We start from the raw sequence: 68,951 nt of genomic DNA on the forward strand, positions 1-68,951 counted from the left end.
ATCTACTTAGCAATCTACATATCTATCTATCTACTAAAGTTCTAGCGTCTTATGAAAGAGTATATTTTTCGGCGGGAAATTCGAAAGTTCGATCTCATATCCGTATATCTACGTATGACGTAACGGAATAGAACAAAAATTAAAAAAAAGGAGAAGGAAATTAGAAAATTTGTCATTCCTATCGGTATCTATTTATAAAAGATTCATCAACGTGTCGCAATCGAGGAAAAGCGTAGGAAAGGTCGCGTTGCGATGATAACTCCAGGAAAGAAAAAGAGAGATAGATAGATAGAGAGATAGAGAGATAGATAGATAAAAAGAGAGAAGGAGGAAGGAAGAAAGAGAGAGAAAAAGAGAGAGAGAGATACGACTATACCTAACTACTCGAGAACCGACATAAAGATAAGTTCCTTCCACGAAAAAAAGCACCGTCGGACAAAGATTGTAAGAAGGTGTGAAACGAGGCACGTGCTCTGGCCGTCATATATCACCGACACCCTTCTACTCTTTCTCTTACTCTCTCTCTTTCTCTCTCTCTCTATCTTTCAGTCTCTCTCTCTTTTCCACAGAAACACAAACGCGCGCGCGCACACACATATACACGTGATGAGGGATGCGAGGGCGGCATGTAGTCTATGAATATTCGTCGCTTGGCAATGAAATGATGAACGATCTTCTCAACCCCTCCTTTTTCGATTCACACATACACAAACTTTCTCTCTCTCTCTCTCTTTTACTTGCACACACACACGTACGTACATACATACATATACACGAAACTACATATAAATTCACTGAGAACGTGTAAAGGAGGCCGACCTTTTCGCGAAAAGAAGAAGAGGCTCATGCCTCGCTTCCTTTCTACGTGGCATGCGAACCGTGCCACGCGGTTTCCTTAAACTCTCATCCCTTTAACAGCGATGGTAGTAGTAGTAATATCCACCGATGGTTGGGCCCCATGTAAAAGGGTGCCCATGTTCCTATTCCCCTCTCCCTTCTCCTGCCCTATCCCTCGTCGCCCCCGACAACGACGACGACGACGACGACGACGACGACGACACGACGTCGTTTATCAAAATCATGCTGATTTTCACATCGATATAATTGCTTTAACCGAAATGCAGACGAGAGGATCGTTCGGGGCTTCTCTTATCGACGTTATTTTTTGATAACGATTATTTTTCTTTTTTCTTTTCTCTCTCTCTCTCTCTCTCTCCCTCTTTCGCTGTCTGCCATTGTCATTGTCTCTCATTCGGGATACCATATATATAAATATATTATGATATATCTGATCAACTTCGAAATAAAATTCGAAAGATTCGATTGTTTTCAAAAAATGTTTATAATCGTGCTCTTAAATTCATATCGATTTTTCTTTCGCTAAAATGAAGTATAAAAATTAAATTGAAATTGAGAGGTATTAAAAAAAAATGATTAAAATGTTCTTCCAAATGCATATCGATTTTTTTTCCTCTAATAATGAAGTATAAAATGAATTATTAAAAAATGAAGTTTGCGATTAAATTATTGTATTACGATGTTCCTTTTTTTAATACCAAATGTCTCTTCGGAATATAATGGCAATGAAAAAGAGAGTTCCGATTTGAAATTAACTTTATAATAAAATTCGGATGATTCTATTATGTTTAGTGGATGATTAAGATTGTCTTTGTCCTTCTAAATTCATTGATTTTTTTTTTTTCCTTTAAAGTATATCTACAAAAAAAAATCTTTTAATGTCGTCTACACGTAATAAAATATTACGATGTCTTCCCTTTTTTTTTCTTTTTATAGTGTTTCGGTATCTATACTGGCTAATCTAGATTTCAAAGTGACATTGAAAAGAGAGTTTCTAATGTAATTAACTTTGAAATAAAATTCGTAAAAGGATTTAATCGTGTTTAGAAAATGATTAAGATCGTCGTTCATTTTTTTAAACTTATCGATCTTTTTTCTCTAGAAAATCAAGTACGTATCTATAAAAAACAATACATACATACATATATATATATATATATATATATATATATATATTTTTTTTTAACGTCATATACACGTAATAAAATATTACGATGTCTTTTTTCTTCGTCGTTTTTTTTTTCTTTTAGTGTTTCGATATCTATTCTAGCAAATCTCGATTTCAAAGCGACATTGAAAAGAGTTACCGAATGGTAAACTTTCGGCTAGATCTTTTTCACTTTGAAACGATGAATTTGCGTCAGCTCGTCAAGAACGATAGCGTTTTCAGCGGGCTCTCGGCCGCGGCTCGTCTCGAGGATGACTGACAGGTCATAAAACGTTATCGTGTGTTGTTCAGACACAAGCAAACGGCCTCTCCCGACGCGCTATCGCTCCTTTCGGGTTCACGCAAATACGAGAAACGATTAAAGTGCAAGCGATCTTCGTCGTCTGCAAACATTTTTTTTCTCTTTCTCTCTCTCTCTCTCTCTCTTCCTCTTTCTACGTAAATTCTTCCATCGAGAGGAATCCGTTATCACGCTAACGATTTTTTATTTGTGCCCGAATAATAAAATAAAAAAGAAAAAAAGAGAAAAGAAATAAAAAAGATAAAACAAGAAATTGTTTTTAAGAAAAAGAAAAAAAATAATAGTAATAATAATAATAATAATAATAATAATAATAATAATAATAATAATAATAATAATAATAATAATAATAATAATAATAATATTAACAATAATGATACGTTCGCCCGTGCATAGACACAAATAATTCAAATATCGTATATAGAACGATTTGAAAAAAAATATTTACACAGATTCTAGAAAATTTGTCTCATCGATCGGTAGTTAAATATTATATTGTAGTACATACTCGTAAAACATGTCGAGAGAGAACCGACTTCCCTCTTCACATGTTTGATCACCGGTCGTACCCGTTCACAGCTATGAACTTTTTCATATGGTACCTACTCTTGATAAACAGAAGAGAACGAGTGACGATGTAAATGATAAGATTAAATTTCCCGATGAAGAGAGGCGGTACACGGTTACGATATATGTAGGTAGGTAGGTACGCCACTTCACAGATAGATCGAAGATTACAGAAACGCCTTTCTTTAGATCTGATACGATCTTATTGTTTAGAATTAGAAATAGAATTTAAATCGAACGATTTCATGAAAAATTTTTCTTTTCTTTTTACGTTCTAACAAATGTTTCTTTTCTTTCTTTTTCTCTTTTTCTTTTTTTTTTTTTTTTATTTTTTTCATGCGCATGTGCGTGCGTAGTTCTTTCCTGTCCTTGCGAATTTTCTAAACGATATAATTATAAAAGAAATATATATGTATCAACGCGTGAGAACCAATGACAAAATAAATAATAAAAAAACGAGACAATTTTCCTATTCCTTTTTTTCTAAGAGAAAATTTTTATTTCGCCTTCTCCTTTCCTCCCTTTTTTCACTCATGCTCTCCTTTCTATTTTCCCCTTCCCTTCACGACGACTTGTTTCGCTAAGCACGAAATCGTCTGATAAGAAAAGGACGTCAACCCTTGGATGTAACATGGCTCGAGAAGACACGGACGTCACTCACTTTGTAATTGTTACGTAAATACATATGTATATAATATGTTGGTATACACGTAGGACATATCCCCTATCCTTGGATATGATACAAACAAATAGAAATATATTCATGTACATACGTATATATGTAAATAGTATAGAAAAACCAGGTTTTACATTTGTCAGTGATATAATAAAAATAAGACGATATTTTTGTTCGAAAATTCTTTTCAAATTGTATTTAAATCTGACAATGAAATTAATTAGTATCTCATCATCTATTCTTATTGAGATAAATTTATTATTGAGATATTTAATAAGTGTACCTAATATTTAAAAAGCTTTGATAATCCTTATGGTCAATATCATGTATAATACATTACGTAATTAATATTTATTATTTAATGTATTATCTTAATATATATTAAATAATATAAATTGTAATAAAATAATATATATATATATATACATATCTACTTAAGATAATAAAATTAATATCTACATATATACCTACGTATTATATTTGTTACATTTTACTTTTCCTCAGAAAAATGTCGGAAAAATTCTCCCTTTTTCCCCTCACCCTCTCTCACCCTCTTTCTCTCTCTCCCTCTCCGACTAGATCTTAAATTATATCCATGAAAAAGTATAATACTTCTTTAACGACTTTTATTATACACGCCGCGTGCGTGAATATTCATGAATTCGGAATGAAGTAAGATACCTTACCAAGGGAAAAAAAGTATTCGCAAAAATATTGCGAAAACAAATACGAAAAATAGAAACGAGGAGACGCGGAGTTTGGAACGTACGTGTGTATGCCCGTCTTCTGGATCGGTACTGACTTGATCTTGAGTTTGCGAAAAGGAAAATGCTTTTCAACGAGAACTGGAGAGACGCGTGCCTTCGTTCCCACGTGTACACGAACGAGAATAAAAGCCAGCAGAAAGTGGTCCACGTACGACGTTGTTGCGAAAACTTAAGGGGAAGGGGAAGAGGAAGGAGAAGGGAGTGAGAGAGGGGATGAAAGAAAGAGTAGAGTACACGTTCGAGGGGTTGCTCGTATCTAAAGGTTGAGAGGGGGCGCATGGAACGTTGTGGGTCGGTTGGGAGAATAAGAGGGTGGTGATGGTGGTGGTAGTAGTAGTGATGTTGAATAGGGTTGGTTGTAACCACGTATATCGTCCTACTGTCACGTATCTCGATCTGTCGCGAATCCGTAGCCGATATTTGCGCTCCTTCTTGTCTAACGTAAGTGGACGATCTACGATTTCTTAGCCAAACAATAAAATCACTCTCGCACTTCAGTCCACTTCTCCTTAAGGCAAGGAAATCAAAGACGATTGTTTAAACTTGAACATACCCGTGCTGAACGATCCATTCAGAAAATATTGCTATCTGCTTATATATGTATGTATGTATGTGTGTGTATGTATATATATATATATATATATATATATATAAATACGATGAAATATCTTCGTCGATCGAATCGATATTTATCTAAGATTTTTGTCGTTATTCTATTCTAAAGTAATTCCATCGTAATTCTGTTATGTAAGGATGGCGTATAATTATTGATTACGATATTAAAGGGATCGATCGAAATTTTTCTGGAAAAAAAGTTAATTGAATTGAAGCAAAATAAAAAAAGATCAAGAGAGAAAAAAAAATAAGAAGAAGTAGAAGAAGGATAACGAATTAGGTAACAAGTAATCGAGATAACTAGCATGAACGATCCAAACTATAGGATTATCTACGATACACACCAGAATACTAATCCATTTGTTATAGAGTTATACGTAAGTATACTAAGGGTTGCCAGGTCGATGTTATTTTAGGTGATATCTGAAGTAGCTAGAGAGACCGAGAGAAAGAGAGAGAGAGAGAGAGAGAAAGAGAGAAAGAGATAAGGACAGAGAAAGACAGAGAGAGAGAGAGAGAGAGAGGAACCGTGTCGTTGAGACAGGCAGGTTCGCCCTGCTAGCGAAAGGGACATGGAGGACCCTCGAAGGTAATCTTGGCTCGTTCGCGGAGGGCTGCATTTTGATCCTCGAGGCTTCTGCCATGGCACGCTCGCTCCGTTCCTACGCATTCACTATAATTAGAATTCCCTAATTAACGTGACCCAACATTTCTCTCTCTCTCTCTCTCTCTCTTCTTATCTTTCTCTCTCTCTCTTTCTCGCAAGCTGTAGTATAATCTTCCGGCTTGACCTCAGCTTTCCAACCTTTTTTGTCGCTTCTTCATCTTCTTCTTCTTCTTCTTCTTTTTCCTATTTTTTTTTTGTTTGCTTCTTTTTCTTCTACTTCCACTTCTTCTTTCGAGCTTCCCACCACTAGACAGTTAAAAAAAGAAAAAAAGAAAGGAAAAGAAAAATATCTTTTTCTTTTTTCTTTCTTTCTTTCTTTCTTTCTTTCTCTCTTTCGCTCTCTCTCTCTCTCTCTCTCTCTCTCTCTCTCTCTCTCTCTCTCGTCATCAAAAAGGTCGATCGAAAAATAATCTCGGCACGCTCGTAAAGAAAATACTTGTTCGTACGTTCGTACATTCGTTCGTTCGTTCGTTCGTTCATTCGTTCATTCGTTCGTTCGTTCGTTCGTTCGTTGTTTCCCATGAGACGACTAGCCCGAGTTGTCACCCTCTCGGCGACGAGTTGTTTTGAAATAACTTTAAAATGTCGAACAAACACTCAGGTTTTACGTTGGAGGACGCGCTATTGAAGAAGAAATGAAAAAATAAGCTTTCGCTAACCGTCACCCTGATAGATCTGTCAAATTGAAGGGGTGGTAGGATCTCTCCCGACACGATCCTTTCGCTATTTGATTAAGCACGTACAACGTTTTACTCGTTCTTCCTTCGATGTTACTTCCTTCGACGAGTCCTTCTATAATACCCATACAACACCCTACCTATCTACCTACCTACCTACCATCTAACCTACCACCTTACGATTTATCTCAATTAACGTTTACAACCTTATTGCTTTATTTATTTCCTTTCGATGAAGAAGAAAAACTCATACCTTGCTTTACCTTTGTTATCAAAAGAAAGAGAGAAAAAGAGAAAGAACATTTCTTCGTCTTAACCATCAAAATATATATATATATATATATATATATATATATATATAACAAATTCTAAATCACTTCTAACTCGTGACCGCATTTCCAAATGTCTGCTCTAACACAATTTTCAAATCGACCGACACGATCGACCGAAGGCCCGAAAGAGAGATCCACCTCTGTTTCGGCTCTATGTCACCGAACGCCAATGTGTGTACTCTGCTGATAAATACAACGTAACAAGTTAAGTGGAATAACGAGTTCATCCCGGGTGGATCAGCACGACTGTGAGCGAGCTATCCAGCTCACATCTATAGTAGCACATTTTGAACGGACTTGTCCCGATTCTAGCAAAGATTTTAAACAAACTATATTATGATACACACACATACAAATATATATATATATATTATATTAAAATTTTGTAAGAAAAATAAAAAGGATACGCAGTGAATCAACATCGAACAAGCTAATAATGTTGATGTCTGTTAATAAATAAAAGAAAAATCTTAATTAAACTCAATGTTTTTCGAACGAATCGATCGTTCTCGTTGAAGGGACGAGAGAAAAAGGGAAACGAAAAGAAATGATAGGAGAAATCTTCTATTTCGTTAACCGTAGTAAAAGAAAGAGAGAGACAAAGAGAGAGAGAGAGAGAGAGAGAGAGAGAGGGAGGGAGAGAGTAACCGTAAAAAGTAAATTAAATAAGAATTAAATAGAAATAAAACCGCTCAGCCAAGTAATTGCTTGGCCCGTCGGTTCGTCCCACAATCGCCGGAGATCCTTCGCTCTCTTCTAGTCCTACAGAGCCCAAACCCAAGAGAAAGGAAAGGGGATTCTCGTCGATGGACACACGACATCGAGTAATCCAACAAAGAATTACTCTGCCTTTGCCGTATGTGAAGCTCTTTATTTTATTTATCGAAGTAATTAGTACCGATGAATGCTCGATTTTTAGTATAAAAAGAAAAGCAAACGAAAAAAAAGGAGAGAGAGAGAGAGAAGTACCCTTGAGATCTATCCGACGAGTGTCATTCCAAACGTAATTTCGAAATATACAAAAATCTCGTAGTAGACTTAGACGCGAGAAAAATTCAAATATCGACGAAATTTCGTCGTAAAACGTCGAAGGAAAGGATCGTTAAGGAAAAATAAAAAAAAAACGAAAGAAGAAGGAAAAAGAAAAAATAAATAAAAAAAAGAAATAAAGAAGAAGATGAACAGAAGGAGGGAGAGATAGAGAGATAGATAGAGAGAGAGAGAGAGAGAGAGGAGAAAAAAAGAAGTTTGAAAATTCAAGGAAAAACATTCGAGAGAACGGTAAGGTGTCGGTGATAAAAATAAGGTGTGGGAGGCAAAAGGGCGCCGTTGGCGAAGAAGGGTGCTGTAGAGTCAAGGCGAAATTCGAGGCGGTCCGCGCGACGGCAATCATGGGAGGATTAGGTGCACGTATAAGGATCGGACGCCTACTGTAAGCGAGGGAAGAGATAGATAGATAGAGAGAGAGAGAGAGAGAGAGAGGGAGAGGGAGAGAGAGACTGAGTTTACCGAAGGGGAAGAGGTCAAACGGGGGCAAGATAGACGTCTGAGCGCGGGGCTTGAAACGTAAATGATATTCCATGAGGAGCATATGCGTGCCGAGATGGCTCCTCCTCCTTCGTGCCTTTGCGTGCCGCACACAAGGGTAGCCTCACAGGGTGGTATAGGCAGGCACCCTGTGGCAGTGGGGCGCTGCTTTATTACAAACAAGGATTACCCGCGTAATGGGACATTCTGTCCCTTCGCTCGCTCCAAACCAAGCAGTGAGAACGTCCTTTGCACTGACTCACGCCTCTCTCTCTCTCTCTCTCTCTCTCTCTCTCTCTCTCTCTCTCTCTCTCTCTCTCTCTCTCTCTCTCCATATATATATATATACACACCTATATGTGTATTTAGGTATATATGTGTGTGTATATATATACGTATGCTCGATGTTTACCCAAGCATGCTTGTCTCTTTGAAAGGTACGATCTTCTAACAACTGGTAAGATCCTCCTCTTCGGACTTTCGAATTGACCTTCAAAATTAATCCCATCCTCTCTTCGATCGATTAATTATTATCGACTTAATAATATTAAATCTTTCGATCAATATCAATCAATCTCATCGCGTCTCATAGCATCGGGTTGATTCCATGAGACGATACTGCCAATAACAACGAAAAGAGAATTTCGTTTCGTTCAGTTTCGTTTAATTTCATTTTATAATATACGATGATATTTATTTTATATCTATACGTTTGGCTAATTCCAGTAGAGCAAAGACACCTAGATAATCTAGATTATCGATCGCGTTTTAAAGCATCGATTTGTGGACCTTCAAACATTTCATTCTGTGTACTCGGGTTCAGTGGAAAGAAGCAAATCCGATTGGTTATTCTTGAAAATACGAAGTGGTCAGAGGGCTTAACACGATTTGTCGATATATATATATATATATATATATATATATATATATATATATAAGTATATGTATGTGTGTGTAGATATACATAGGCCCAAATATCTCGAAAATCCATCTTTAAATATTGTAAAAAGTTCCGTCAATTTTACGACTGTAGCCGGGATTCGATTGATCCGTGTGAGGACCCTCGATAGCTAATTTCACGCTGCTAGGATGTATCCTATCCGGAGCAACCGGGCCGCGATAACATTTTAATTCTTCACCCAAAATCCTTTCCTTCGTCGAAGATTCGAATATGTTATCAGTTTTGATTACCTTTCTCGTCTGTTCGACCGGTAATTTTGGCTTCGTAGGTATGACCTATAACATAAATACAACTATGATCTCATTGTTGACACTTCCAATGATAATTCCAAAACACCTATTAACCTTTATCTCATTCTTGAGAACTCGCCAAGTCTCTTGTCCTAGAGTTTCTGGTTGCATGATTGTATACATCTTTGGAACTAACGTATCCTTGCTATGAACGTAAACACTGTTCAATGCCAAGTCCAATGAATCTTTCGGTACCTGCAAATCGGTCACGATATATTCACCTATATATGTACATACATATTTATGTATATATAATCTTAATTAAAATATTAAATTATGAAAGCGTAGTGATGTTTTCGATTTAAATTAATCTACCTGCGGTCTGATCAATCGACAATCTTTCCTTATGCTATTCAAGGTATGATGAGCGAAGAGACGTTCGAAAGGAGTCAATCTTAGATCCCAATCTTTGTAGTTAGGTAAGACTTTATTACCTAGTACTGGTCCACCGATCGTCCAACAACCCTCTCGAGAGACATCCGGTACGGGATAAGGATTCCGCATGTAATACGTTTCAGCCACCATATTTGTAAAGCTACGGTCGATAGATCCTTGATTACGATCTCCCATAACCCCCCATAACCCCCAAAAAGAAGAAAAAAAACGATAAGATGATTATCATGGCCTATACCATGTACTTTTATCGTGAATTTAGCGATTACTGATATCGAGAACTACGGAACAAGATTACTATCTACATAACGATCCTGTTTTGTCGAAAGAATTTAATCGATAATTTTGATCATTAATGGATCAGTAACGGGGATGTCGTTTATATTAGTCAATCTTTCATTCAATCTGATTTATTTACCGATATCATCAAATAGACATAATATATATATATATTGGTATATATACACATTACATCATGATTTTTCACGATTATGTCATATTGTAATTGACGTTTGTGTTTAAGAAATAAATAACTAAATAAATAAAAAAATATATATATACATGTACGTATTTAACAAGGATAAATAAATGAGAGAAATATTTTGTATCGAAATTAAATCGAAAGGAAATCTCGAGGAATTGGGAACTACCGAGAGTTCGTGTGAATGGCATCGTTCGTGGTAAATCTCGAATTTCACAATAAGCTCTTTCAGTGGAATCCTAAAAGGCGAGAGAGTCGCTTGTAACTGACTTTAGGTAGTCTTAGGAGCCCTACGAAAGTACTTCGCGCTTCTTGAGCCAAGAAGAATAAGAAGAGAAGAAGAGGAAGAGAAAGCAAAAGCAGAAAAAGAGGAAAAGGAAGATGAAGAAGAAGAAGAAGAAGGAAAAGGAACAAACGATCTCGATAAGTGGACACCCTACGGAGAATGATGGGACACAGGCCTTCTGCATGAATTAACTTGGTTCCCTCATGAATGAATTAGGATTGGAATTGGGGTGAACTTTCTTTTGAACAACGTCGGCTTGAACCACACCGGAAGTTACATCTTAACTCTCAATCGGTTTTTAAGCTTTACGGTATCCGCAATACACTCGTGAAAAGAGATAATAATGATCGCTCTGTTCGATGGATCCATGTGGTTCCTTTTCTTTTTCTTTTTTTTTATGCGTATATATATAGTCTAATTCACTTAGCGAGAAATATTTTGAACGTATTGAAATTCTTTATCGTTCTATAATTATTACTAATCTTTACTCATTTATTTTGTTCCTGTTCTTTTTTATATAAAAATCAATTAAAAATAATAAATTAATTGGAGAATGCGTTTATGGGATAATTCTTAAATATTTACAAAATTCGAATATCGACGAACTTTTCCATAGAGAGAAGATTCAATCGTGTTGACTCGTATTAATCCTAGATATGGTATACAAATAAATACATACATACATATATATATAGAGAATATGAAAAAAGAGATCATATCTCAAATTTATCAATAAAATTTATTTCTTTAATCAGAATAAATAAATAATAAAAATAAGTGCATATCTATAAAAAAAAAAAGAAAGAAAGAAATATGATTGATCCAGTAAAGTAAACGAAGAAATTGATTCACCTGTTTCGTGATAGATACAGATTTCATATCGGAAAAAAGGATGAAAGAAAGGACGAAAGAAAGAAAGAAAGTAAGAGCGGAAGGAAGGGCATGTTACACACACGGTGTCGGTTGGTTCCCCGCATTTAACGTATTTTGCTCTATTTCTCTCTCTCTCTCTCTCTCTCTCTCTCTCAGGAGGTGGTCGGCCATGGGCAACGCCGACGTCCAATATTAAACCCGCAGTAATTTATGTTAGCACAAGCGTGCATAATGCTGTTTGTATAAAGCGAGACGATGGCACGTGTCGGCTCGTGCGGTAACATGCATCAATCCCCCTTCAGCACCCATGGTAATTCTTGCCACGTTCCTACTTCGGTGACCTCGCGAAACGACACGTCAAATCCCGCTTAGATCTCTAATATATTTTTTGTATAGATGCGTCTAACTAGCATGATATATATATATATATATACACACATGCCTAGAAAAAAATATCTACGGATCACATAAACGAGATCTTAAATGTCCATTTATAATAAAATCTTTATTCGATTTCATTCCAACCGAAGGAAGTGCCAGATCAAAAATAAATCAAATATTATTCAGAGAAAAACATGACTTAAGTTTTCTCTCGTCTGACAGCAATTACCTCTTATCGCGAACATCGATCCTTGAGAGAAAGAACGAGAATCTGATGAAATGAAAAATCAAAAAAAAAAGGGAAATCAAGAAAGAAGGGAAAGTAAAGTAGTCAGCGACGGCTGATACGTTGATTTCCAAGAAGAGAGAAAAAAGAAAATAAAAAGAAATTGAAAGAAATTAAACAAAAAATAAAGAAAAAGGGGGATGAGAAAATCGGTGGGACGGAAAAGAAGGTGGTGAATGGGAGGAAGATGAGGAAGAGAACGGTGACTTCTCGATCAAGAAATTTTCTACGTCATTGCCCCATGTAACAGATCACCCGTGAACCTCTTCCTTTACCTTCGTTGCCCTTAGAATCTCGCGGGGCGACGCCACGAACGATAGCTCGACGACACGCGTAATCGCGTAATCGCGGCGCGTGCTGAAGTTCGGGTTGCGGGAGCTTTGCGTACGCCTACACGAGCTAACGGCCACGTGCACGGTCGTGCACGCCCCTGAATCAACAACGTCGATCGAGTGTAGCTAGATATATCTACCATAGGATTCAAGCAAGATTCAAATTCGAGTATGTACTATGGGCCTCCATTTTCTTTCTCTTTCCTTTTTATTTTCTTCTCTTTCTTTCTTCTTTTTCTTTTTTCTTTTTTATTTTTCTCCGATTTCCTTTTTTCTTCTTATTCGATTGTCTCGCGAATAAAGTAACGATTAATACGTACATCTATCTGATACAATTTGAAAATAATCTACTTACGAATACGTACTAAAAAGATCGAAGGTCTTTCTTTAGATGGAACACGTACAATTAGATGAATATTTATTTTTATCGTCAATCGTGCACCACCCTGAATCAACAATAACGATTCGAATTTTGCTATCGACACGAATATGTCTATCGTAGGATTCGAGCAAGATTAGATTTCGAGCATGTACCACCACCATGCACGTCCATTTTCATTCATTTTATTTTTTGTTTGCTTCGCGAATAAAGTGATCGTTAGTGATTGTTATTAATCGTCGACGTATAGTACAATTTAAAAATGATCTATTTACAAATTCGAATTAGTAGGATCAAGGAGATTCTTCGTAACGTTTAAATGGATATTCATTTTTATCGTCGAACATCGAGATCGAATTTAAAATTTACAATTTTTCTAGTATCTTTTGAAAAACCATGATCAGGAAGGTCTACCCGAAAGATTTAAACGTTTCGATTTGTCTCTCGCAAAAGAAAAATCCACCATTTCCGTAACGGAACATACTCCAACCTCGTCCATCGTTATCTCCTTATATTATTCCAGATCCCGAAAAGAATGTCGAAAATATGAGCGTAACTTCCAGGACGATTTTCGCCGGGAATTCTACGTTTAAACCGTAATCCTATAATATCTTCGAGCCGATATCCCGTCCCGGGGCAATGGAATCGTGCATTCAAATGTACATCGTTTCCCAGCATGCTCTTCGAGGAGCCAGCTAGCCGAGGACAATGCCGAAGGGATGATATTGCCAATATTTGGTTTGATTCTGGTGCGAATGTGCGGGGTGGAGACACTAACATGGAGGGTGCGAGCAAACGAGAGAGACAGAGAGAAAGAGAGAGAGAGAGAGAGAGAGAACATCCCTTCGAAAGGGAAGAGGAAGGGTCCAGTGCACGTATGTACGTTAGACGCGAGCCCGATTACCATTTGAATGTCCCTGCCTTTGGTCAGCCTTTGTCGAGACACCTCTCTCATTCTCTCACACACGCACATAAACCCATACATAGACACACTTATACACACTAACCGCATGTATGTACGTAGCTATCTATAATATAAAGGACACTACCCTCCTTCCTTTTGTCTACCAGCCCGTATGTTCGATTCTTCGGGTTCGAGAAATAAGGAACGAGCTTTGACAGTTCTCAACACGCCTACCTTTTACTCGCTATCATTCGTTTCCTCCTCTCTAGCTCTTCTCCACTTCTGTTTTTTTTTTTCTTTCTTTTTTCTATCCTACTACACCTAAGGGTACAAGTTGACCGACCTAGGGCAAGATCGATGATACCGGCCCTTGATGTGCCACCGATTGCACTATCGTTTCTCTCTTTCTTTCTTCTCTTTTTTTATCTCGTTCATAATACTTTGGAACTTTCCACATACCACCCGACATTGTTTCGCAATGATTCATTTACGTACTTATCTGATTTCGATCCTCATTTAAAAAAAAAATTTTTTTTGATTACTCACAATACAATACAATTATTAGTCACGGTATATACTCGTGGTCAACATTAACAATTCGTTTTATATTCGGTCGATTCATCCCTAGTCGAAGAATCAAAGAGACGAACATTGATATTTGGCCTGAAAAAAAATATAGAATTTCAGTCGAATTCGTCGAATCTCCTAAAGAAAGAAATATTTTTCATCGAGGTTTTCCACGGTGAAAATAATGCCTTACACTCTGCGTGACCGATAGAACGAAAGCAATGGGGTGGTCTTGCACCAGTGCTGGTGCGACAGGTGGCCCGTGAAATCAGTGCACAAGTGCGCCGTTTTATACGAGACGCATCACCCTCCCCGACGCGCTTCATTAAGGAATTAAGTGCTCGATCGTTAGAATTCCGAGACGAGGGGTAGAGAGGAAGGGATGGACTGGGAACACGCCGTTCACCGTTATATCCTAGATTTATAAACGGTGCTCGTTCATTTTCGTTCAAGAGAAGAAAATGCACGCATAATTACCCACATATTTCGTCCTTTTTTCTTTTCTTTTTCTTTTCTTTCTTTCTTTTTTTTTATCCGAAAAACAAAAGAAAAAGGGAGAAAAAAGATTAAAAAAAAAAAAAAGAAAACGAACATTTTCATCGAAGTTATTTAAAATTCTAATTTTCTTCATTTTTTAATTTGCACGATTAAAATCTTGTCTTTCTCTTTTTCCCTCTTGTAAAAATCTTTCGGAATTCATTGATATTTGAACATCCTGTAGGTCGAGTGATGTTAAAAAGAATGAAAGATAAATGTTACAACTGTTTCTTTTCGCCTCCTCCCGAGATCTCTTTCTCTCTTTCTTTTTCACACCCACGCAACGGCAAACACAGACAGAGTTTTATACGGAAACCTTTCGACCTTCTTTCTCCCGCAAGAACGAATCCTTCGAAATCATGAATTCTGACGATTTGCATAGCGATGATCAAGAGACGATTGCTTGCTAGTCTCGAGGGTGGAACAAGTCGATAGGTGTTAAGGAAAAAGGAGAGGGTCCTGGTTAGCGATGAGCTATGATGGGTGGTGGTGGAGTGGTAGTAGGAGAAGGAAAAGGAGGAGGAGGAGGAGGTGGAGGAGGAATAAGAGTAGGAGGAAGAGGAGAAAGAGGAGGAGATGAAGGAGGTAGAGGAAATGGTGGAGGAGGACAACGTTGGTGGTGTATTTTAGCATTTCACGTTTGTTTCCATTTAAATGGTAATCGAGTTCATAATGTAATTGTATTCGGTCGCGTAAGCCGGAGGCTCACCGCAGCATACCCGGTCCACGGCCATTGTTTGCATTGTTCTGCTCGCGCGCGAACAATCCGAACGCGCGTTGGCCTTTCAGCCAAAATCTAAACCCCATGCCTCCTGCTCTACCCCCTGATATGACTCTCTCGTTCCCGCATACCCACGCTCTCGAATGATATTTTCCAGGACCAGTCTATAGAGAAGGAGGAGGAAGAGGAGGAGGAGGACTGTTTAACGAACACGTTCAAGATATATATGTATGTGTGTGTGTGTGTGTGTGTATGTTGTTTCTCACTTTTTTATCAAAATAATCGAGTGTACAGGTTGATAAAAAGAACACGATCGAAAAAAGAAAAAAATTAATAATTAAAAAGAAAAAGAATGCAAACACCGAAAGAATCTGATCGGGATATACCTATACATATATTACGTCTCTACTTGATATAATTTGTCGACGTCCATAAAGAAGATTCATGAGATAGTTCCTCAATGATTTACAAGTAATCTTTGTAATTTAGTTTCGTGATTTTATTTCTTTCTTTTTTTTTTTTTTTTTTTTTATATGTATATGTCCAAGGATCAATTCGTCGACGTTAAAATTTCGAGCATCGATAAATATCTTTTTGTATAAGACAACAAATAGCGTGTACATTGATCCAACTGATTATTAAATAATTAATTACAAATAAATGTTTCATTTATTTTATATCTATTTGTCACGATTTTCGTCAGTTGCCTGATACATTTTAGTTCGTTCTATCAAATTTTGTCGCCATTCTTTTCTATACTTTTTCTCTATTTCCCTCTCTCTCTCTCTCTCTCTCTCTCTCTCTCTCTCTCTCTCTCTCTCTCTCTCTCTCTCTCTTCTTCCGCTAATCTTCCACGAGCGCGACTTTTTCGAGGGATGGCGGGTGCGCTTTTATCGCTCGGACGTATATCACGGTGGAATAGTAAGCGACGTCATCTCGCTACGGAGAAGCAACGCATTGTTAAACACCTCACGAAGGACTCTCGCTGTGAATGCCGTCGAGCTAAAATAGGGAAAGAGAGAAAGAGAAAGAGAAAGAGAAAGAGAGAGAGAGAGAGATAGAAAGAGCTAGAAAGAGAACGATGTACAAATATATGTATATATATTATATATATTATATATATATATTTATATATGTGCATATATATATCTATATAAAGAGAAAGAAATACAGAAACACAACGAGAGAGAGTGAGAAAGAAACACATAACGTGGATACAGAAACAGTGAAAGACAGAGAGACAAAAATAGAAAAAGATAGAGAGAAATAGAGAAAGACAGAGAGACAGAAAGAGTTAGACAGAGATAGTTAGAGAAAGAGAGAGAGTGAGAGAGAGAACGGACAGGGATCGAAACGAGGTATACCGTAGGGGGATTGAACGTTATTGTAACGCACGAAGGGATGCTCGACCTCGACTCTTCGTCCCTCTCTCTTTCTCTCTCTTTCTCGCTCTCTCTCTCTCTCTCTCTCATTCTCTATTTCTCTCTCTCTCTCTCTCGTCCTCTCGTTCTCTCTGGGTTCTCGTAACTATCCTATGCGGGCGTACGTATCAGAGTTGCCTTTCCCTCATACATATTCATCAAACGCTAATTAATCATCGCCGGGAACACCCACAGCGCGCGAAACCTCCCCCTCTTTCGACCGTTCCCCCCTTTTCCCCCTTACCCCTTCGGTAGCCCGACGGGTGAGCCTGAAACGAATGAAAAAAAAAAAAGTGAAAGAAAAAAAGAATAGGTATAACCAACAAAAAATATACAAAAAGAAAAAAAAGAAAAAATGACAAAAAAATATATATATAAATATAAAAAATAAAAAACAAACAATGAAAATAAATAAATACGGAAAAGAAATACGAAACCAACGAAACGGTCTGTGCATTACGAGTAACCTGTCCGAATGTCAGAATAATCGATACATCGACGAGGATTTGAGAAAATAAATATATAGGTATATGTATGTATGTATGTATGTATCTATGAATGTGTATATGCATCCCTGTATATATATATAAATATATATATATATATATATATATATATATATATATATATATAATATATTCGCATCGCGACCGCAGTCAAAAGTTTCGCTGATAAATAAACTAAAGTTTCTTTCGCATGTAGATATTTATACAAAAGTAAATATCGGATATCGATATAAAACAAAGTTTTACGATACCATTGCTATTATCCCGATGATTATAAAACTATCCAGAGTCTTATCTACAAAATATACATACATATAATAACTTTACATCTATTATATATAATATTAATTTTACATCATTATAAAATAAATCGATATAACGATAAACTAAACTGAATAAGTGACTTGACAATCGAATATTTTTCAAGGCTATCGACGGTTTAAAAAAAAAGAAAAGAAAAAAGTATCAGATATTCATAAAAAAAAAATATATAATTTCTTAATACAAATATACTTACTTAAATACCTAAATCCCTAACTTATTTCGAATTAAATAGTTAAGTACATTTCGAATTTATCCGAGATATGGTTTGACTCCGATTAACCCCTCAAAATTTTTCCGCTACTACGAATCGATCGGATGTAATTAGATATCGTTTATTTTACAACGAACCATCACAGTGCCTACTTACTTGGGGTAATACTGCGATATATAAAATACGTATATGCTATATGTATCCATTGTGTGTCTGTATGTGTATATATATATATATATATGTTCACATCTCGAACTCATATATACGAAGAAGGGAGGAGGTGGATAGGGGATGAAAACAGAAGCGCTCGCGCGTATGAAATTCGTGAGGAAGGACGGTGGCAGTCGCTCATAGAACGCTTGACTGCTAATGTGACGCGATCATCGGCACCCAGTCATCGTCCATTGATATTATACGCAACCCCCAGGGGGTTTGTATATATCTTTCTCCCCCACTCTACAGTTCCCGCGCGCTATTTCGCGCTTCCACGCATCCCCTTTTTCCTTCTACCGTGCGTCACCACCCTACGAAATACGATAAGCATATTTTCTTCTTCTTCTTCTTCTTCTTCTTCTTCTTCTTCTTCTTCTTCTTCTTCTTCTTCTTCTTTTTCTTCTTCTTCTTCTACTTCCAAAAAAAAAAAGCTTGAATAAATTGAATCGTCTACATGTTTGCACCTGATTAGATAAAGAAAAATAAACAAAAGAAAAATTACTATTAATTATCCATCGTCCAATGTGATCGTCGAGTTTTTATTATTTCCTTAAGTAAAGATTAAAATTAAAAAATAAAAAAAAAAAGATAGGGAAGAACGTGAAATAAAATAAAAAAATGGAATCTAATGTCGGATTAATATTTTCTCGTAAGAAAATAGAAAAAAGGAAAGTCTCGTAGAGATAAAGAAAAAAAAACGAAGAAGAAAGGATAAGAGGCCCCACATATTGTCCTACAACTTACCCCTCTGTGATCTCTTTAAATGCACCCGAAGGACACCGAACTGGGAACCCTTCGGCTTTTTCAACAACCCCCTAATACGTACAAGATCGTTTCATTTTTCTGCATCGACTGTCTTCCTTCCAATACTAAATAAAGTCCATATCGTTTCTCATATTCCTATGACGTTGGAATATATATCCTTTCTTTTCGGGCAATAAAATGAAAAATATAATATAACGATAAAGAAGAAAATATGAGAAGCAAAACGTGTTTTTTAACGAACGATAATTAACGAGATATTTCGATTTAGTTTTTTTTTTTTTTCTTTTTTCTTTCCTTCTTTTTTTCTTATAAAAAAAAAAAGAGTTGTCGCAAAAACAGATTATATCATAACGAAGGAAAGAAATAAAGACAAATTAAAATTATTCGCGGACACATTTGTACATCTCATTATAACAAGTTTTGTGCCTACGCAGATTAATTCGTCAACGATTAGCGAACGTGTCTACGAATAGAGAATAACTCGTTGATCGGCGAATGATCGGCAATTCGTTAATACGATTTAATTTGTCGAAACGTGGGTAACAGGTATTTTTCAAAAAAGAAAAAAAAAGAAAAGAAAAGAAGATGAATGTGAAGGGGGTTGGAAAGTAGAGGGTGTACTTCGAAACTTTGACTCCCTTTGCCCATCATAACGGGCTCGTAATTTTGCAAAAATATTGTCCATGTGTTTTGACTGCCAACATCAAATCGCAAACGATGGCAGATTGCGTGCTGACAAATGAGCGCGTTACCAGGGACGGGTGGTTGCGATGTATCGGGGAGACATATGGCTCTATAAAAAAAAAAGAACCAAAAAGAAAAAAGAAAAAAAGAAAGAGAGAAAGAGAGAGAGAGAGAGAGAAAGAGAGATGATACCGAGAGATGATACAGAAGAGGTGGACTGCAGTATAACAATCCAGTCGATCCGATATTAATGGAGACCAAACACCAAAAGCACATTCTGCGTCCCCGGAGTAGAATATGTACACATTGGTACACCATTATGTCCCCGTTATAATGTGCGACTCGCGCACACCCCTCTCCTTCTCCCTTTTCTCTAACCGACGAAATGATCTACGACCTTGCCAAAGACCGTACCCTACGTGATACGTACATATGTACATACATACGTAGTACGTAGGGTATATACATGTATGTACGAAGTAGGTATACCATTACAGAATCTGTTTTATCTGAAAACTTTTCTTCCATTCGTTTTCGCACGCACGCACGCACGCACGCACGCATTTACTCGATATTTTACTCGCTCACTCCTCCTCCTTCTCCATCTAATTTATAGGTTATATCGTAAACGAACGAAAAACTAACGTAGTGTTTACGTTGTATATAAATAATTAGTTCGGACCTTGAAACATAACCTAACTTTTAACGACATCTATATACGTCATTATTTACTTACAAATGCGTATCAACGAAAAATGAAAATACGAGAATTGATAAACGATCGAACGTTCTTTCGAATATAATAATATTCAATAATTTGTATTATTAAAGATGATCGCATATCATTATTGAAGATCGAGATTATACTTACGTTTGTATGCGTACAGTAATTAAAGCCTCTCTCCTCCCTCGGTAAGATAATAATCGTATAGCCGATTAGAAAAGTGTACGTAATGGCGACCTCCTCTCGATCAAGAAAGACAGAAAGAGAGGGACGGAGAGAGTAATTCGAACGATCCTAAGCGGGCAAACAATAAAATTGGATTTAGCTATCCCTCCGATAACGTCGTTTTCCGGCGTGTGACCAGAAGGGTGGCTGAGTTTTCGGAAGGTGCCGGACAACCGTCACGATTAACGAACGAAGAGGAGGTGGAGAAGGAGTAAGAATAGGAGTGTATAGTAAAGGACGCTGAGATCAAAGACGGCGGCTCTGGGGGCGATCCCGTACTTTCCTTGTGACATATTAACTCGAAATTGACGTCGACAGGCAACGAGCAAACGCTCGTAACTTTGATCATTTCACCTGCAGGGGAGTTTCTCCTACTTACTTGCTAGCAACGTTTTACAAGGAATACCCGTAAATGCAAAAGTATTTTTCGTTCTATCTTTCTTACTTGTAAAACCTTTACTTTTTTGTTTCTTTGTTTCTTTCTTTTTTTCGTTCTCGAACAAATGATAATTTTTATCATTTCGCTTCGATAATTTGTATTATTTTTGTTAACGAAATAATTTAATATGTGTACTGACCTTATGATTCTTTCGAATGATATATTACTTGTACTACACTTGGCAGCGATAGGATTCGTACAAGTGGATTAATGTCAATTCGTCGAACACTCGTCGAAGACAAAATCTAACTAACCTTCGAGATCCTTGACTTCTGTTCTCCTTGGAAACACTAACAGTAAGAAATCACACGCGCTATTAGCATTGAGTTACATCGATATTATACTAGATATATAACTCTGTAGTAACGGTTATTCCAATGATGTATACTGCTGCCCCCTTCAAGAAGTATTATGAACTACAATCTTCATCTTAGTTACCGACATATTATAAACGTATTGTTATGTCGGCAAAATATCGGAATGACCATTTGAGTAAATTTACATAGATCTATCGAGTAATAAATGCAACAAATCTAATGGTAAATAAAAAGAAATCGTATGTATTAATTATACCTTATAAAAGCTGACGTATATAAAATTAATTATATTTTAAGTAATAATTTATAAATATCGTAAAAAGAGAAAAAAAATAAAAGAAATGTTTCCGCCCGGGATCGAACCGGGGACCTTCCGCGTGTTAGGCGGATGTGATAACCACTACACCACGGAAACAACTTGCTAGCTGTTTCGTTGTTTAAGTACGATTGTTGCAATTATTTTTTTCTTGATTAAATAAAAGAAATTTTTAATGAAATTTATTTTCACGTTGCAAAAATCTTTTGAATGAAAATGTTAATATTTTAACTATTTAGAAAACTGTTTCTCGTTGAATAGATAAATAAAAAAAAAATTAAAAAAATTGTTTCCGCCCGGGATCGAACCGGGGACCTTCCGCGTGTTAGGCGGATGTGATAACCACTACACCACGGAAACGCTTGGAAAACTGTTGACATAGTATTCATTTCAACCCAATAAATAATTAAATTTATTTAAAAATAAATAAAATAATGTATTGTTATCTAATCTCTTTAAAAATTAATTTTATTAAAGTCTATACCTTTAAAGATATAAGCTGTAGTAATACTATACTATTTGTAATTAATTTTGGTTCTTATCATAAAATTGATTTCGTTTAGATGTGACGATCTTTAAGATGCACATCTCTTCTGACCAGTTTTCCTTATCGTTTTTAAATGGAAAGCTACGTTTTTTATTTGCTTTTTTTTTATCCTTAACTATATGTATAAATTTAATCAGAAACAAGAAATATAAAGTTTACACACTTAACAAATACTTTTCACTTTTTTAATCTATCTTCCAAGAAGTATAATTTAACATATGATTTTTCTTCGCTTCTATTGGATGTACTACTATTTTTATTACACATAAAAATTTCTATTACATACTAATCTAACGATTGTTAGATTATGTTCGAGGGGATATAATCTACACAACTTATACAACGATAAAATAGGCGCATGGTGGTGACAGTGTTCCTCTATTGCGCTTGTAGTTCATATTTTCTCCATACCTATCGCTGAAGTCATACACGCTTGAAGCGAAAGATAGTGAACAACCCTAACAATACCATTTACTGATTTAAAAGACAGAAGTAGTTTTTATTGAGCTAATAGTATGTTCGTGATTGCGCACGTTAACATATAATTCTTTTGTTTTTATACTGATTCATTCAATAAGATAATTTCAGAGTAAAAAAAGATTTTAAATTTTAATTATTATTATTAAAAATTGAATAAGTCAATATATAATTTTAATTATTTGACAGTAGAACAAAATTAATCTCAATCAATCTCGTGATATTGAAAAGAATTCATTTATCGCTAATATCTTTAGATAATCGAAATATCATACAGTTACTTTTACGTGCTTCAATTGTTCTATATTTCAAAAATGCGCGTTTTTATAAATTTATTAGGTAGAGAAATGTATTTATTTCACAAAGGAATGAACAATTTTGGTAAGAAAATAAATATTGTTAATTTGTGTTTTTTAAAAATAGCATCTGACTAATTGATTGACACACCTTTTTTTGACGTCATCCATTTCAGGAATGAAATTGAGAAAATTTCATGAAAGTTGCTTAGTATATTCCTTGAGACAAGATATAATTTCAAACAATGGTATTTCAAATGTTTTGACTAAAGAACAAGCCAATATATTAGCAGGAAAATTATCTCCAGAAGAGCGAAATATTCTGATGACTGCTTTGAGCAAATATAAATCTATGGATGATAAAGCTTTATATGAAGGTAATTATTAAATATAAGATAAAATCCAACTTACATTATTTTTTAGCTCAATTAGCAGGTATTCGTTGGAGAAGTAAACTTGGAAGGCCTACAAAATTGCCTACTCTTGGTGATGTCGATCCTACTGGTAGTTACTGTCCTTTACCCGAAGACTGGCTTCTTCATAAGTCTGGTAGGAACATTGAAACATTCATTTGAAAACAATTTACAAACATATTTTTATTACTTTAAATAATTTTATTGACAAATATCTTCAGTCAATTCTAGTCAGTATTTAATTTATTAATTCTATACAAAAATAGAGTTAAGAAAATTTAATATTGGAAATTTTATTTAGTTCATGATTTTCATCAATAAGACATCATTATAAATAATATATGCAAATAAAATCATTTATTTTGCTTCTTTTTTTAAATATATATTTTAGCGTGAGAACTGATTATTTATTCTTTTTAATACTTAAAAAGCAATTGTATTTTTGCATTCTTTATGGATATTAATATGTAAGTTTATTTATTTCCATATATGTATAAGCTTTCAATTAAATTATTTAGAATGACTTATTTTCCTGTATTGTTCAATTTCAATATTTAAAATAATTTAGTATATTTGAACAAAAAATCTTCCACACATATAAATCATATTAGCAACATGATCTTGCACATATCATACATCATATTCCTCTTTCATAAAACTGCATGATAGCAAGATATAAGCCTTGTAACACTATACATAAGTATTTTTATGTTAATTTTACAGATTTTAGTGTATTAATGCTTAACTAATAATTTGTTATAATATATATTTAATTGTCTATAGAAACCAATAAATAGGTTTTTATTTTCAATTAACTAACTTTCTCACAATATTAAGATGTTATTTTTATATACATTCTATAAAATAAAATTTTTATTTTTATAATAGTAATACTTTTGTAATGCAAAGTATGCTATTTAAAAATAATATATGATTTCATTGTATTTTTTTATACACAGAAATTCATCAAATGTATGTTAATTTTAATAAATCATCACTTTTTAAAATTATGTGTACTTAATTGATAATATTAAGCAAGTCAATCGTTTTTTTCTTTTTACATTTCTTAACAATTACTAAGTTGTAATTAGTAATGCTTTATCCCTTATTATTATTATCATTATTATTATTATTGTTATTGTTAATATTATAAATTTTACAATCTACTTTTCCTATCATTACTATTAATAAATACAACACATAACAAATCTTTCCTTATATACTATATGAAGTTTTTTATAGTACAAATTGTGCTTTATAAAATTTACATTGTTCTTTTTCAAATTACAGTTGAAAATGATGCAAGACCGAGTAATAGAATTCTTCTAAAAGGTATGTAACATAATAAATGTACTGTAATTATTTTTATATTACAAATATATGTAATATCTTAATTACTATAAAATGATATAATGTAGTAATGAATATCTATTTATACAAACTATGCACACTCTGATATATTTTAGATATAAAATAATAATATAAACAAATTTTCCAGTTGCATTTATAAATAGTATTCCATTCATTGCCTTTGGTTTTCTCGACAACGCCATCATGATAGTTGCTGTATGTATTATACTAACATTATATATTTTTCCAATCTGTAACTTAGAACTTTCAGGGTGACTACATTGAAATTTTTCTGAGCAACAAATTTCCTATTTCAACTATGGCAGCTGCAGCTTTAGGAAATACTGTATCTGATATCATAGGAATTGGATCTACAAATTGGGTAGAAAGTTTAGTAGAAAAGGTAGGAATTAAGAGACCATATTTAAGCAATGCACAATCAAAATTACGAAGGACAAGGATGGCTGTAAATTTAGTAAGTCTTGAATTTAAATTATGTTAGAATAGTGTTATATTCTACATTATTAGTATATTTAACTCTTATAATGATTCAGGGTAGAGTGGTTGGAATTACAATAGGATGTCTAGTTGGAATGATAACAATACCAGCGGTAAACTTTTTCTGCAATAGATAAACAAATTTATTCTACAATGTACTCTCTACTGCATTTTCGACCACATGGAAAAATATTTATAAAACTATTAGCACATTTTAACGATGGAAAACAATTTTACGAATCTTAATGGACATATGTTTAAACTGTATCTATAAATATCACAAATGTCAATTCCGTATCTTAACGTCCTACCTGATACTAAAATGGATTATACATTAAATATTTGCAATAATTATAATTACACTGTATAAATTGGATTCTTAATTTTTATAATAATTTTTTTCACTTTGAAGTTACTTAATTTTTAAAAGGCATGAGATAAATCAAAATTGTTGAAATTATGATTTCAAGATTATTATTAAAGTATATTTATTATAGAGATTTTTTATTATAATCAGATTTATACATTGTATGTAAATTGATATAAAATATATATATATATACACATATATATATATATTTTTTTTATGTAACTTTTATAAAATTTCTAAGTAAATTACCTAAAGTTTACCTGCAGTTTAAGTAGAAAAAAATTTTTTTCCATAAATGTTTACAGAAAATATATGCGACTGCTTGTTAGGAAAATATTTCTAAACCAAAAATTCCTAATAAAAGTCTTTTTCATTGTAGAATTAATTCCGTAGAAGAATTAGTATCGAGTATAAATTTACTTATAGTAGAAAATGTAATATAATCTGTAAAGTGTAATTGGTTCATTGGTTGAGATTTCAAATATGTATCTTCAGGAAGCCAAGTAGCCATAGAATGTATCCAACATTTCCAAGATATGCTTACTACTTCATTTTTTTCACATATTTTATCAGACTTTGTAGCATGTATAAAATCCATCGTTGTAAATATATCAGGTATCTCAATATCTTGATTTATCCTTTCTTTCTTTATCTCTGTATCTATGCTTATGTTTGTTATATTTTCAGTATTTCTTAATACCGTTGAACTAAGATGTGTACCAGGCAAATGACTTGTAACTATAGCAGATCCCAAAATAGTGACTACTCCAATAGTATATGCTACTAAACATACAGATGATATATTTATAAATTCATAAACAAGAGCTAGTAGTTGAACGGAATCCATAAGACAACTTAATTCTGTGTAAGAAAACCATCCTCGTTTTTGAGCTTCTTTATAAGCAATATCCTTTTCTAGTTTTTGTAGCCTTTTCCAAAAATCTTGATTTTGGACATATACAGACCAATCCTATTGAAGATAAATAAATGCATAAAAATTCTATTCTATTTTAAATATATATATCGTAAAACAATATTAAGTCTACTTACAATAGCATTTAAAAACTCCTTTTCCAATTGATTTATCTGCAATATGGTTAAATTGCTTGACAATGCCCATTCTGTATTAAAAACTTGATCTTCTTCTCCATCATCGTTCAAGAATTTAGTAGCTACCATCTATATAAAAATAAATTAATCTTTGTATAATGTAAGAAATTTATATATAAAATCTACTTTGTAATATAAAAAAAATAAAACATACTAAAGAAACAAGAAATAGTTTAGAAGGTGCCACTTGTTGAAGATATTCCGGATTACAATCTTTTAATTTTTCTAAGTACAATAATGCTAAGATTAAGGAACAAGGAGAAACACAGGCGTTTCTAGAAATTTTACTTGCTTCTTCCACATCTAATCGTTCTAATGTATGATTCACCCCAGTAAAAAGTTCCGCCGCCATTTCTACGAACACAAATTTGTTTTATTTAAAAGTATGTAAATTTTTGTTCGTAAAATATTATGATTCGTTTCTTTTACCAAAAAAAAAAATGTTAATGGCATACAAAATAAACATAATAAAATTAAAATCAAATAAATTTTTATATTTGAGAAGATATATTACTAACCAGTAACTGGCAAACTGAGACAATCGGTCATCGGAAATTCGAAATAATACAATGACTTTGTAATTCGATTCAAAAATTCATTGTGATCGTTTGGACCCTAGGAAAACAAAACTTCGATGTATAAACAACAGTAAAATTCAATGAGAGAAAATAAAAATTTGTTTACCTTTAATTTCGATGGAATTGATGTTTCTTTCGAATAATTTTTCGTCATATTGAATTATGATTGTTACTTTCAAATATTGTTATTTTATAAGAGCTAATTAAAAATCTTTCAAAGTATGTGAATGACCTAATATACGAAACAAAGCAAATAATAAATTTATTATTCCGTTATGTTATGACAACTATGACTTTAACCATAGAATGCACTATCGACGAGACTACGTACCTACTCTAACCTGTTAAGCCATTATGTATGTGTTTATATAGATATATATATATATGTATATTTTATTACTATATATACTATAAGAAATTTATTAAAAAATTCAAAACATACACACATTCATGTTCGAAGATGAGTAAAATATTTGAGATCATACGTATAAAAAGCTTATCTATCCATATGATCGTTACAATGTACTACTGGTTTGCTCTGTCGATAAAGTAGAACGTTTCATGATAACTCGACAATATATAACTGAAGCCAAAAATTTTCATTCGTATTATATCTAATTAATGCATGTTATATGTATAGTTATAGCTTAAAGCTTCAAGCAAACTATACTAATAACAGATTTGCTTGTGTTAATATATATCGTATTTATATTAATATGTCAATAGAATTGTATTTATACTTTAAATAATAAATAACATTAAAAGATGCATATATGTATTGAAACTACGAACAATTTTATCATTAGGAAAATTTTTTTCTTTTTCAATGACCGTAATTAAATATTACAAATAGCCTTCAGAATACTAAAGAAAAAATCTTAGAAAAAAGAAATTATTAGCTTTTAAATTGTATAGTCCTTATATATAATAAAATCAAAATGTTATATACATATATATTTTATACATAAACTTTTTCAAATATACGTATATCGTAATTATTGCATCACAAATTGATTTCTCTCACAAAATTAATTAATTTGATCGAGACCTGGTAAAAAAAAAAAAAAAAAAAATGAAAATAACAGACTAATATGCTGCGCATCATGCTAACATACAATGCAATGCAATGCAATCGAAAACGATCAAAAGTGATCCGTCACTAACAAGAAAATGTCTGACCTTAGACAACGTCATATCATGGCTTCTTCTCTGCTAACTTCTCATTGGCTGATTCTTTTCGTTGATATCTCTATGCTTATGTATTTTTATTTAAAATTCTACGAAATGACACCTGATATAACAATGATGATTCTATGATAACATCGATAGCAAACCTGATAACGACAAAATATCAACACAAAAAAAGAAAGAGGAAACAATACTTTAAGACTGTTCATCACCCCTGGTTTTATAATGATTTATGCCAATGATGAGAACAGGCCTAATTCTTGACCGATTTGAACGAATAAAGGAGATTTTAAAGACGAAGGTTTAATTTAGGACTTCGCTTTTTCGAATTGTAGAAAAAACTTTATCTTCTTTGAAAAATATCGCATTAAAAAATGATGTTTTTTCGAGAATAATTTATTTGAATATATAAAGCTTTCTTAAAAATTCGAAAAAGCGAGGTCCTAGATTAAATCTTCGTTTTTAAAATAAGACCTTGTTCATCAAAATTGATCGAAAATTACGCCTATTGTAATTGTTGGCGTAAATGCCATTTTCGATATTTTTTACAAAGAAAAACTTTTGCACAGTGGCGCCCCTCGAAAACTACGGTAAAAGAGAAGAAGTTTATACCCCTACTACTGATTTTCATACATACACTTGAATGGTGTATGTTTGTTCCGTGAAGTAGACGATTACCTACTTGTTTGATACGTAAACTGATGATGCTTAGATTTTCTGAATTTCAACGCATAAAAATACGTTTCACGATGCTCAAATGAAAAAGTTAAGATAACTTTTACTCGGCCATTTTAACGAGTATTGAACAGATTCTATGACAAATATAAGAAAATACATGTCTACTCGTTCATGTCAATAGACATAAGTTTCTAAAATATTGTTTAATTTTTGAAAAATTTGTAGTTCTTTTTATCTTTTATGGACTAAAAATAAAAAGATTTTACAAGTCGACAAGTATCTAAATCCATAATTCAGGAATCGTTGGTTCAAGAGTGAATAATTTCGTTGTTTTTTTTTGTGCTGTATCGTAATGTAAACGAAAATAATCAATTAATTTATTCTTCTTTTTTCCTTATTTGACAATTTAGTAAGACAATAAAAATAAGTGTACTATTCAATCTCATATTTATTGCATTCACTGATGATTGACGTGAGTTTTACGGTTATCTGTTCTGAATAGAACACAGCAGTTATACAATATTGATATCAAATATATAAAAAATTATAAACGTATATCGATTATTTTTTCAAAAATAATAATTAGTGAACATACACATATTATATACTATTTTTATAAAAATCAAGACACGAGTTCGTTTCCATATTATCAACGAGGTTTTTGTTCCAGCGTTATTTTTTTATGGTTTCCTCTGTAGGAGTAATCCATTTTATATTATTATTATTATTACGACTATTACTATAATAATAACATATAAGATAGCACTATAAAAAGTATATAAATATATAATGTATTAAATATGCACTAATTATTTTTTATAAAACATTCGACAAAATATTTTTTTTTTTTTGGCAATTCTTATTTTTTTCGCAAATTTATATATTAATTATTATATACGTCAATTATATTTATTATTCTTTATACATCTGTCATGAAACAAATGCATATCGACATCGTATCTAGCACGAATCACTGCAAGACGCACGCTACTATCAAAAAAGATATACATATGAGAGACTGAAAGTGTGAGTCACAATATACTAGCACTACTTACTTTAACTTACACGAAGCCGATTGTTATATACGAATGAAGGGGTATAACCAAACAACTTATATATCGATACGATAGATGCATGGCGGGAACAGAGTTCCCCGCTTACGCTCGTAGTTCATATTTTGTCCATACCTGTCGCTGAAGTCACACACGCCTCGAGCGAAAAGTGATAAACAGCCTTAAAGTTTCATACAATTTATTTGGAAACGTATTTTAAAACATTTTGTTTGTTCAACGTAGAAGCTTGCACATATATATGTGTGTATAAGCTATGGCCTGAGAACAAAGAAGTAGCAATCGGATTAAATAAAGAAAGGAAGAAATATAACGCATTTCGAACAAGTAAATATCTTTTTTTCAAGATTTTCGAAAGCGCAACGATGTTGCTTTGTGGCTTTGTAGAATTAGGTATTGACAGAATAAATAAACGTTAACGTTATAGACATTTTCTACATGAAATTTTTCCTTTTCACTTTTCGTATAAAATTTAATGCGATAAACAACGATACTGATTTGAAAACGTTAAGAAAAAGCAAACTAATGGAAACGAACGTGGAGTAACATGACTGCCACGACGATTTGTGATCTCATATTACAATCATTATGTGCTGAATATATGTAAAGTAAGCTAAGAGTATGATTGTGCAAATGTAATGTGTGTGTAGGTAAGTATATATGTATGGATAAATGGCTTGTGAAAGATGTACGCACGAGCGCATGCATAAATGACGTAGTAGCTTTGAGAAGAAATAATAAACGATTTTAGAGAAAATCTAAATATTGAATTGTTTTAATGGGTAAACAAGGAAGAGTATTCTCTAATAGTCCTATCTCTCTGATCGAAAAATAGGTAGAGCAAAACTGCCACCAATTGAGCTCATATGATTTTGCAAACTCGTGCACTGCGTGCATGCGCAAGTACATGCATACATACATGCATACATACATATATATATACGTATATGTATATATATATACATATACATACACACAACTATATAGTAGAAGTAGGTGTGTTAATATACGTATATCGTAAAGCATCCCCTCTACTAGTATTTTCTCCCCCTCTCTAGCATCCCTCTTAAGCGTCCAGCATTCGCACTTCGGAAACGAAACAGAAGGGACCTCGGTGTTTGTTCGTTCATTTCGAAAAGTCTCTCCTTCCCGTTGTCACGCGCTAAAAATATCTTTCTACGACCGTTGGAGGGTATACCATGCCGAAAGAAAAGAGGAATTAGGTCGAGAAGAGTGATTCAACATTGTCCTGGAATTGTCATGGAACGGCTATCGAAAATCGCGTGTTATTTTCGTTGGTTGAGGAGTCCGCCTTCGCCACCACCACCACTACCACCATCATCATCGCTAGTAGCAACCGAAGCAGCACCAGCAGCATCGTCATTGTCGCCTTCCTGCGATGTAACAAAGATGAGCCTCGAGGCCGATACGACGAGGAATTCGTCCGTCGTCGACGAAGATTATGACGACGAGTGTCGCAATAATGTTTGCGACATCGAGGCTTTGAGGAAATTCTGCGGAGTTTTGGAAAATATCCTTCTATGGGAAAACTCTGTTAATAGTATAACAGTTGTGTTTGTGTTCAATATACTCTTCTGGTGAGTGGCTGATACTACTACTCCCGTGCTATATTTTATAATATTGTATATTCATTAATGTGTTCATATGCGCGCGCGCGCGTCTCCCTGTGTGTCCCTTCTTTCACATACACACACACGCGTGCGCGCGCTCGCGCCACATACACATGCCATGCGCGTACGGGCGCGCGCACATACGCACGCACGCACGCACGCGTGCATGCACATCGATCGTTTTGAATTGCGATCGCTGCTTGTACATTGCTTGCTGACGTACATACGTATGTACACGCGCATTTCTCGAGATGCAATGTTTGACTATTACCTCTATGCACCTGACAATGAGAACAAGAGGTATAGCCTCGCATATGTATGCTCCAAAATATACGCTTCGTCGCAAACTCCATTGTATCTTGTTTCTTCATTCATTTTTTATTATTCCTTTATTTTTCGACTTTACTTGTTTTTTCTTTTTTTTTCTTTATTTCTTTATTTCTTTATTTTTTTTATTATTCTTTTTCTTTTTTTTTTGTTTTTCTTCAATAGGCTGCATTTGAATTTTTAAAATGCATGTGATATACGTTTGGACGTGAATATTGCGCCTAAGGTAAAACATTCTAATGCTATCAATTTGGGTGTGTAATCATATTTAATTATTTCCTGAAATATATCAATAATCGAGACCTCTCTGTTTCCCATCATTTTTTAAATGTTAACTCTTCTATTAGACCAGATATATTTATAACTAATCCACTTGACGTTACAATGAAGTTAAATGAGGCAAGTGTTTACTACTAATTTTTCAGGGGGATAGTTATTCTAGAGATCCGAGGCTTTGCAGTAGCCAGCAGTGCTGCGCTTGTCGTGGTTCTCTGTTATAGGAACCTGGAAGCACAGGCACACGAAGAAAACAAGAAAAAATTAGTGTATGTCATTCAGCTTTAAAAATATATATGGGTTGCGCATGTGGGAACTCATTAATTCTTTTTTATTTTTATATTGTTGTAATGAATTATGGATGCTAAAATTATGATCATATATACTATATGAACTTTATTAATATGTACAATCAACTGATTGTATTTTGGGATTCTTATTAACACAGATATTAAGAAACATTTAAATTGAAAAAATCTTTAAATTACAAGATAATAGAAAGTTGAATTATACAAGTTTGATTATAAATATGCAATTGCATACATGGGTTAAAAATCTACAGAATTATTCTATATGTAAATTAATATTGGAACGGAAAAATTAAGTATAGTCGTAACGAATAAAATTTTTTTTGATATTGTTCTCTGATAAGATTTTTTACAAAAATCTTCAAGCTTTCCTATTTACATAATATATAATAACTTACATGGGCGTAAAATGAAATATTTCAAAATCAAATGATTAATCTATTAAATAGTAAAAGATTTACAATTTAATTGATATTATAATTTTTTATGCTCTTGCATATTTAAATATTATAAATAGTCAATTAAATGAATCACACATGCATAATATATTGTCCATTTTCAGAATCAACATAAACAAGCTTCGCAATATGTTTATAGATCACACACCAAGGCTGAACAGATTGAAAAGATAGGACGAAAAATAAAATCCGTTTTGCAGAACATAAAACAACTACGAAAAGATCAGCCAGGGACGGTATGTTATCTCTGTTGATATGTATTACTATAATCTATGCTCTTTGACCTACATAATATTTATACTTATTGCATACAAATACGAAATTGTATATACTTATATTGATTATGAGATGATTTATTAGATATATAAATGCGAAAAAAGCTTATGCTTGTAAATTGTAATAAAATTATAGTTTTGTACTGCTGTTTGTACTATATCCTTGGGCCTATGGATAATTGGGCGTACTATAAATGGAGTATTACTTGCTTATATGATATGTATGAGCATTCTACTAGTACCTGCATTACTACTAAAGTTACCTGGAAAAGTAATATCACATAAAGGTAAATGCTATAACAATATAATATATACTTCACAATAGTACAATAGTTCTTTTTATAAAAATAATTTATCAATTATCAAATTTTTATAGAATGGGATAGTGAAGTTGAAGAATTTTTACCAGTAGTGACTGAAGATAATCTTCAGTTATTAAAAAGGGCAGGAGAATCAGGTGACCATTCTCCAACACCATCAAGCTTACAATCAGATATTCAAAATGGTAGTATGACTTTATACTCATATACATTAGCAAATAAAAGTAAAAAATAGAAACCTATATCTTTTCTTTTCTTTACAGATTTTTTTAATGACGACAAACTTGTAGATTTAAGAATGCCATCTCATGAAGATGAAAGTATTGATGAAGTTGAACTTTCAGAGTTGGAACTTAGTGCCGAAGAGGCAGATATAGGTGGCATTAAGTTTCAAAGCAGACATTTTGAGAAAGGTTCATCCTCGGAAGAAGAAATAGATTTTAGACAAGAAATGTTGAAAAATATATTCAATCCAAATGATGAGAGTGATAATGAATTTGAAATAATTGATAGACAGGAAGTTGCAAATATAAATAATGCATGAAGATATTTAGAATGTGGATATACTTTTAAAACTGTGACATACATACGAAAGAAATGGAAGAATATAATTATATCTTATATAAATATTGGCTTGCTTTTTTTTTTATAGAAATCGGAAACATATTTTTGTTATTATTAACACGCTCACGATTTGCATGTATTTTAAAAAAATCATTACATATGAAAAAATTATAGAAAATTCTAGTAAAATATTACTAAAAATCGTTATTTTTATGCTATGTACAGATACAACAAAGTATAAAATTTAGAAACTGTACAATAAGGTGTAGATGGAGACCCTTCTGTGATCTAGACTTAACAATCAAACGTTGAATTGATACATACTCAGATACATTTTTTAGATGTTATAAACAAATATTCAAAGATAAAATCGTATGATATAAAGAATAAAAACAGACGGAAGATATATAATATCTTACATTATTTTAATTTAAAATTAATCAATATGTTTCGTAATTTGGAAAATAAATCTAGCACATTTTATTTCATACAAAAAATGACTATAACTATAATTGTCCGACGAACAACATTTATGAACTACGTAAATTCGTTACAATATACAATCTCTGATATGTATTAATAACAATACAAGAAAGAAAACATCTCTGTAAGAATAGTAATCAAACCAATTCATGTATTTATGTATAATTAATATATTTGTCACGGGTGAGCTCCATGAAGCACGTATCATTATTTTGTAAATTACATATATTGTTTTCTCGTATCTATAAAAAATAATAGTGCTGAATATTTATCGAAGAAAAAAAAGTGATTAATCAGTTAACAAGTTTTCACAATGTATTTTAATTTTCTTTATATATTCGTAATGTATATTAATTTTCAAAATATATTCGAGAATATATTAAGTTACAAAATATGATATATCATAAAAAAAAACAAAACTTGTAGTATATATTAACATTTAATCAATTGCAAACAACTGATAAAATAACATGTATTATCTTAAAATATTTTTCAATTATGCATTCAAAATATTTCTTGATTATTTTGTAAGTTTTACGATTATTGAACCGTTTGTTAACTGCTCAATTATAATCTGAGATTTGTTATACACCTACCATTACGATTTTGTTATTAATATTTTTTATATAGCAGGAAATCTCGTATATATAAACGAAATATGTCTAATCATTGTATTGTGTAAATACGATGTTTATCATAAGCTAGATGAAATTAATCTTCTAATTTTAGAATTCAAATGAAATATTCGAAATGAATGACAATTTGTTCAGATAAAATCTAAGACTGAATATAATGGGTTACATATCCATAATTGAGTAAAATGAAATTTTTAATTGAATTCCAAATTTTAAGTTCAGATTAGAATAATTTTTCTTTGTAATGATTTCTTGTTATTATTTTTTTATTTGCGGTAAACAGACGGTAAAAACAATTCGTAATATAGTTTTATATTTGCTAATCATTGATACATAGTTATTTTATGAGAAATACTTTTGGCTTTATATGTTTCATTGAGATCAGTTTCTTTTTAAAAAAATTATATGATTTTAATTCTTCTTGTTATATGAATTGTTTTGCAAAAATTAATCTAGACAATGTATTTTTATTTAGCTTATTATAAGTAAATCATTTGGTAAATTACAAAATTACCTTAATCTATACATTTTATTCCTTAGTATAGAAATCAAGTATAATATTAAAATCGTATTGTAAATCAGAAATGATAATCACAACTGCAAAGGATTGAATAAAATTGGTAAATGATCTGACAGAATCTATTTTTATATATGAAGTGTTTATAGCCTATTTAAAATTGTTTCTGTGATATAATAACAGGTCGTGATAATTATGTTTTCAGAAGATGTGTAAAGTATATTGCGTCATTCATAATATTATCTATTGATAACCGCAATTATTATGACACAGCAATAGTAGAATTTGGACATAAATTATGTATATATTCTTTCTTTCAAACAAATATACCATAAAATTATAGGTAATTGTTAGTAAGAGGTAATGTAATCAAACTTTTACACTGATTATCTAAAAATCCATAATTAAAAACTAAAATTTTAAATAACGTAATCTGTATAATTTCCACTTAAATTTTAAGTATATAAAATTGCATTGTGCCTTCTTAATTTAAAAAAAAGTCTGCTTTTTATATCGTATATCGTTTTTCTAACAAAAATATTAATCATATGCTATAATTAAATTAGTTATTTTAATTAATAATTAACTGAATGAACGATTAATAATTGAGGTCTTCGTCATCGTAAAATTAATGTTTTTTTTATTTTTCAATAAATTTTTACTATTCTGTTCAAAAATTAATCAAAACGAGAAGCTTAATGAACATATAATTTTACAGATTAGTTCGTCAATAATCCGTGGTGTCTACAAATAAAACGATTCAATGTTTTGCAACTTATCTATGGAGTAGCTCATCAATGAATTACAATTTTGTGTGTGTGTATATATATATATCTCACATATATAATACATATATAATTATTACATACAAAATAGAGTGTTACAAGCTTTTATAACTTTATTCATGTTTGAATACATTTTCTATATTACACATATCTTTATCACAATCTTTTTCTATTTTAATATCATCGATTGTTTTACATTCTTCAGATTTTTTTGGAGGAAATGTAATAGGTTGAGCTCTCTTACGTTCTGGCAACACTTGAAGAAATGCTTCTTGCCATGTTTTACCTTCTGTTATTCTAAGAAGGATTTCAAATACTGAAAAATATATATCTATAACAGTATATTTACTATGATTATAACTGTATATATATGTTTATAATACTTTTTAATTTTTTTTTTTTTTTTACCATGATCAATGGTTAAAACTTTTCTAGCTTTCATTAGAAGAAATTTATCTAATGGTAAACGACCATGTTTTATTCCATTTTCCACTGCCAACTTATGACAAAGACCCTAATAATAATAATAATAATAATAATAATAATAATAATAATAATAATAATAATAAAATCTATACAAAAATTAATGTTAAAAGATTTTATATTGTAGCTTACTTTATGACAATTGTGATCAACCAAACCACCTATAACATATATACAACTGTGATCTAGTCGATCTATTACATTTTCTGATTCACTTGTGAGATATATAATTTTATCTTTTGGATAAATATTTGTGTATGAATCAAATTCAAATTTTACCTGTAATCTACAAATATTTAAGTGTATTTGGAATAAATATACGAAATAGAACAAGTAGTAATATAACATACATCCCAGTGCTCATATCCATTGTGCTTCTCCATTTCCTTTTTAGATTTGCCATTAAAACTTGTTAAAGAAAATTGTAAAGGTGCAATTGCTCTTCTATTTAATGTGTAACACCTTAATATCTGCTTAATCAATTTTGCAATATCTTTGTCTATCATTAAATCATCAAATGATAAATCAATTGTAACGGTAAGCTTACAACTACTCTCTGCCATAGTACTTCTTTTTAAAGCTTTTCTAGATGGGCCAAGATCTATATTATTTGCACGAGCAAATGCTCGCTTTTCTCTAGCTTTAGCTCGTTCTAATCTTCTAAGAAATGAAATGGAAAAAGCTTTAATTAACTATGTACAAAAATAAATATTCTATAACGCAATTAATTGTATTAAAATTAACATGATTTTTATCATTTTTTTTTTCTATAATTTTATCAATTTTTAATACAGAATGAACACCTTTTTTCATTTTTTCGCTCCAACCATTTTTCCGTTCTCTTCGCCCTTTTTAATTGTCGTTTGCTTAAATTTTTTTCTAAATGGGAAACTTTATTGTTATCAACCATGCTGTCCACATAATCCATGACTTCTCCATCTAATCTATTAATATTTTCAATATTTTCCATCTTTATCTTTATCTTTTAAATGAATTCTGAACCTAAATAAATATTCATTTATCATATCAAAGATTTAACTAATAAAAACAAACAATGTAAAAGATAACTTTTGTGTGTCAAAAACTGACATGAATTTTTAATGTAATATACAACGTGAGGAATAAAGACGACATCTCGCGGATTGTATTTTCATTCTTAACTGATCAATACATCGATCACGAAAATTATTCAATTAATTTGTAATAAAAAAACTATAATATATAATAAAAATAAAAAATATTTAAATATATATTTTGTTCAAATAGGAGATAATGAATTTTGCTTTTTTATGTTTCCCTTGTTAAAACACTTAATTGATCTACCGTCATATATTACATTTTTTTTTTTTAATTAGTTAGTCATCGATTTTCTTTGTAATAAAAGTAATTGTAATAGTAAAGTTTATTATCACGAAAATATTCTTTTAAATCTCATAAAAAATTATACAAAAACTATATTAAAGAAAAATATTAATTTTTATTTTGCTGTGCGTGTATTTCAATTGCGTTTAATAAAGTAGCTGTAATATCTACATCTTCTCGCACTTTTTTCATATTTTTGTCAACTTCATGTGCAACTCTTTGTATTTCTTGCATATTCTAAAACAAAAAATATAATATTCTAGCGTTACGTTAATGTCAAATAAAATGAGACTGCCAAAAATTATTTTCTTTGTAGTTAGGAGAATAACCATTTTTATATTATGATAAAACACTTTTTTATCTATAGGTTTTCTTGGTGGTTCGTAAAACGATGACGATGATTGTGAAGAACTCATTATACACAATTCAAAATAACAAAACTACATTAATATATCACTTTTTGAACCAAATACTGAAGACGTAAAATTTTTATACCTGTATTAAAAAAATCGTAAGACTTCCAGCTTGTGTATAAAATTTCTATGAAGGAAGCTCACGCCATCTATTGTTAAATTAATTTCAAGTCTTAACCTATTTCAATGATTTCAAACATAAAGCGCGTTTCTTGAAACTACGAATGACGTTTGTTTTTTGATTTTACAAAAATACGATTGGAGGATTGAAATAATATTTGCTGTGTTTCCGTTTCAATTCCCTTAAATACTTCTTCAATTTTATATTTGTTTCGCATGGATTAAAAAATCATATAAAGCGAGAAGCATTAATGATATGGCTGTTTAACGAACACATTTATAGTTGCATTACACATTATATTTTTGCGTATGTGTTTGTGTGTATGAGAGAGAGTGAGAAAGAGAGGAAGAGAGAGAGAGAGTGAGAGAGAGAGAGAGAGAGAGAGAGAGAGAGAGAGAGAGAGAGAGAGAGAAGGAAGAAAGAGAGAAAGAGAGAGAAAGAAAGAGAGAGAAAATAAAAAATACTAAGCTCAGTCTGCTATATCTTTCTGTCAAACTACAATGTTCATCGGTGTAACGTATCCGTGTATAATTAATAAGACGAGTCGATGAAAGTAATTGCATCTATCTAAAATGAATAACTGAAATGTCATTTCGCGAATTTTTACGGAAGATGTGTCATGTGTAAGTAAACAATTTATCTTTTATACTTGTAAATATTTTCTACCAATAATATGAATTCAAATTATTCAGAATAATTTCGAAGTATATTCAATACATTCAAATCAAAGTATTTACATGTGACCTTTTAAATATTTATGTTCATCACCTTTGGTAATCGATGGTAATTACGTTTATTCTTCAAAATAAACGTTTATTCATTTATGTAGATGGATTGTAGTGTTATAGTTCGCAAAGCTATACTTTTTTTAATTCATTCGTACTCTTTCTTATAAAAATAGTATTGATAATTGAACATATATGATGTAAATATTTTTTTATTCACTATATTAATGGATTAAAGGAATTGAAATTCAGGTAAATAGTAATAAAACATAAAACTATTAATATATTTATGATACGTTATATGATGTTTTTGTATTATTTTATAGGGGCCCATGAAATGAAAATACATTATTTTAATTAGTCAAAATTATGTTCTAAGAATGCCATCTGAAATAAAAAGTATCGATGCATTAAGTGCAGAAGATGAGGAAAGAGAAAGGCCTGTGGAAGACTTGGCGACATCAATGAAAACAAATTCAAATAATACTTTATCAAATGTAGACAACAAGGAAACTTTAACATCAAATGATAGAACTGAAATAATAGAAGTTGCAGGTAACTCTTCTATATCATTTGATAATCAAATATTACCGGAGAATGATTCACAAGCGGAGATTGCATCATTGCAAGATAAAATAACAAATAATGCTATTTTTACAACACAAATTCCAAATAAGAAAGAAACTTTACAAACAAATGTATCATATGCATTAGTTTCGAAAGAAAAATATGATGATAAAAATGAACTTTCCAAAGATGTTACAGTCAATGAAAATACTTCGTACAAAGAACTTGCACAATCTTCAAATCAAATACCTGCATTGTTATCGCACAAAAATTTAATTAGGAAAAAGATCTTTTTTGCGAGTACAGATAATGAATATGAAAAATTACAAATTGATCTTGAATCTACATTTCAAGATAGAAACTTAATGCAAGAAAAATGTGTTAATTGGAATCCAAGAACACAACAATCTGAAGCTAATAATGAAAGTATATCCATTAGTTCTCATTCCAAAGCAACAAAAGATAATTGTAATGATATGAATGTAGATAAATCAGTATCATTTTCTCAAGAGTTATCTGATATACATTCATCATTTGATAATGGCTCAGCAGATGTCAGCAATACTATGAATTTAATGAAGCTATTAAAACTGCCCGATGATAGTGATAATGATTCTTTATTAGATAGTGCCAGTGGTTTTACAACAGAGAATTCATTTGTGCCAAAACGGTTGTCAAGTCCATTACCTACTCAAACAGATTCACTTGATTCCCATTATAACTTAATCACTGCTATGAAGCCATTAAATATATCAGATACTAACAATAAAGAGTTGGTTGATGATATAAATGATACTGATGTTTTATGTTTACATAGAATGAATGGAACACCAGAATTACAAGATAGTTTTACAAATTTGCCACATTGCAGCAATTTTATGATTACCAAGGATACTTTACAATTAGAAGATCTTAGTCATAAAAGCTCCTTAGAAAAAGAGAAGTGTGATGTAAATAATTTAAATAAAGTTGATTCATTATCTGCAAATACGTCTAAAAATGATATGGCAGTTGAAAATATATTAACAGATTTGTCTCATAATAATATTATAAAGGGAAAGAAATTATTTAAAATGTCAATTCTGAGAAATGTAGATGAAGCTGCAGCAATTCAGCAAACAGAATTAGAAGAAAATGCTATAGCACTTTTAGAACCATCAATTTCCAGACAAGAAACTTTATTAGAGGAAGCTCAGAGTATAGAGTTGGATCCTCGTTCTTCAAATAGTAGTGATGGAAGTAATTCTGATACAGAATCTCAACAAGCAATTTCAACTCATAACAGATCTGCAATGGTATGCTCGAAAAAGAATACAAATCTTTGTATTGAAAATACAAATATGATATTCTTAAACATTAAATTTTACATATAAAAAATTTTATATAAATGGCATGTTATAAGTTTGTAATTATTATTGCCTTTTTTGCAATTATGATATTTAATGTTGAAATTTTTATTCTACCTATGAAATATATAAAATTCTAATGTATGTTTTTTTATAAAAAAAGTTTGATTTGCTGTTTACATAGATAAACTAGAAGCATGTGTGTTCTATTTTAGAAATTAACAGAAACTAATGATGTAATAACTAAAGAAGGGGTAGAATATTATCAGCTATGGCGTAGCACTGCCGGACTTTCACCTCCTGAGTCTTTATATGAAACGCTGTATCCAAATCCCCCACCCCTCCCTCCAAGAACAGTGAACAAATTCTTGCACAAAAGGAATGCATTGCTACCAGAATTACCAAAAAGGCATCTTTCAAAATACCCTGCGCCTTTGCACCCTTCAGACTGTTTTGGATTTGAGATTGTAGATGTTGATGAAGCATCTAATTTAAAGGTAATCCTTAATTTTATATAAACTTTTTATATCACACACACTTTTTATTCGTATATCACACATATTTTTTTTTGGAATTAAAATATTTTATACGTTTTATTTTTTTGTTATCACAACTGTTGTTTTTTGTTAATATTGTCTCTTCATAATTATAAATTATTAATGCATATATTTATACAATTATTATTTTTAACGATTATTAAGTATTTTTCTTTAGCAAATAATATTATACAATTTAATTCATTACAATAAAATCACTTATCTGCTTTTTATATTTTGAAGATTATGTTGACTATATTGATTATAATACATTTTATAATCTAATTTTATAAAATGATTCTTTATAGACAAGGACAGCAGTAACAACAAGTATAGCATTATTAAGTTCACCAAGAGCTCATAGATCATTGACAAGGCCAGAAACAGGAGGATTATCTAATTCAGCAGAGTGTCCTCCAACACCAACACACCGTCCAAAGCCTTTACGGCCATTACCTATGTGTCAAACATCAAATATATCATTATCTTCAGAAGAACCATTACCGCCTTGTAAGAAAATTAGAGTATAATATTAATCAAAATATATATCATCTTTTTTATAAAAATTACAATACTAATTACATACACAATTGTTTAACTCATATATTCTTATTTAAGCATGGGAAGCACGAATAGATAGTCATGGTAGAGTATTCTATATAGATCATATTAATCACACTACAACATGGCAAAGACCTACATTAGCTACTCGAAATACGGGTTGTGATCTTCGAAGACAGCAATTAGATAGACGCTATCAGAGCGTTAGACGTACTATTTCTCGGCCTGATAATATCGATCGTGAACTCTGTAGTGCCAGTACGAATGGAAATCATAGTGAAAATAATGAAAGACAGAATGATAGATCTATTGAAAGAACTGATTCAGAGACTTTTGATATTACAACAATACCACCGGTGCTATTTTTAACAAGACCTGATTTTTTCAATGTCCTTCACACTAATGTTGAAGCCATGGAATTATACAACCATAATCCAAGTTTAAAACATATGATTAGTAGAATTAGAAGAGATTCCGCAATTTTTCCAAGATATGAACATAACAGAGATTTAGTTACTTTGATTAACTTCTTTGCTGATTCAACAAAAGAGCTCCCAAGAGGGTATGAATCCAAACTGGACAGAACAGGCAAAGTATGTTAAGTATATACGTATCTCCTTTTTTATTTTGATCAATTTTTAATGAATAATTAAACATTATTTTATGATATATTTTTACAGCAAGAACGCAATGACTGACTTTGAAAAAAAAAATTTGTCAGATATGATATAAATTATATTAAATTATATTTATAATGTATAAATAAAGAAATAATTTAATTTCAGAGATTTTTCATTTGTCATGCAAGGAAAGCTACATCGTTTATCGATCCGAGATTGCCGACTGAAGCTGCACATCCACGAACGTTACTGGATGAAGCACCTACACCACCACCCAGACCACAACAGTCTGCTATTACAACAACACCAGATATACCTGTAGCTTACAATGACAAAGTCGTGGCCTTCTTAAGACAACCAAATATAATAGATATTCTAAAAGAAAGACATTCAGCATTAGGACAAAATATAGCATTACGTGAAAAAGTTAATACTATTAGAGTAGAAGGTACTACAGCCTTACAACGACTGGGACATGATGTACCTTTAGCATTGTTGTTAAGGTATTGAAAAACAATCTCGAATTTTCATTTACTATTCTTTATATTCCATATTATTACGAGTATTATTTTCAGTTTGTTCGAGCAAGAAATTATGTCATATGTACCTGGAAATGTAGGTAGATCTCCAATTGGTAGTCCACATGCATCACCAGGTCTAACAAGAGCTTCAGCCAGAGCTCCAGCTCCATATAGAAGAGATTTTGAAGCTAAACTTAGGACTTTTTATAGAAAATTAGAAAGTAAAGGATATGGCCAAGGACCAGGAAAACTTAAGTAAACCGTTTATAATAATATTGATATAAAAATGATAATAGAGAAGAATATTTTAAAGATAAAAATCACTAAAAAAATAAATTAAGATAAAGTAAAATAATGATAAAAATGATCTATACTAAATAATTTCTTTTTTTATGTAGATTACATATTAGAAGAGAGCATTTATTGGAAGATGCTTTTACACGTATAATGGCTGCTACTAAGAAAGATTTGCAAAAAGGCAAATTAGTAGTTATTTTCGATCATGAAGAAGGCTTGGATTATGGTGGTCCATCCCGTGAATTTTTCTTTCATCTATCACGTGAACTTTTTAATCCTTATTATGGATTATTCGAATATTCTGCGAACGATACATATACAGTTCAAGTATCTCCTATGTCAGCATTTGTTGATAACTATCACGATTGGTTCAGATTTTCAGGTAGAGTTTTAGGTTTGGCATTAGTTCATCAATATTTATTGGATGCGTTTTTTACAAGGCCATTTTACAAAGCACTTTTGAGAATACCAGCTAGCCTAAGCGATTTAGAAAGTTTGGACCAAGAGTTCCATCAAAGTTTAATGTGGATTAAAGAAAGGGATATAAGTATAGAACCGTTGGAATTAACTTTCTCTGTAACGGAAGAACTTTTGGGTCGCGTAGCAGAACGTGAGTTAAAACCAGGTGGACGAAACATTGCTGTTACAGAAAAAAATAAAAAGGAATATCTTGAAAGAGTTGTACGTTGGCGATTAGAACGTGGTGTCGCAGAACAGATAGAATCACTTGTTCGCGGCTTTTACGAAGTGGTAGATCCTCGATTGGTATCAGTATTTGATGCACGTGAATTGGAATTAGTAATAGCAGGTGCAGCAGAGATTGATCTTAACGATTGGAGAATGCACACGGAATATAGAAGCGGATATCATGATGCACATCCTGTGGTAGAATGGTTCTGGAGTAGTATAAGCCGATTCTCGAATGAACAACGACTTCGATTATTACAATTCGTAACTGGTACTTCAAGCATTCCATATGAAGGATTTGCAGCCTTGCGTGGATCTACTGGACCAAGAAAATTTTGTATTGAAAAATGGGGAAGACCAAACAGTTTACCCAGGTATTTTTATATCGATATAAATCCATTTATTTTAATATAAAAAGTTACTCTTTATGTAACGATAAATTTAATTTAATAATTAAAATATATTGCTTTTTTTTCAGAGCTCATACTTGCTTTAATCGTTTGGATCTTCCGCCGTATCCTACACCGGAAATTTTATATGAAAAATTATTATTAGCGGTGGAGGAAACCAATACCTTTGGAATCGAATAAGACCATGTGATGTAGTTAAATTTAACGGATTACAAACAATAGTTTAATATATTAAATATTATAGCATAATGAAAAAATTGAAAACTTTTTCAATCGCAGGTAACAGCTTCGCTCGACGACACTTTTGAATATATTCCAAATTTTATAAGTGATTTTTTTTTTAAAGCAATCAAAGATGTATCAATATGTATATAAGTAGAGGTATAATGTTGTCTTTTTGTAGCAAATGTTATTAATAGTGCATGGTGGAAATGTTCTCTCTATTTGTCCAAGTTTTCTTTTTCATGTCTTATATTCTTCCTAATGTATTTTCTAATTGAGATATATCTATGCATTGTATAGCGCAATCTTGAAATTAAGCATAGTTCTCAAGTCACGTAAAAATATTGCATTTTTATTATATATAATCAGTAAAGAATAATAATATAATAAGATATTGAAAGAACCATGTATTTCTTAGCAGCTGGTCTTTTTAAGCTATTTAAATGCACGGTAATATTACGTATTCGTATGTAAATGTTTTGCGTTTTAGAATGATAGTTTTAATACATATGAATATAATGATGAAACTGAAAGCTCGAAAATCGAAAAGTATCCCCACCAAGTGCTATTATCGCTTTTTACTGTATCTTATCTCTCATTTGATAATATTTCTAATAGATTAATATAAAAATTCAAACAACATGAAATTATATATATTTTTTTTTCTTACATTAAAGATATAGTTACAGTTCTAATGTTATAAATGCTTTCCAAAGTTTATTAAAATATTGCAGTTATAATAAAGTATATAAATCATAAGCCAATTTTTGAATGGTTCACAAAATTATGCTTCATAAAAATCCTAATAAACATTTTTATCGTTTTGACTTTCCTAGCATTTAAGTATATTGAATTTTCTAGTCTGTACTTCATATATCCGAAATTGCAATTTTGTGTCCTATATTTTGCAACATTCCAGATTTATCGGCTTAATTGTAGTATAAATAGAACGATATAATATTTAAAAAAAATGAATAAGTATGATAAGTTAGTATTTACACATTGTTTGTGGAATAATTTAATATGTAATTAGATTAAGAATATCTTTATTTAGAAAATATGTAGTAATTCAGCTATAGTTGATATAATTAGCTATTTGCATAATGACTAACAAGATTCAAAACATGTTTGAATGTAATATTTGATTATCATTTTAAGTAGAAATGATGATTATTTAATTTTAGTAATCAAATAATTTATATGCAATATAATACAATTAATATTGCTGTTTCTATTATCATATAAAATTATACAGAAATTGGGATATGTTTTAATTTTTCATCTTGTCTGTACCTTGTTGCATGACTAGCAGATATTTCTAACATATTGTAGAGAAAACAAATATTTAAATGTTTCTAATGTAAATTATTTATTTAATAGAAATACTATCAAACTATAATTGATGAGTATTAAAACTGTGTTAAATATTTCATAGAATTATTCATTTGCATTGTTCAAGAAGATGTTAATGATACAACTCTTTCCTTGTTTGTAAGAAAATAGTTGTATATTTAGCCTGAATTATTAATTCTGTAGATTTTCAGAACTAGTCATGTGTAGTACGTAGATGAAATTTATAAAATTACGCACACTGTATTTACATAATATAAATAGAGTTAGTAATAGATATTCATAATATATCAAATTACTGACTTTCTTCTCAAGTAGGAAATAAACTGTACTTGCGTGCTATATATCATGTTATTAAAATATATTATTAGTTTACACTCTCACTCTCAAAATAATATAATCATATTGTAAAATACATAAATATATATACTGTAAAACTTATGCCTGTGATTTGATTGATTGATTGATTGATTCTAAACATATACAAATTTTGGAATAAATTTGATATCATGTTGAAAAATAATAATATTTAAACTTATTATCAATCCATATTTTTACAGAATTATTCCAATCATACAACTTATCTGTATAAAATATTTTATTAAATTATATTTTCATTATATAAGTGTTCTTTTTGCATTTTATATTCATTTTTCTTTTTTCTATAATTACTTGTGGTTTTTTCTAATTTTAAAGTCTTCTTCAATTTTTTAAATGGAACTCTATTTGTTCGTTTGTTTTTCTCATTATAAAAGGTGCAGATAATATTGAAAAAAATTCAACCCTATTATATGTTATGATTTTATTTCAATTTTATTATTCAGCTTTAGATTTATTATTTAGTATAAAATTTAATTAATCTTAATGATACAATTAATAGAATAAACAAAAGAGATTACAGCGTATGAAAACAAATTCTCATTAAGGCATTTTATTGATTTTTAGATATAAATATACCAAAAATTACTTCCTTCATTGCAAAATAAAATTAATTTATGCTTATTTATAATGAGTGATCAGATTATTATTATGATATAAGTAATCCAATAGATATATTTATTGTCTTTTTTTTTTTCGATTATTTCTGCTTAAGAGATATTACAGAATACAAATATTTTTTGGTTTAGCATTACAATATTTTGTTTATATCATAGGTCTTGTAATATGCATATTTTTTTTTTGTCCATGATTCCACTGTATTAAATGACAACTCGCATTCACATATTACTTGAATATAAATAGAGATTGATTAGATAATAACATTTGGATTGTATATACAGCACAATTATATTGTTCATTTCATGATGAAATGCAATAGTAAAAGTACGTCATTCATACATAAGAAACACCTCACTATATTTTTAGAATAACATGGTTCAGACAATACTAGTATTCTATATACATAAATCATCTTTATCCTACAGTGCATTATATAATAATTATGAATTCATTTTACTTTTTACTCTCTGTAAAATTAATCAAATTTTTTATACAAAAAAAAAATAATTAAATGAATTCATATAATATTTCATTTGTTTGTTACATATCTAGCAGAATTTATATTCTATGCGCAATTTATTGTACAAATTATAGGATTAGTGCAATGTAGGATTAAGAAATAACACCTTTGCCAAGTTAATCATGGAGTTATAAAAATTAATGGATAACAATATATTGATACAAATAACTTTCTTCTTAAATAACTTTTTTCTATTAATTTTCTTGGTATTACAATAAATTATATATAATATGATTTAATAAAATAATTTAGTGTTTAATGTCTATTCTCATTTTTTCTAAATGTGATATTCACTAAATATGATGTAATGAGAAATCATTATAAAATCATAATAGAAAATGAAAAAAGTATTAACTGACAAGTGCTAATACATAGCATGTATAAATTGTCAGTTTATGTACATATTTGTTCATTTTAACTTAAGATTCCAACCACTGCAGGTAATGTTGCTATATAATTTTATATACAATAATGTATTATAGATAAGGAAGAGGATTTACAAGCAAGCAAGCAAGAACATATAAAATTCCAAGAAACATATTTAACCGGGCTGTTTGCTTAGGCACATTTTGAATCATATGAGGACTTCGAAATTGTTTTTCTATTCTGAATGCAGTTGGTAGGGTAATTATTGGCAATAGGAACCATACAGAATATCTTAGTGCAAGTACTACAAGAGTTATATATGGAGTAAATAATAAAAATGAATACAAAACATGTGAAGCAGTATATCCTATTAAAATAGCTAATGTTACAATTCCTGCTCGTTTGTCACTTTCTAAATCACGTGTATTGTTACTATGTAAAATAGCTTCGGTATTCAACGCAAGAGGTATTGCGTAATATATGGTACCTATTTCAACATAACCAGTTTGAGCCATGAATGCAAATAAAACTGAAATAGGACCAAATATTACTAAAATAAGTACATCACCTAATGCAATATATTTTAAACCTATTCCTCCTGTGTAAAGAAATGATGAAGATAAACCTCCAAAATATACTAAAGCAAGGTGTTCCATTTTTGCAGGAGATATTGTAGTTAACAAAACAAAACCTATACATCCAGCTGCATATAACAGTGCTCCTAATGAGACCAATTCATCTTTTGATAGAAGGTGATCAACTAATATTCTATCATCACTTTTTCGACTATCCACACCCTTTATGTAATCAAAATAAGTATTTACGACATTACCAGCTCCATGTACAGAAACAACTGTATATAATGTTAAAATTAATGATATCCAACTAAAATTCGCTACACCTATTAACCGATATGCAAGTGCAGATCCAAGAAGTGTTGGCATTAATGAAGCACTGAGAGACCAAGGTCTAACAGCCAAAAAATATGAAGATAACTTCATTAATGGTGAGTTTAATGTTAATGATGGTGATGAAAGGCAGCCTATATTGTTTAATGTAGAGCCATCTTCAGTTTCCTTTGCAGGAGTTTGAATACCATTGGACATCATGTTTTACATTACACTGTAAATTGAATATAAGTTTGTATTTTACTATTTTATTAAATATTTTTCCAAAAATAAAACTACGCATCTCATTGATGATCAACGATTTTTCTAATAGGTCATCAATGTGTCGCAGAATAATTAATCTTTTTTTTTACAATAAAATTAGTATTACATTCTCCTTTATTTATCATTAATATAACCTTATAATTCGTTGATTAATTATGATTTATTATTTGTAAATATAAATGTATAATATTATAATTTTTTAAAATAAATAACATAACATACACCCATTACGTTGTGTTTTAAATTTAAAAATATATTGTTACTAAAATTGACTTACCGTTTGATTCTTCTCTCAGAATGCAAAGTAGGGTTAAGATAATTTCCACGGTTCTTTAACAAATGCTTTATCATTTGAATACATCCTGATTATTGTAGAATTCTCTATGATTAAAAAAAAAAAAGAAAAATAATTCGTTACTAAGTTGTATTTAAATTATATCGTTATTTGTACAGTTCAAGACACAATGCTGACGTGTTTTCAACAATTTACACGTGGCGCTCTCTAATAGAATTTGTTTTTTTAACTTAAAGATGCTTGTTTTTCTATTAAAAAATCGTTTAAATATATATTGACAACGATCTAATGATCTAATTGATGAAAACAAAATTACTTCATTGGATTAAGTTTTTAATATCAAACATATGTGATTGTGTAACTACCGTTAACTATATGCAACATTGAATAATACGAATGTATGTACATGTTATTTACTAGATATTTTATTAGTTAACAAAGTTACTTTTCTACGATTATTTTGACATAAATTTTTATAGGATCTACGAATAGATCTACGAACTTGAAATAGAAAAAAAGCAATGTACACGATACATCAACGTAAATTTGTGATCATTAAGAACGTAATAGGAGAAACTCTCCATGCAGGTGAATTTCCCTTTCTATTAATTCTCTCCGTGTTTAGACCCCACAGTGAAATGTCATTGTGACAATAACGTTTGTATGTATAAAGACGTGACAAGCAAATAATGATAGTTCCTCGTTGCTATGGTTATTTGTAAATAATGAAATTTGAAGATGCTCTCTGTACGTTGTGTTCAAATTGTATATGCGCGCACATGTGAAAAAGAGATTCTCAATTAATTCTTTATTATTCTATGATAATTTCATATCCATCTGAATTGAAAATTATTCATTTTTTAACAGATATGTATTTTTATTTTTTTCATTATTTACAAATAATCATAATTATAAGAAAAAACAATGCAATATATATAATTATGATTACGATATCGTAACAATACGATATGAAATAATTGGTTTACTACTTTTTTCTATCTAATCTCACATTATTGGCTTACTGTTTGGCTTTAACAGATATAATTGGTTATCGCATCTTCATTAGAGATACTGATTTTTTTCGAATGAATCGATTCATTAAAAAATCGAATTGAAAAAATCGATCCTGCCAAGATCGATTCATTGTCGAGAATACTTCGCATCGTAATTTTTAATATTTCCTTATTACAAAAAGAAGAGAATTATGGATCTTAATGCTACAATAGAAACAGTAACAATTGCAATTGAAACTATGAAAATTAATTTGACAAATTTTATTTATTTAAAATCACATCAATGACTTAAAAAAAATTAATTTATCCATAGTTTATACAACGAGTCAAGTCAATAAAAATAAACAAACGCACGTGATTCGGAACAGGAACGTAGCCACAAACTTTAGATACTGCACATTTTTCGAATTGGATATGAGCGCCACAAAAGCCTGAAGCCAACATATCAATTAGGCAACTAATTTTTCGCGACAGGGAGGCCAACATCACAATTCATAAAAAGAGATATGGATGATTCCTAAAATGAACAATTTTCGTTTTACACTTATATAGTTAATCTAAAATTTTTTTTATTTAAATAGAAATTTAATCTATGCGAACTGCATAACAATATTCGAATCGATTTAGTTTTCATAATCGATTCAAATCGAAATGATGGGAAAATCGATCTTCGAGAGATCGATTTAAAATCGGCATCCCTAATCTTCATTCGTACAAGTATTACTGATCACATACTGATATTTTTTTTGCAGTAGAGTAAGAGGGAATGATCTTTCATTATAACGGCGAAGAGAGATCATTACCGTACTTATTTCTATCGGAACATGTATACCGTATCTAAAGGGCCTAGTAAGATTGTAGCGAAGACTCGTAGAGGTATTTATTTATATTGTTATGAATAGTGATCGACTAATAAGTTTTGGAGTTCAAGTTTAAATAATTATTTAAATGTTTATATTAATTAAGTTTACATTTATTTCAGGTATCAGTCAGAATCTCGAGAGATTAGAAACTTTACGTGATCTAACGAGAAAGACAGTCCCTGAAAACGAACACGAAACCACCCGGTAGGTCGTGATTTAACTCTTTTAACCCTACTGATCGACTTTACGCTTCCTCCATACTCAACATTACGCAATTCACAATTTATTTGTCTACAAAGTTTTTTTTTATTTGCTAAATAGTATTAATAATTTATTATTGAAAAAATATAAAGTTTAAACATTGTCAATTAATTGAACTTTACCTTTATATTCTTTTTACATTTGTTCTTTTTTCTTTGAATTTTTTTTTGAATAAGCTCAATATACTCTTCGCTATTGTAGTCATGTGCCAAAGCCAGTCTTTCACATCAATGGGAAGTCAAAGTTCAACACACAGAGGCATCAGATGCAAGAAGTTATAACACCACAACACGAAGAACTTATTAAGTTTGTTTATGAATGTAAGTAGGAATTTTTTAATATCAGGGAGATTGAAAGTGGGTTAATACATAACTTGAGAGTGATATTAATAAATATCACGAGATTGAAATGATTTATATTCTAAAGAATTGATTTTTTTATATTTGTCTGATGAGAATTAGTTTAACTAGCATTAACCTACTTAAGAACCCTGCTTCACAGATACAAACATTTCAAATTATTTTCAAGCAACCTTAACATAAGTGGAGAATAGTTAACAGATGCAAATATCAAGAAGAAAAACAAAATCTGATAAAATAATCAGAGAAGAGAAAAATATTTGATGACTTAATATGTATCTATGCAACTTTAAAAGGATATATTTATAACTTCTTTTATTAGCATGGAACCAAGTTAACACAAGACAAAGAAGTGAATCCTTGGACGGATCAGATTGCTCAGAACCTTCCAGTAAGTATTGATAAATAAAAGACCTTGTATAATTCTTTTTTTTTTTTTTTGAGTTTACGTTATTTGATTTTATAATATATAAGCAAAATGTATGAATCATCAAACATAATAATTATTAGTCTTATCCATTCCTATCCATTTGTTTAATGATAATGAATGCAAAACCGTTAATTTAACAAAAAAGGTCAAACTCAATGGAATAGGTCAAAGTCTAAACTACATATAAATTCAAAAATAAAATATTTTGCTTTTTTAGGTCCTAGTTCTATAGTATATTATAATGATGGAGAACCAAATGATATTCTTCAAGGTAATATATTTAAATTTAATAATTAATCAGTTACTAATATAATTAAATGCATGAATGTGCATTAATAAACATAATTTATTGTTTTAGATTTTAAACCTTTTGACCTAGAGTCTTGGTGGGGTAAACGGTTATTCAATAACATCACAAATTCACTCTGAAATATCAGAAGATCTAAGAATATTCCATATTGAAGAATTCATTGGATGTAGTATGGCCAATATTAGCCAGTGCAACAAATTAGCAAGAATTACGTTTTAAAGACAATTTAATCATGGGTGGATCTGAACTTTAAACAGTGTTACACAATTGAGACATTAAAATGGACTCAATTTATTAGGTTCTGCATAATAAAATTTTGCACTATTACAATTTCATTGGCATTGTATTTTAGCAGGCCTATCGTAACACGATAATGCAATTTTGCACGGAATAACATAGAAATAATATTCAACAAAGTGCTTCTAATATTAGATTTTTACTCAATAAAAAGAATAAATAAGTGCTATACAATATTTAAAAGCACTTATTCTTAACTATGCGTTGTGTTAATGATATATGCATTTGTTTATCAATTATATTATTATGAAATATGATTCATAATGATATATAAAAGGATAGACATATGATATCATTGTATACATATTGCAATCTGCACAATTTTCATGAAAAATATACTTGAGAGCGTGCAGAATCCTTTTCCAAGTAAAAAGGGTTGCAGTCTGAGTAGACAATAAGTAAACTGTAATGCAATACAAAATGCAGTCATTCACTTCATTATTAAGAAACATTGAATTTCCTTTAGGCTTTTAATACATAATAAAACTGTGAATGCAATTAACATCTGCATACCAAATAGGGCTAAAAAATTATGTATAAATGAACCCTGTGTGGTATGAATGTTGCGTGAAAATAAGAAACTTAACCATAGAATATTGTACATATTATGTGCATTAAATTGAGTGAATGCATGATAATGTTGCTGATATTGTTACGAGGTCTATATTTGAATATCTTTATGTAAGCAACGATTTAGTATAACTTTGTAGACTGATACTATTAAGGTTGTCATATTATCATTGGAAAGACAAAATTTGTCACCAATATGTCCATTTGCAAGCTATGCTTTCAAAATTTTAATGTTTCACTAAGTCTGCTCATACCTGCTAAAATTTTATATATCAGTAAAGGTGTATTATTATTTAAGAAAATCAATTAGAAAGAATTTTTTGGGATCTGAAAAATTTGTGGTAAAGCACAGTTTGCAAACGTAGTCGAAATGTAGTGCAATATATTTGGCCATATGGGCTGAATAACATTATTATAAAGAATAAATATGGCTTTATACATATTTGTTTTATTTTTTAACTTCCAACTTTTAATTTTTTTTTTCATTTTATTAAGTTCATTACCCTTTCATTGATAATCTATGTTTGAATACATTCGAATGCGGATCTATATCACATATCGCGTATTATATGATAATCGATATATCGTTTACGAAAGTACTCGAAGAATAGAACGAAGTGAAAAAAACATATTAATGCTACTTTATTATTTATTTGATCTATTATTATATTCATATTCACAGATCACTGAGACTTAATATAGAAAAATTTTTTATTATTTATTCGTATAATATATCATTCAATTTTCCTAACCTAGGATATATTTATTTATATGTACATAGTGTCTATAAAAATTTTCTGGTTTTTAAATTGCGAAAGTGATAATAAATTGGGCATATATAAATACACATATATGTATAAAATACGATAGAAGATTAATCTTTTTGAAATTCATTATATCATAAAATGCAACATTTATGGAATGATCCTGATCAGGCAACTGAGTCCAATCTTATTAGTATTGCAGTAATGCATAATGGCTTAGTTCTTCTAGAAGATTGTAAAACTATTTTACGAAGAGATTACTCTAATATGATTGATAAAGTATGTCAACATTATTTTCTCCATAAATTGTTAAGTTAATATCTGGCTCTTATCAGGTTAAATTAATATCTGGTGGAGGAAGTGGTAATGAACCGGCTTATACAGGCTTTGTAGGACCTGGTATGTTGACTGCTGCAATTTGTGGAGATATTTCATCAGCACCACCAGTAAATACTATATTAAGAGTCATTGATGAAATTGGCACAAATCATCTTCCTGGTATTAAACTTGTATTATAAGTTATTAAATGTTATATTATATCTTTATTATTTCTTGTCTTATAGGTGTGCTGTTAATAGTTCCAAATTATCCTGGACATCGTATAAATTTTGGATTAGCCAAATTACGTGCAGAAAAAATGGGCATATATGTGAAAATGATAATTGTTGGAGATGATGTCTGCTTAGAAAATGAAACAAGTATAGAAAAGAGAGGTTTAGTTGGTATATTATTTATTAATAAAATAGCTGGTGCAATGGCAGAAAATGGGGAAAATTTAGAAACTATTTATAATGTATGCAATAGAATTATAAATAGTGGAGAAATTGCAACTATTAGCATAGGCATGAAAATATCCTTTTCTTATAAAGACAATTTGTGTTCGAGGAACATCAATGTTACAGAGATGGAGATAGGTTTATATTAATTTTATAAATTATTGGAAAAAAAATGTTCACATAATGTTTTTTATGATACATTCTATTATTATATTTTGAACAATGAATAGGATATGGTATTCATGGTGAATCAGGTATTTGTCAAGTAAATTCTATTGAGGATGTTGTTACTGTTATAGTACATAAATTGGTAATATTATCTCAGAACTCAAATGAAATGACAAATAATAGAAGATTTCCTGTTGGTCATAGTGTAGCTGTTATAATAAACAATTTTGGAGGTATATTTAATGTCAATGAAAACAGTAGTCTTTATGATTTTCAAAGCAATATATAATAATGAATATTTTTTGTTTCTTAGGCAACAATCAGATAGAATGCAATATATTTACACTTGAAGTTCTTAAACAACTAAAGTTATTGGATTTATTGGTGCAAAGAGTATATACAGGTTATTTAATGACATCACTGGACTCTTCTGGCTTTCAAGTCTCATTATTGAATCTTTCTGTTGATCCCAATCTAATTAAATATCTTGATAGTCTAACATTAGTACCTGCTTGGCCAAAAGTATTGACTGCTGAAATGGTTGGATATGAACAAGTTCGTTTATTATTATGATATTACAAATGAAGTGTAATAAAGCTACATTTATAGCTAAACTAAACGAACATATAAAATATTATATATTTTTAGACTCCTGACTTAGAATCAGTTATTCCAACAAAATATTGCATGGTAAATGAAACAATTGCATTTTATTAAAATTTTTGAATTTTTTAATCAATAAAACTGAATAAATTTTGTAGGAATATTGCAATGATAATTTATCTTCTATAAAGGCTGAAGGACCTATGATAGATGATAGAACTGGTCAAGTTCTTTTAATTATTATATCTTTTGCATGTGAAGCATTAATAGCTTGCACAGAACAATTGAATATAATGGACGAAGAATGTGGTGATGGTGATTGTGGTACTACACTCGCTCGAGGAGCAACTGCCATAAAAACTGCAATTAAAGTAATATGTTGTAAAATTTTAAGATATTGTTTTTACATATCATTGTCATAAATGAAAATGCCTTATTTTTCAGGGAAATAAAATAAACGGTTCAAATCCTTTTATCACTTTTATGCATATTAGTTGTATTATAGAAAAAGAAATGGGTGGATTGCAAGGAGGATTGTATTCCTTATTTTTTCATGCTGTTGCTAAGGTAAAAGTCAAATCTGACTTATCTTGTTACAAATTATATAAAAATATTTATTATAATGCGTTTATAAATAATTACAGGTTTTTGCTGAAACCGACGATCAGGTTATACCTCGTACATGGTTGAACGCATTGATTGCAGGAAATAAAGTGATATCAGAATTTGGAAAAGTTTCATTTGGAGATAGAACAATGCTAGATCCTTTAATATCTGCACAAAATGTATTATCTAATTCATTAGATATCCAAATGCATCCTATTCAAGCATTTGGAGAAGCTGTTAAAGCTGCTGAAAAATGTGCTATTCAAACAGTATATACGCGAATTCATAAAACTAGCTTAATGAAATGCAAAGTATCTAATTTTTTTTTATGATAACATTTTCCCAAATATTGTTTTATTATTTATTTTTTTTTTACACGTTTTTACACTATCCAATTAACGGAGAATATTAATGCAATTTAATTTTTCGTAGAAATTTAAATATCCCGACCCTGGAGCACATGCAATTGGCATATGGATGAGAGCTGCATATGAAGGTGTAAAATTAAAATTAGTTTGTCAGTGTGAATTATAAAAATGATATTGTATCGGAATCTTACTTATAGTGTTTTTGAGAAATTCTATAAATTCAAATTATAGGTTTCACAAAATAAAACATGTTATATATACTTACCCACTGAGACATATTAACACACGCATATTCAACTTATCATTGACATAACGGGTGTTTTATTATATTTTTAAAAATGGATACATGAAATAGACATATAGAATATTGTAATTGTCATAAGGGCCACAATTTGAAAACAGATCTTTTGATTGTACTTCGACTTAAACTAACAATTTCATGTAGAATAAACTCTTTTTGAACACATAATTTTGAAAAGGGATTCGACGAGTATCTATTACTCGGTAATGATTTTCTACTTGTACAATTACGTAATTTTTGGGAATATCTCTCTTCTAATGAATATATCTTTAAAGTTAGTGGATATGAGAGATAAACAAGCACGTATATCTATATATTTTATAATTTAGGTTTTTCAGGATTGGTTGAGATTTTGGAAAACTTTTGATACTCATCTCGTTCTCTGATTTCAAAATTTACACATTTTCAACTTTCTTCCTTGACAATCACTATAGGCACTATATAGATACAATACATCAAATTTGCCCCTTTTCGCGCGTGTATAACATGTATATAATCAATGATAGAAAAAATACTAATTATATCAAGTAATGTCAGAAAACGCGTAATAATTTTTTTAACTGTCGTGTCCCTTTTATATTATAGCTGAATTATATGGGTTTTAGCTTTATTTTGAGCAAAATTTCAAATAATTCTGTATTCATAAATCCAGATACGTCCACATTAGCGACTTTTATTATATACGGTGTTTCTTTAATCAGATAAATAATTATTAATTAATATAATATTTTTATCTTTTTGTGCGAGAAACATATTTCAATTTTTAAATTCTTCAATGCCTCAATAAATTTTTCTAATTTTGGATATGTATCTAAGGACGATTTATTGTTTATATCTCCTTATTAATTTTCTTTTTGCGTTAATTTTAATAGAAACATCCTTTATATAATTACGTCCAAAGGATCATTATTGAATATAACATAGTAGACACTTAATAATCACATTATTGTTATCATTATTATTGTTACTTTAAATCGGATTGCAAGTACGTTTTTACTTATCTTATCGATTAACGATCAACAAAGATTCCAAAAAGGACGATTATCGTTTTGAATGACAAAATCGCGGTTACGAGTGTATGATATAGCGAAGAGTACGATTGAAGCATACCGCGGAAAATTTTTGTCAAATATATCACGTAGTCGTGTAAAATACTATTATTATTATTAATAAGATAATGGAAAAGAGAGAGAAAGAGAGAAAGAGAGAGAGAGAGAGAGAGAGAGAGAGAGAGAGAGAGAGAAAGAGAGAAAGAGAGAGAAAGAGAGAGAGAGAGAGAGAGAGAAAGAGAGAAAGAGAGAGAGAGAGAGAGAGAGAGAGAGAGAGAGAGAGAGAGAGAAAGAGAGAGAGAGAGAGAGAGAGAGAAAGAGAGAGAGAGAAAGTTTTTATTTTAGTAACATTTTTATTATGGCCATAATTGGAATATTTATTTAGTCAATATATTTTTATGTTTTCTTTGAAGAATATAAAGAAAGAGAAGTATTTTACTCGACTTCGTATTTGTATTACCACATAGATTCTAAATATATATGTGTATATATATGTATACACGTATATACACACACATATATTATATATATAAAGAGAGAAAAATTATTTTTAATACAAAGTACATACACGCAAGGATCAGAAGGAAGATTCCCAATACTGTCGTCAATATTGCCTATTGTAAAGAAATAAATATTTCTAAAAAAACGAGACTTTCAGAATAGATATCAAGACTAGATCGGTTCAACGTGTATCGTTAAAGATATTTTTCTAACGTCACGAATGTAAGAAATTTCTGTATTTCATACATTGTGCGCAATAGCAATCGATGGGGTTTATTTAGTGCAAGAACGATCGGATTTACTTCACGACGAGACAAACAATGATCAATGAGATCATTATACACATACCATTATATAGAGCGTAAAACATTAAATCGATCGTTTCTTACGCACTTTTATTATTGTGGCTTGAAAGATGATTGTCCATGATTGTCCGTGATACATGTATACGTATGTATGTATATATAGATATATAAATATACATATATACATAAGTACATATTTATACACACACATATATATATATATACACACACAAATATAATTGTGATAGTGTAATATGTAAATCAATGCGGACATTCGCGCGCGCGGTTTTATGGAAATAATCACCAATATATACGATTTGTTCTCTCAATATATGATCCATCTGGATCGTTCAACCGGTTTTGCTTAACATTAAGGACACTTAACTTTGTATGATCGTCTTAGGAACATGTATAGACGCATACATATACGTACAATACAATAGATGCACTTCTGTTCTAACTTCGTAGGATGTATGGCCTAAGATCTGTGTACATAGCTTATCATATTTGCGTGTTTCTTTCCGTCGCGGAATTACGATTTCGTGCTCGTCCAGGGTAAAGGGTAGAATTACTCTCGAATCATAAGAAATCGGACGGCAGATAAGAAATTTAACAAATATTCGAAAGTCATGTACATAGACGAGCACGGATATATAAATTATTTGATCATCGTCGTTTCGTTTATAAGGAGGTCGTTAAACTGCGAGGATAGAGATATTATACGATGCACGATATCATACATAACAAATGATACAATTCATCCGATATATATATATATATATATATATATATATATATATATCAATATACCGATTTACATTACCTGTTTTATTCTCTATAAACTCTGTGCAAGATTGGAAACATCAGATAAAATTCGAAAATCTTTTGATCGACATCGTATATCGTATATGTATATATGTATATATATGATTGTGAGAGATTGTCCCTATGTATATTTTAAGCGGGAAAAAATATCTAGGCGAAGTATATTTTACCGGAGCGCGAATTTTCGCAAAATGAAAATCCATTTGCGCACGTTGTACATAGGAACACGTGGTTTCTTTTTTTTTCTTTTCTCTTTTTCTCTCTTTCTCTCTCTTTTTCCGACTGCTGGCTGTATATTGGAAAAGAATCAGATCGTATTTTCAACTTTGTTTTCTAACATGCTTTCTTTCGGATGCTATCCGTCACCAAGAGGCGCGCGAACGCCTGCGTAATATATATGTATGTATGTATGTATGTATGTATATCTTACACGGATACAAAAACTACCTTAACTATTAATGATTGTGTAATGCGACAATTGACAAGGGTATCGCGCAATCATGCGTTTTCCCATTTAATAACAGCAATAGGCCCTATACTAAGGAGAAAAATATTGGCTTCTCTCTGTACGAATGAGGCCGAAGACATGTAAATATGAATACTAGAAATATAACAGAATGAATATACAAATATTAATAATGAGATTCATTATTCAATCATTTTGTATACGTGAAAGTTTCGTATCACTTCGTAAATTATTTGATAATCATGAAAATTGAATTTCCTCACAGTTTCGTATTACGCCTAAAAATAGATATCACTTCATACTATGTTGATAATATAGCTTGCGATTATCATTTATCGATAAGGAAGATTTTAAGTCCTTGATGATAGACAATATATAACCATATATGTGATAAGTGCAATCGGTCTACAGGGGCAGATAATTTATAATGACAAATAATAATTTTATTTAAAAGTACTTAATTATGAAATATCGAAGTGATTCGAAACAAAAGAATGAAAAACGAATTAATCGAAAATTAATAAGAGAGCTGATTAAATATCGATTATTAATGAGCACGTGCATAAGGATTTAATTATTATACACATGTAGACGCGTATACATGTATACATTTAATAGAGGATTTATCAGCTGATTCACCTGTCAGAGATCGACACACGTCCTGCTATTATACGATGAAACATTTAAAGAGAAAGAAATAGATTCGTAAACTCGTATTTATCCGAAGAAGGAAGAAGAAAGTTCACTCATTGAAAGCGACCACTCTTGCTGTGATGTATTCCATTCAATGAGCGACATACAATATGCAATATATGTATGTGTATATATATATATATATATATATATATATACATACACATATATATGTATTGTATATTATCGTTGCAAATTGTAGGTACTTTGAAGAAGAAAATTTTTCGAAGAATTTTAAAGAAAGGTCAATCCTCGAAGTGAAGTCAAATTTATGAATTCATCATCGTGACATCGAATACTTTCTTTTGGCGATGCTTGAATTTGTACAACTTACCTTATTCTGATCGTACCAGATTCTTGATAATATTAGAAAAGGCAATTTACTTTTGTATTTTGCACAGTGGTCTTGTACTTTCTCTAAATTCCCCAGAAAGATAAACATTCTTCTATTTTTGAGGTACAATTTAGCGGTTGACGTTCCTCTATCTTTCCTTTCTTTCTGCTTGCACGCTTCATGAGTCGGCTTGTCTATTGAAGAACTGATACTGTAACATATCAAAGAATTCAATGGTGTAATTTGTATGAGAAGTACTCGATAAACTCTAAGATCCTAAGCAAGTTGAGAATAGAAAGTATTTGTTTTCTTTTGAATAATATTTTGTCTCGAACTTTAAGTTCATATTGTTTGTATACTTGATCATATTTAAGCCAACTTTATTTACAAGCTAATATAATTGACTGTTATTCTTAAATTGAATTATTATAAAAGAATTCATGCGCCTGGGCGATAGAGAGGCAAAAGGATTGGAGAGGAAGGAAGTAGTCTGAAAGAAGTGAAGAGGAATAAAATTAATAATCAGACAGAAAGAAAGATAGAAGGAAGAATAAAAAAAAATAAGAAGAAATAAGAAAGAGAAGAAGATTATCACGTGTCTGTCCGTTCTCAGCAAAGAGTTGCAGTGACATTGCCGACGGCAGCGGCAACAGGAGCAGCCATAACCAGCAGTAGCGCGCAGCAAGAACAGCGTTACTTACAATTAGCAATAGCACAGAAGCGTAAATGTTACCAGCTATAGCAGAAATATTTTTTATATTTAATTGTTTGTTATTTATTTACGAAGGTGTTCAATCGTCGAAAAGAGATAATCGAGATTGAAGATCTTTCCCGGGGCAATATCGAAGTACCGTGCGATAGAGCAAGCGAGATGCAGACACGATCTTTGGTGCTGGCATGTAGGTAAGAGGAAGCATAGTGAGTATCCTTACACTGTAACCAAGGGTCAGTGGGAATGTTGTCCCGGTAGCTGGAGTGATGGAGAGAGTGTTGGTGGTGGTGGTGGTCCATTGAGGTTGAGACAGATGGGGGGTAGTTGTCTTACCATGCTGGAGCCAACCTGCTGAAGAAGTCCTTGCTGGGATGACGTTGATGAAACCGAGGGACGTCTTGATCCTCGAACACTATTCATACTCGAACTGAGAAGATATGGCACGCTACTACTTGTTATTGGCATTCCGCCTCCCTATGGATATGAAAAATACACAAATCAACGTTATTTTCTTACTCATAGTCAACGATATTTATTATTATACTTAGCAAGTTCAACGAGTCTAAAAGATAAAAAATATTGCGTTACCGTGGGCGGTGAAAGATTAATGTTCGATCCACGTCGTTCTTGAGGCCCTATACTCGAATGACGACGTACAGGTAAACCACCACCAGGTGTTCCACCCGGTGAGCTGGCGCAAGATGGTGCTACGCGTATTTTAGGTGTCATTAAAGTATTATCCGAAAGACGTCTACTCGTGAAGGCGTTGTGTACTTTTAAGAAATTGCTATCGTTCATCGTTGCTGTGAACCACCCTCCGAAAGTGGCTAAAAACGAAAGAGCCATCGTTAAGATTAATCTTATCAATATTTTCTTATCGATAGCTAACATTACATACAGATCATTGAATTTTTCCGCGCCATATTTTCGGCTGAGGCCGTCCTATCTGGTTCAGCTAATCGTGAAGATTGTGCAGATAATTATAGACATTCTTGAATAATATAATTATATAAAAAAATTTTCATATCTCTTACTCATGCTATTCTTTCTCGCCATATCTTCGGCCGACGAAGTCTTTCGTTGATCGATCCTTAAATTCGGGATGTTGAACGGTGGAACGTGCATGTTGTCCGTGCTATGCTGATGTCGGAAAGGTCGATAACGTTCCGGACTCGGTAAAGAGAGATTGTCTAGAGTGAGCTTATTTCTTTGATTCCTAAAACAATATAGGTATTAATAGATTCATCTATTGTACTCTGACAAAGAAAAAACGAAAAATAGAGCAAAAAGAAAAGCTTACCTCTCTATGTGATTCAACATTTCTTGAAGCACTTGGAAAAGTAACATGAATTGTTCCAAATTTAATCCTGGATTGACAGTTTGAGGAAGTAACGAAGGCATTGCTCGTGTTGCCATCCAATTGACGGAAAGACCGTAGTTCTTATCGGTGAGCATCAATTTGTAAATATCTACGAGTCAGAGTGGATGATACACACTAGTATAGATGATGATTGAAGTTGAAATATTTAACGAAATAATCCGTCTTACTTTCCGCACGAATTCTACGAAACTGCATTGAAAAAGCTCAGAAAGCATCGAAGCGCGAAGCATTAGAAGCGATTTTTATTTTTATTGTTTATGTATTTATTTTTTCTTTTTCGAAAAAAAAGCGGCTTCACTTACTTACAACCCGAACGACGATCTCGGGTTCTTGTAGTTTAACCTTGCACAGAAGGGGTAACACGTAGTCTATGATCTTCTGCTTCTCGAGGCGATTTAATATGCAGTAAACCACTTTCATCAATTTACGCTCGTCGACGGTACCATTGTCGAAGGCCTGAAGTAACTTTGGTAATATTATATTTCTTATAGCTTCGTCGTTGAGATAATCCGTCACGTTGGTCACTGCTATGTAAGCGGCCGTCTAAAGAAAATGTGCAAATGCATTTTTTTTCATATTTTCATACGAGTATGATTTAACAGATTCTGCATATATATATATTAAGTTTTTTTACCTGCACCTGCATCGTAGAATTCTCAAAACTCGTGTATAACATCTGTAGAACCTCAGAATCTATATACTCATCGGGTGTCTTCTCCAATATTACATGCAAATTTTCTAACAGCGTTACGGTACCATTAATTGATTTCCGATTCGAGAAGAGCGGTCTGAGAACAGGCAAAGAGATAAGAAAGAGAGAGGCTATTAATCTTTCAGAAAAGAATAAAAATTGTTTGAAAGAGAGCTCGTATACATTATATATAAGGCTTGAGAGATTATCCGAGACGAAAAAAAAAGCTTTTCAAATCTTAACCCTCCAAGAATGATTTACCTCAGGGTGGGAAAGATTATTTTCTCGTATTCTTCTTTAGTACTCTTTTCAATGATGTATAAGATCGGTTGTAGGACCGCCGATAAGACTTCCTGGGTCTGCAGCTCAGCTTGGAGATACCACCAAATGTGTTGATACAATAGTTTCTGCATATTAAAGTGGTGCATGTGACAACACGAGCCGACGGAATCATACGGTCGTCTTTTATGTAGATCGTCTTTTCTACCTTCGGTATATACGGCAACAATTCCTTCAGGGTCGTCCTATAAAAATGTTCCTTTTGCATCAAGTCCTTCAACTTGCTCACATCCAGAAACTGAAGGGCGTGCACGAGCGGATCCCTGTAACATATCATTTTATATTTCTCTCTTTTCCATTTCTTTTCTATTTATAGATATCATAAAGAAATTCTTTTTACCAACCGGAAATATTTGATCATTGATAAAACTTGAGCGGTAGGCCTTAGATCAATATCCTTTTGAAGAAGTCTTGAAACTGCTTCTCTCAGAGGAAGTGCGACCGACGGTAGAATAATGCCGACCCGATCATCGAGCTACAAATACGAGGAGTATGATTAAACGAAGAAAAAATAGAATTTGTATTTCATTGATATTTTAACATATAAACGCGATAGAATAACGCCTCATCAAATTGCTGTAAATTCAAGCATGCATCAATGACTTACATTTTCTAATTGCTTCAGATACTCGGAACAATTGTGATTGGCTTGAATCAAGGGTCTGCCTCGATTGAAGATAGCACATATCGTCATTCCAAGACTATACATGTCGCTACTAAAACTACCTAATTTTTTTTGTTGGATTTCCGGTGCTATAACAAACGTACGAGGACATAGAAGGAGAGGAGATCGTCAATCGATCTAATTATTTTCTTACCTAAATAATCTAAATTTGGTTGGGCCATTTTTGACGTTCTACTTGTCCATGGTTGTATAGTAAATGGTATCTCATTGACCACCTCTATATAATATCGAATAAATAATTGAACAAATGAAAAAAGGATTTCGAGTTTGATGCTGCAAGCTTACCTATAAATTCGAATCCGGCAAGCTTCCACGTTCCCCTTTTCGTTATTATAATATTGCTCGGGCAAACGTTTCTGTGAAGAATTTTGGTATGAGAATTGGTATGCAGAAATAGCAAAGCTTCGGTAATCTGTAAAACGAGACGTAAGTATTAAATATTTCTTTCACGCGATTGCATGAAGATATGCTGTATCGAATAAAAATATATAAGTACTTTCTCACATTTATCAGAATATTATTTATCAGAAGAAAGTTGATAATCATATGATTCGACTAAAGTAAATGTTGACCTCATATTTATTTCTCTGTACATTCTCAACTTGTTCATATATTTTTTCATATAAACGTTATCTGAAGTACGCATGAAAAAAGAAATAAATAAATAAAATAAGAGATATATGTATATTTGAAATCCGATAAAACCTTCCCGTTATATTATAAAATTCTCTTTTATTTTTTCTTTCCTTGTCCTAGGAAATTAATTACCTTCCGTTACGAACATAGTAATTGAAAAATTCTTTCTGCTCGTCCGCTTCTCACGTATTTCATAAAATACCGCAATTTTCCAGTGATGGAACGCGCTTTAAAGCTCGAACGAACAAACTCCGATGCAATCTTTAAACGACGTAACAATATGAGATAAAACATAAGCCATTTTTCTTTTATATAACTCACATACACGTAGCATACATATATATATATGTATATATATGTATATATATATGTATATATATATATGTATGCACATATATATACTACATATAGATAAAGACTACGTCTGTCACAAATATGTATCTAAATACTCAATTAAACATTACGTGTTATTAATAAATGTATTAGTCTTACCTGTAACAAGCCATATTTAATTTCAATATCCAATAATTCATATTCTTTTACATAAACTGGACGATGGCTTTGCGATAATGTATTTTGTTTATTGATAAGTTCTTGTTGCTCTTGATAAGCTAAGACATTTGCAAGACTAGCTAAGACCGGTTCTGAAGCGAAGGCTAACGTTTCAGGACATTCTTCAACTTTATATACCTATAATTAAAGAATAATATCTAGTAATTAAATCTTTTATTCGACGAATCGATTTCTAGAGAATGTCATGGAATACCAACAAAACGTATATGAAAATCATTAAAAAGCAATTCATGTTTTCAACATATATATCATTTTCCATATATGTATATTGAACTTTTATCAAATCAAATGATATTCCCGTCATGTTAATATAAAATCACAAAAAATCAAGTAGATAAACAAGATTATATCGAATCATAAAAATCATTTTTGTTACTAATAAATCAAATTTGTATTTCGCGTAAAGAAAAACAAAATAGATTGTTTTTACATTTAATATATTCATCAAAGTCTATATAACATATCAGAAACGGTAGACGTCGTCTGAAAATGACAATCACTCAAAAATGACTTGGAGGGGAATGTGTTAAGATTTTACAGTGAAGCAATATAATATCTAGATGTGTGCGTGTATGTGTATATATATAAAATAGGGGTGTTATCTGATATATCGGATTGTTCCGCATAATATGAAAGGGATAGCCCCTTTTATCTAGCGAATCAAAATTCGACTCGCTCCCCTGGGGTATAAACATATATGTAATTAAGTTTTCAATATTCTATGCAGAATCGCAGAGGATATTAAATTTTTCAAGCGAAAAATCATAAATCTTGGGGAGGATCCTTTAAAAGTAGAACGAGGGAGAACCTCGAGTTATATTTATTATTTTTCAAAAGTGAAAAAAAAAGATATAAGAAGAGAAAAAAATCACGTAAAACTGTCTATCTTCATTATAGTTGAACGATCGAAAATGTATTTACGTTAAGTACATCATAAATCTTTGAAATTAATCGAACTTATGACTCGAAACTTTTGATCAACCTAATTCCTTGTTTTATGGGACATTTACTTCTCTTTTAAAGTTCCCTTAAGCGTGAAGAAAATTGAATTTTCTTGACGCAAATATCTTTTCCTTTTAACTTACATCGACAGGTGTCATATAAATTTATATATATATGTGTATACATGTGTATATATATATATATATATATATATATATATATATATATGTATAATGTATATTCTGTATCATACCTGCAATATCTTTGGATGGATAAAACGTTGCATTTCTTTAGCTCCATTCCGTAATATTTCTGTAACTGTTTCCTTGCGTTTTGGTTTGTGAAGTTTTTCCACCGAACGTTTGTCGAAGAGAAATACAGAAACTTCCTACGAATGAATGATTCTTTCTTTTATTTCATCTTTCTTTTTCAATTAATTTCACGATCTCACGACTTCGATTAAGAGTTATTTTCTTTAATATATAAGAGATAAAATAAGTCGAGATTGAAATAATTTGATCACTCTAACTAATTCGAAGAATAGAGATTCTCTTGTATTAAATTCGACGATCCTTTTACTCACGAGTGATATAATCGAAGTTTCGAATTTCGACGAACGATAAGAATAGTGGATAATGCCAATACTTATCAGACGTCTTTTCTAATCGATCGGATCGCAGGAAAAAGAAAGAGAGAGAAAGAGAGAAAGAGA

General features: G+C 31.2%; 10 protein-coding genes and 2 non-coding genes across 35 annotated transcripts in view; 5 read left to right on the plus strand and 7 right to left on the minus strand.

Moving 5' to 3' along the window:
- Positions 1 to 8,797: 8,797 nt before the first annotated feature.
- LOC127067056 (uncharacterized) lies at positions 8,798 to 21,362 on the minus strand. Of its 5 annotated transcripts, none has more exons than XM_051001541.1 (5): positions 21,198 to 21,362; positions 14,268 to 14,384; positions 9,722 to 9,941; positions 9,461 to 9,601; positions 8,798 to 9,391 (listed from the first exon to the last, which is right to left on the minus strand). In XM_051001541.1, exons 3-5 carry the CDS (start codon positions 9,929 to 9,931, stop codon positions 9,149 to 9,151), a joined length of 594 nt encoding a protein of 197 aa, XP_050857498.1. In that variant the 5' UTR covers positions 9,932 to 9,941; positions 14,268 to 14,384; positions 21,198 to 21,362; the 3' UTR covers positions 8,798 to 9,148. The 5 variants fall into 5 exon arrangements, with proteins under 5 accessions (XP_050857498.1, XP_050857497.1, XP_050857496.1 ...); XM_051001540.1 differs by lacking the exon at positions 14,268 to 14,384 and adding an exon at positions 20,542 to 20,688; XM_051001539.1 differs by lacking the exon at positions 14,268 to 14,384.
- A 355-nt stretch (positions 21,363 to 21,717) lies between these two features.
- Trnav-aac (transfer RNA valine (anticodon AAC)) lies at positions 21,718 to 21,790 on the minus strand. The gene has a single exon. It is a non-coding gene; the product is annotated as a tRNA-Val (tRNA).
- Positions 21,791 to 21,978: 188 nt separating this feature from the next.
- On the minus strand, positions 21,979 to 22,051 carry Trnav-aac (transfer RNA valine (anticodon AAC)). The gene has a single exon. It is a non-coding gene; the product is annotated as a tRNA-Val (tRNA).
- A 572-nt stretch (positions 22,052 to 22,623) lies between these two features.
- Positions 22,624 to 26,268, plus strand: LOC127067353 (uncharacterized). 4 transcript variants are annotated; one of them, XM_051002174.1, is made up of 8 exons: positions 22,624 to 23,096; positions 23,188 to 23,388; positions 23,447 to 23,560; positions 23,856 to 23,891; positions 24,715 to 24,756; positions 24,923 to 24,990; positions 25,046 to 25,249; positions 25,329 to 25,477. In XM_051002174.1, the coding sequence occupies exons 1-8, from the start codon at positions 23,030 to 23,032 to the stop codon at positions 25,407 to 25,409; spliced, it is 813 nt and encodes a 270-aa protein (XP_050858131.1). In that variant the 5' UTR covers positions 22,624 to 23,029; the 3' UTR covers positions 25,410 to 25,477. The 4 variants fall into 4 exon arrangements, with proteins under 4 accessions (XP_050858131.1, XP_050858134.1, XP_050858130.1 ...); XM_051002173.1 differs by having other exon boundaries at positions 22,629 to 23,096; positions 23,435 to 23,560; positions 25,329 to 26,268; XM_051002177.1 differs by lacking the exon at positions 23,856 to 23,891 and having other exon boundaries at positions 22,628 to 23,096.
- On the minus strand, positions 25,392 to 27,864 carry LOC127067351 (protein CNPPD1). 2 transcript variants are annotated; one of them, XM_051002165.1, is made up of 6 exons: positions 27,662 to 27,864; positions 27,437 to 27,562; positions 27,271 to 27,367; positions 26,907 to 27,106; positions 26,693 to 26,821; positions 25,392 to 26,612 (listed from the first exon to the last, which is right to left on the minus strand). In XM_051002165.1, exons 2-6 carry the CDS (start codon positions 27,482 to 27,484, stop codon positions 26,013 to 26,015), a joined length of 1,074 nt encoding a protein of 357 aa, XP_050858122.1. In that variant the 5' UTR covers positions 27,485 to 27,562; positions 27,662 to 27,864; the 3' UTR covers positions 25,392 to 26,012. The 2 variants fall into 2 exon arrangements, with proteins under 2 accessions (XP_050858122.1, XP_050858121.1); XM_051002164.1 differs by lacking the exon at positions 27,662 to 27,864 and having other exon boundaries at positions 27,437 to 27,655.
- A 3,468-nt stretch (positions 27,865 to 31,332) lies between these two features.
- Positions 31,333 to 34,490, plus strand: LOC127067350 (reticulophagy regulator 1-like). Its single transcript, XM_051002163.1, has 6 exons — positions 31,333 to 31,864; positions 32,650 to 32,769; positions 33,406 to 33,502; positions 33,678 to 33,828; positions 33,918 to 34,046; positions 34,125 to 34,490. The coding sequence occupies exons 1-6, from the start codon at positions 31,527 to 31,529 to the stop codon at positions 34,403 to 34,405; spliced, it is 1,116 nt and encodes a 371-aa protein (XP_050858120.1). The 5' UTR covers positions 31,333 to 31,526; the 3' UTR covers positions 34,406 to 34,490.
- A 2,443-nt stretch (positions 34,491 to 36,933) lies between these two features.
- LOC127067352 (tRNA methyltransferase 10 homolog A) lies at positions 36,934 to 39,177 on the minus strand. 6 transcript variants are annotated; one of them, XM_051002171.1, is made up of 7 exons: positions 39,020 to 39,177; positions 38,874 to 38,927; positions 38,132 to 38,272; positions 37,679 to 37,988; positions 37,461 to 37,607; positions 37,254 to 37,359; positions 36,934 to 37,176 (listed from the first exon to the last, which is right to left on the minus strand). In XM_051002171.1, the coding sequence occupies exons 3-7, from the start codon at positions 38,254 to 38,256 to the stop codon at positions 36,959 to 36,961; spliced, it is 906 nt and encodes a 301-aa protein (XP_050858128.1). In that variant the 5' UTR covers positions 38,257 to 38,272; positions 38,874 to 38,927; positions 39,020 to 39,177; the 3' UTR covers positions 36,934 to 36,958. The 6 variants fall into 6 exon arrangements, with proteins under 6 accessions (XP_050858128.1, XP_050858124.1, XP_050858129.1 ...); XM_051002167.1 differs by having other exon boundaries at positions 38,132 to 38,330; XM_051002172.1 differs by lacking the exon at positions 38,874 to 38,927.
- A 414-nt stretch (positions 39,178 to 39,591) lies between these two features.
- On the plus strand, positions 39,592 to 47,507 carry LOC127067176 (E3 ubiquitin-protein ligase HECW2). Of its 2 annotated transcripts, none has more exons than XM_051001796.1 (9): positions 39,592 to 39,847; positions 40,276 to 41,811; positions 42,078 to 42,359; positions 42,707 to 42,908; positions 43,017 to 43,552; positions 43,745 to 44,082; positions 44,155 to 44,355; positions 44,499 to 45,458; positions 45,563 to 47,507. In XM_051001796.1, exons 2-9 carry the CDS (start codon positions 40,330 to 40,332, stop codon positions 45,672 to 45,674), a joined length of 4,113 nt encoding a protein of 1,370 aa, XP_050857753.1. In that variant the 5' UTR covers positions 39,592 to 39,847; positions 40,276 to 40,329; the 3' UTR covers positions 45,675 to 47,507. The 2 variants fall into 2 exon arrangements, with proteins under 2 accessions (XP_050857753.1, XP_050857754.1); XM_051001797.1 differs by lacking the exon at positions 39,592 to 39,847 and adding an exon at positions 39,870 to 40,201.
- A 1,052-nt stretch (positions 47,508 to 48,559) lies between these two features.
- LOC127067187 (ubiA prenyltransferase domain-containing protein 1 homolog) lies at positions 48,560 to 50,802 on the minus strand. The gene is made up of 3 exons (XM_051001823.1): positions 50,784 to 50,802; positions 50,401 to 50,504; positions 48,560 to 50,073 (listed from the first exon to the last, which is right to left on the minus strand). Exon 3 carries the CDS (start codon positions 50,058 to 50,060, stop codon positions 49,062 to 49,064), a length of 999 nt encoding a protein of 332 aa, XP_050857780.1. The 5' UTR covers positions 50,061 to 50,073; positions 50,401 to 50,504; positions 50,784 to 50,802; the 3' UTR covers positions 48,560 to 49,061.
- Positions 50,803 to 52,110: 1,308 nt separating this feature from the next.
- LOC127067190 (MAPK regulated corepressor interacting protein 2-like) lies at positions 52,111 to 54,963 on the plus strand. The gene is made up of 6 exons (XM_051001826.1): positions 52,111 to 52,307; positions 52,414 to 52,498; positions 52,757 to 52,875; positions 53,237 to 53,305; positions 53,562 to 53,615; positions 53,703 to 54,963. The coding sequence occupies exons 1-6, from the start codon at positions 52,256 to 52,258 to the stop codon at positions 53,771 to 53,773; spliced, it is 450 nt and encodes a 149-aa protein (XP_050857783.1). The 5' UTR covers positions 52,111 to 52,255; the 3' UTR covers positions 53,774 to 54,963.
- Positions 54,964 to 55,058: 95 nt separating this feature from the next.
- Positions 55,059 to 58,070, plus strand: LOC127067180 (triokinase/FMN cyclase-like). Its single transcript, XM_051001813.1, has 10 exons — positions 55,059 to 55,564; positions 55,621 to 55,783; positions 55,849 to 56,199; positions 56,292 to 56,462; positions 56,543 to 56,784; positions 56,878 to 56,919; positions 56,991 to 57,203; positions 57,277 to 57,399; positions 57,477 to 57,749; positions 57,871 to 58,070. Exons 1-10 carry the CDS (start codon positions 55,427 to 55,429, stop codon positions 57,970 to 57,972), a joined length of 1,818 nt encoding a protein of 605 aa, XP_050857770.1. The 5' UTR covers positions 55,059 to 55,426; the 3' UTR covers positions 57,973 to 58,070.
- Positions 58,071 to 62,064: 3,994 nt separating this feature from the next.
- The window catches only part of LOC127067178 (SCY1-like protein 2), a 13,023-nt gene continuing 6,136 nt past the window's right edge, over positions 62,065 to 68,951 (minus strand). For 7 of the 10 annotated variants that reach the window (XM_051001807.1, XM_051001805.1, XM_051001802.1 and 4 more), the window contains 16 exons: positions 68,493 to 68,627; positions 67,217 to 67,414; positions 66,374 to 66,500; positions 66,222 to 66,305; positions 66,011 to 66,156; positions 65,748 to 65,878; positions 65,552 to 65,666; positions 65,326 to 65,471; positions 65,008 to 65,161; positions 64,676 to 64,916; positions 64,293 to 64,461; positions 64,027 to 64,208; positions 63,891 to 63,947; positions 63,581 to 63,819; positions 63,213 to 63,466; positions 62,065 to 62,491 (listed from right to left, as the gene is read on the minus strand). In XM_051001807.1, coding sequence (XP_050857764.1) covers positions 63,227 to 63,466; positions 63,581 to 63,819; positions 63,891 to 63,947; positions 64,027 to 64,208; positions 64,293 to 64,461; positions 64,676 to 64,916; positions 65,008 to 65,161; positions 65,326 to 65,471; positions 65,552 to 65,666; positions 65,748 to 65,878; positions 66,011 to 66,156; positions 66,222 to 66,305; positions 66,374 to 66,500; positions 67,217 to 67,414; positions 68,493 to 68,627 — 2,364 coding nt within the window. In that variant the 3' untranslated portion in view covers positions 62,065 to 62,491; positions 63,213 to 63,226. Of the gene's footprint in view, positions 62,492 to 63,212; positions 63,467 to 63,580; positions 63,820 to 63,890; positions 63,948 to 64,026; positions 64,209 to 64,292; positions 64,462 to 64,675; positions 64,917 to 65,007; positions 65,162 to 65,325; positions 65,472 to 65,551; positions 65,667 to 65,747; positions 65,879 to 66,010; positions 66,157 to 66,221; positions 66,306 to 66,373; positions 66,501 to 66,592; positions 66,816 to 66,856; positions 67,045 to 67,216; positions 67,415 to 68,492; positions 68,628 to 68,951 lie in introns of those variants that run through there. The other 3 variants (XM_051001808.1, XM_051001810.1, XM_051001811.1) reach the window with 3 other exon arrangements.

Source organism: Vespula vulgaris, chromosome 10 (assembly GCF_905475345.1).
Source record: "Vespula vulgaris chromosome 10, iyVesVulg1.1, whole genome shotgun sequence".
In the NCBI taxonomy this organism is placed as follows: Eukaryota; Metazoa; Arthropoda; class Insecta; order Hymenoptera; family Vespidae; genus Vespula; species Vespula vulgaris.

Excerpts from the sequence above, each read along its gene's own strand:
- LOC127067056 (XM_051001538.1), bottom strand. The coding sequence starts at position 9,976 with ATGGGAGATCGTAATCAAGGATCTATCGACCGTAGCTTTACAAATATG. Across the intron at positions 9,602-9,721 it reads GTCGATTGATCAGACCGCAG|GTACCGAAAGATTCATTGGA; the intron begins GTAGATTAATTT and ends ACCGATTTGCAG. Across the intron at positions 9,392-9,460 it reads TTCTCAAGAATGAGATAAAG|GTCATACCTACGAAGCCAAA; the intron begins GTTAATAGGTGT and ends TTTATGTTATAG.
- LOC127067353 (XM_051002173.1), top strand. The coding sequence starts at position 23,030 with ATGCGCGTTTTTATAAATTTATTAGGTAGAGAAATGTATTTATTTCAC. Across the intron at positions 23,097-23,187 it reads CAAAGGAATGAACAATTTTG|GAATGAAATTGAGAAAATTT; the intron begins GTAAGAAAATAA and ends CATCCATTTCAG. Across the intron at positions 23,892-24,714 it reads TTCTTTATGGATATTAATAT|TTGAAAATGATGCAAGACCG; the intron begins GTAAGTTTATTT and ends TTCAAATTACAG.
- LOC127067351 (XM_051002165.1), bottom strand. The coding sequence starts at position 27,484 with ATGACGAAAAATTATTCGAAAGAAACATCAATTCCATCGAAATTAAAG. Across the intron at positions 27,107-27,270 it reads TCTCAGTTTGCCAGTTACTG|AAATGGCGGCGGAACTTTTT; the intron begins GTTAGTAATATA and ends TTGTGTTCGTAG. Across the intron at positions 26,613-26,692 it reads AGGAGTTTTTAAATGCTATT|GATTGGTCTGTATATGTCCA; the intron begins GTAAGTAGACTT and ends TATCTTCAATAG.
- LOC127067350 (XM_051002163.1), top strand. The coding sequence starts at position 31,527 with ATGGAACGGCTATCGAAAATCGCGTGTTATTTTCGTTGGTTGAGGAGT. Across the intron at positions 32,770-33,405 it reads GAAAACAAGAAAAAATTAGT|ATCACACACCAAGGCTGAAC; the intron begins GTATGTCATTCA and ends ATATGTTTATAG. Across the intron at positions 33,503-33,677 it reads GAAAAGATCAGCCAGGGACG|TTTTGTACTGCTGTTTGTAC; the intron begins GTATGTTATCTC and ends ATAAAATTATAG.
- LOC127067352 (XM_051002168.1), bottom strand. The coding sequence starts at position 38,298 with ATGGAAAATATTGAAAATATTAATAGATTAGATGGAGAAGTCATGGAT. Across the intron at positions 37,989-38,131 it reads GAGCGAAAAAATGAAAAAAG|AAGATTAGAACGAGCTAAAG; the intron begins GTGTTCATTCTG and ends TTCATTTCTTAG. Across the intron at positions 37,360-37,460 it reads TTGATCACAATTGTCATAAA|GGTCTTTGTCATAAGTTGGC; the intron begins GTAAGCTACAAT and ends TATTATTATTAG.
- LOC127067176 (XM_051001796.1), top strand. The coding sequence starts at position 40,330 with ATGCCATCTGAAATAAAAAGTATCGATGCATTAAGTGCAGAAGATGAG. Across the intron at positions 42,360-42,706 it reads ATGAAGCATCTAATTTAAAG|ACAAGGACAGCAGTAACAAC; the intron begins GTAATCCTTAAT and ends GATTCTTTATAG. Across the intron at positions 44,356-44,498 it reads CAAGGACCAGGAAAACTTAA|ATTACATATTAGAAGAGAGC; the intron begins GTAAACCGTTTA and ends TTTTTTATGTAG.
- LOC127067187 (XM_051001823.1), bottom strand. The coding sequence starts at position 50,060 with ATGATGTCCAATGGTATTCAAACTCCTGCAAAGGAAACTGAAGATGGC.
- LOC127067190 (XM_051001826.1), top strand. The coding sequence starts at position 52,256 with ATGTATACCGTATCTAAAGGGCCTAGTAAGATTGTAGCGAAGACTCGT. Across the intron at positions 53,306-53,561 it reads AGATTGCTCAGAACCTTCCA|GTCCTAGTTCTATAGTATAT; the intron begins GTAAGTATTGAT and ends TTGCTTTTTTAG. Across the intron at positions 53,616-53,702 it reads ACCAAATGATATTCTTCAAG|ATTTTAAACCTTTTGACCTA; the intron begins GTAATATATTTA and ends TTATTGTTTTAG.
- LOC127067180 (XM_051001813.1), top strand. The coding sequence starts at position 55,427 with ATGCAACATTTATGGAATGATCCTGATCAGGCAACTGAGTCCAATCTT. Across the intron at positions 55,784-55,848 it reads TGGCACAAATCATCTTCCTG|GTGTGCTGTTAATAGTTCCA; the intron begins GTATTAAACTTG and ends CTTGTCTTATAG. Across the intron at positions 57,400-57,476 it reads TTTTTCATGCTGTTGCTAAG|GTTTTTGCTGAAACCGACGA; the intron begins GTAAAAGTCAAA and ends AAATAATTACAG.